We start from the raw sequence: 72,089 nt of genomic DNA, 5'->3' as shown, positions 1-72,089 counted from the left end.
TTTGACACTCATATGCACACCTAGGTGACTGTAAAGATTGTCTTTCTCCCACATGAACTGTTGAGGTCCTAAATCTCACCCCCTGAGGTGGTTGAAAGTTGGAAAATTGACTCTTATACTTGGATCTTTTCCACAGGTGGGTTTATGACACTCAGATTGAGATTCAGCACACCTGTGAGGCTGTGTCTCCACTAAAACGACACAGTGCACAGGACAAAATGGGGCTCTCAAGCATGGATTCTGTCAGCCATTGAAATTGTAACTCATGCACTTAGAACCACCATACAGGAGATGTTAACTTTTATACGTGGAACTGTGACACGTGTGAAATTGTTAATCTCATCCCTGGACCTTCCTGCAGGTGTTATTGCTACGTAGGCCCCAGTCCAACACCTGAGTGATTTGACTGTACTGCCTCGACCCAGCCCACATATGAGATTGTGACATGTAACTGGACACAGAACCTAGGTCATGTGACTCTATTTTCCTTCCATGGCACTGCCCACAGAGGGCATTTTTTTTTTTGATTCAAATACATTTTTATTTTATTGTTAAATGGCTTCAGGGATTCTCCACTATTGGTCCCAGAATAAAAGTTAAATGTTAGCCATGAGTTTCAAGGCTCTTAACCCCAAGTTGTCTTTTCAGGCACAATGTTTATAGTTTTCCTACATGCCCTGGCTTCCCAACACAGAAAACTATTAATCCTCCCCAAAATGCAACAAAACTTTGCATTTCTGCAATTTCTTGCTATACCTCTGACTTCTTCTCTTAGAAATCCTACTCCAAATGTAACTCAAATATTTTGCCTTCTCTGAAGCCTATGCCCAACACCCAACTCTTCTGAACACCAAGTTACGATTCCCTATTCAGGAATTTCTTGAAGCCTTACCTGTCTCAGAGTCAGGTACACTGAGTACATGCCAGACTTCATATTTCGGGACAAGATTTGTGGCAGGCATTCAGCAACTGTTTTGTTCAGTGAATTGTAAAATCAAGGCTTTAAGGCAAAAGCCTCTCATAACACAAACTCCGGTGCCCTTCAGGTGAGCTTTGAAGGTGTGTGTTTCCTCATTTTCTTGACACAATTGTGGTCAAAACACCTAGTATCAAATATAAACTAAATAAAAATACCAAAACATGAAGAATAGGAATGGCTGGAGGAATAGCAGTGGCTGTGAAATTATTTATCATATAGTTAAATAGTTATCCATGCTTTTTCCAATATTCTCTAACTTACTACATCTTTCTCAGTAGGACTGCAACTTTGAAGTTTCTGAATTGCTTCCACTTTTCCAAGTACTATAGCCAGTTTGCAAGATTGTTTTTTGTTGTTGTTTTATTTTTTTGAGACGGAGTCTCGCTCTGTCGCCCAGGCTGGAGTGCAGTGGTGCAATCTCGGCTCACTGCAAGCTCCGCCTCCCGGGTTCACGCCATTCTCCTCCTCAGCCTCTCCGAGTAGCTGGGACTACAGGCACCCGCCACCACACCCGGCTAATTTTTTGTATTTTTTAGTAGAGACGGGGTTTCACCGTGGTCTCGATCTCCTGACCTCGTGATCCGCCCGCCTCGGCCTCCCAAAGTGCTGGGATTACAAGCGTGAGCCACCGCGCCCGGCCTGCAAGATTGTTTTTTACGAACTCTGGCAGCTCTTTAGAGCATTTCAATATATTTTATGAAAATACAAAAATGCCATATATCTTTTAAAGCAACGTTATATGGAATTCAACGAAAGCACAACTGACTGGTGTTATTTTTATATAACAGAATATAAACAGTCCCTGCTGTTTGATATAAATTATTGAGATATGGGGAAATTCAGTATTTTCATCAATTTTTCCTCAATGCCAATATTATTAGTCTTTTAACAAGTACTTATTTAGCTATTAATTAAACGCCTTTCAGTGTTTAAGTTCCCCATTCTTTTTTTTTTTAATTATACTTTAGGTTTTAGGGTACATGTGCACAATGTGCAGGTTTGTTACATAGGTATCCATGTGCCATGTTGATTTCCTGCACCCATTAACTCGTCATTTAGCATTAGGTATATCTCCTAATGCTGTCCCTCCCCCTTCCCCCACCCCACAACAGTCCCCGGAATGTGATGTTCCCCTTCCTGTGTCCATGAGTTCTCATTGTTCAATTCCCACCTATGAGTGAGAACATGCGGTGTTTGGTTTTTTGTCCTTGCGATAGTTTACTGAGAATGATGTTTTCCAGTTTCATCCATGTCCCTACAAAGGACACGAACTCATCATTTTTTATGGCTGCATAGTATTCCATGGTGTATATGTGCCACATTTTCTTAATCCAGTCTATCGTTTTTGGACATTTGGGTTGGTTCCAACTCTTTGCTATTGTGAATAGTGCCGCAATAAACATACGTGTGCATGTGTCTTTATAGCAGCATGATTTATAGACCTTTGGGTATATACCCAGTAATGGGATGGCTGGGTCAAATGGTATTTCTAGTTCTAGATCCCTGAGGAATCGCCACACTGACTTCCACAATGGTTGAACTAGTTTACAGTCCCACCAACAGTGTAAAAGTGTTCCTATTTCTCCACATCCTCTCCAGCACCTGTTGTTTCCTGCTTTTTTAATGATGGCCATTCTAACTGGTGTGAGATGGTATCTCACTGTGGTTTTGATTTGCATTTCTCTGATGGCCAGTGATGATGAGCATTTCTTCATGTGTTTTTTGGCTGCATAAATGTCTTCTTTTGAGAAGTGTCTGTTCATGTCCTTTGCCCACTTTTTGATGGGGTTGTTTGTTTTTTTCTTGTAAATTTGTTTGAGTTCATTGCTGATTCTGGATATTAGCCCTTTGTCAGATGAGTAGGTTGCAAAAATTTTCTCCCATTCTGTAGGTGGCCTGTTCACTCTGATGGTAGTTTCTTTTGCTGTGCAGAAGCTCTTTAGTTTAATTAGATCCCATTTGTCAATTTTGGCTTTTGTTGCCATTGCTTTTGGTGTTTTAGACATGAAGTCCTTGCCCATGCCTATGTCCTGAATGGTATTGCCTAGGTTTTCTTATAGGATTTTAATGGTTTTAGGTCTAACATTTAAGTCTTTAATCCATCTTGAATTAATTTTTGTATAATGTGTAAGGAAGGGATCCAGTTTCAGCTTTCTACATATGGCTAGCCAGTTTTCCCAGCACCATTTATTAAATAGGGAATCCTTTCCCCATTTCTTGTTTTCGTCAGGTTTGTCAAAGATCAGATAGTTGTAGATATGCGGCATCATTTCTGAGGGCTCTGTTCTGTTGCATTGATCTATATCTCTGTTGTGGTACCAGTACCATGCTGTTTTGGTTACTGTAGCCTTGTAGTATAGTTTGAAGTCAGGTAGCGTGATGCCTCCAGCTTTGTTCTTTTGGCTTAGGATTGACTTGGCGATGCGGGCTCTTTTTTGGTTCCATATGAACTTTAAAGTAGTTTTTTCCAATTCTGTGAAGAAAGTCACTGGTAGCTTGATGGGGATGGCATTGAATCTATACATTACTTTGGGCAGTATGGCCATTTTCACGATATTGATTCTTCCAACCCATGAGCATGGAATGTTCTTCCATTTGTTTGTATCCTCTTTTATTTCATTGAGCAGTGGTTTGTAGTTCTCCTTGAAGAGGTCCTTCACATCCCTTGTAAGTTGGATTCCTAGGTATTTTATTCTCTTTGAAGCAATTGTGAATGGGAGTTCACTCATGATTTGGCTCTCTGTTTGTCTGTGATTGGTGTACAAGAATGCTTGTGATTTTTGTACATTGATTTTGTATCCTGAGACTTTGCTGAAGTTGCTAATCAGCTTAAGGAGATTTTGGGCTGAGACAATGGGATTTTCTAGATATACAATCATGTCATCTGCAAACAGGGACAGTTTGACTTCCTCTTTTCCTAATTGAATACCCTTTATTTCCTTCTCCTGCTTGATTGCTCTGGCCAGAACTTCCAGCACTATGTTGAATAGGAGCGGTGAGAGAGGGCATCCCTGTCTTGTGCCAGTTTTCAGAGGGAATGCTTCCAGTTTTTGCCCATTCAGTATGATATTGGCTGTAGATAGCTCTTATTATTTTGAGATACGTCCCATCAATACCTAATTTATTGAGAGTTTTTAGCATGAAGGGTTGTTGAATTTTGTCAAAGGCCTTTTCTGCATCTATTGAGATAATCATGTGGTTTTTGTCTTTGGTTCTGTTTATATGCTGGATTACATTTATTGATTTGCGTATATTGAACCAGCCTTGCATCCCAGGGATGAAGCCGACTTGATCATGGTGTATAAGCTTTTTGATGTGCTGCTGGATTGGGTTTGCCAGTATTTTATTGAGGATTTTTGCATCAATGTTCATCAAGTATATTGGTCTGAAATTCTCTTTTTTGGTTGTGTCTCTGCCTGGCTTTGGTATCAGGACGATGCTGGCTTCATAAAATGTGTTAGGGAGGATTCCCTCTTTTTCTATTGATTGGAATAGTTTCAGAAGGAATGGTACCAGTTCCTCCTTGTACCTCTGGTAGAATTCAGCTGTGAATCCATCAGGTCCTGGACTCTTTTTGGTTGGTGAGCTATTGATTATTGCCACAATTTCAGAACCTGTTATTGGTCTATTCAGAGATTCGACTTCTTCCTGATTTAGTCTTGGGAGGGTGTATTTGTTGAGGAATTTATCCATTTCTTCTAGATTTTCTAGTTTATTTGCATAGAGGTGTTTGTAGTATTCTCTGATGGTAGATTGTATTTCTGTGGGATCGGTGGTGATATCCCCTTGTTCATTTTTTATTGCATCTATTTGATTCTTCTCACAGAGGGCATTTTGACTTCATTGAGACTTGCACCCAGGTGATGTGTCTCCTCTCATGCATTGATACTGCCCATGGGAGGCGCCGTAACATATCCCTTGGTCCTATGCCCATTTGATTTAACGTTCTTGCCTAAGCCCTGCCTATACAGACATATCATGGGCCTATCACCCAACTGATGTGACTATCTTATTTTGCTTGGTCCTGGCTCACAGGGGAAAATGTAACATATGGCTTGGTCCAGTACCTAGCTGATGTGACTCTCCTCTTCTTCTGAGGGTTTGCTTGCTGGGGAGATTGTGACATCATGCTGGACCCAACATGATGGTAATGTTACTCTTTTTCCTAAGCACTGCCCTCAGAAGGCATTGTAACATATTACTGTTACCAGCACCGAGGTGACATGTGTCTCATATTTGAATCCTGCCCACATGGGAGCATTGTGGCATATCTCTGGGACCATCGACTATTTGATTTGACTCTCCCTGCTTACCATGTCTTTGCTCATAAGAAATATGGTGTTGGCCTGGTGCAGTGGCTCACGCCTGTAATTCCAGCACTTTGGGAGGCTGAGGCAGGTGGATCATGAGGTCAGCAGATTGAGACCACCCTGGCCAACATGATGAAACCCTGTCTCTATTAAAAATACAAAAATTAGCCGGGTGTGGTGTCATGTGCCTGTAGTCCCAGCTACTCAGGAGGCTGAGGCAGGAGAATCGCTTGAACCCGGAAGGCAAAGGTTGCAGTGAGTCAGGATCTCACCACTGCACTCCACTCTGGGCGACACAGCGAGACTCCATCTCAAAAAAAAAAAAAAAAAAAGTAAAGAAATATGGTGACATATCTCTGGGCCCAGTAGCTAAGTAATGTGATGCTCCTCTCTTGCCTGGGCCATGCCCAGAGAAGAAAGAGTAATATATTGCTGTTCATCTCCTAGGTGATGTGACCTAGCAAATTACCTAGCACAAAGGTGATGTGATACTCTTGCCTGGTTCCTGTCAATAGAGTTAATGATGATATATCACTGGGCCCATAGCCTACATTATGTGAGTCTCCTTTTCTTCTTTGAACCTGTTCACAATGGAAATTATAAAATATCACCAGGCCTCGCATTCAATTTTTCTGACTCTCCTGCTTGTGCCATGCTTACATGGGGCATTGTGACATATTTCTGAATCCAACACCAAAGTGATGTTACTCTTTTGTCAGAGCCTTGCCTACAGGGCATATTGTGACATATCTCTGCACCCATCACCCAGGTGATTTGACTTTTTTCTCCTGCCTGGTCCCTAATCACAGAGGGGATTGTGACAAATTACTTAGCTCAGCACCTACATCATGTGACTGTCCACTCATGCCTCAACCATGCTCACCAGGGTGATTGTGAAACATAACTTGGTCTATCCCATAGGCTTTATGACTTTCTTTTTCTTCTTCCTTGGCCTTAATGCAGGATGCATTGTGATATACCTCTGGGCCTCTCACCTAGGTGATGTGACTCTCCTGCCTGGGCCCTCCCGTTAGGGTGTATTGTGACATTTTGCTGGACCCAGCACCTAGGTGATGATGTGACTCTCTTCTACTGCTTGGGCTCTGTCCAAGGGATTGTGATGTATCACTGGGCCAAGAGGCTAGGTGATGTGACTCTCCTCTCCTGCCTGGGCCCTGCATACATTTTACATCGTGACATATGGCTGAGATCAAAACCTAGGTGGTGCAACTCTTTTGCCTGTGCTTTGCCCACAAGGGTATTACGACATATTATTTTGTTCATTGCCTAGGTGATGTGACTCTTTCCTTCTGCCTGGGCCCTCACAAAAAAGGGGATTGACCCAACATCTAGGGGTGATGTGACTGTCTTATTTGCCTGCACCTTGCATATATTGGGTATTGAGACCTATGGCTGAGCCCTACATGAATGGGATTTAAGACTCCTGCCTTTGCTCTGCCAACAGGGGGCATTGTAAAGTATACCTGCATCTGTCACTGAGATGTGACTCTCCTGTTCTAACTGCATCCTGCCCAAAAGGAAGATTGTGACATATTGCTGGGTCCACGATTGAGACAATGTGTCTTTCCTGCCTGGGTATTGCCTACAGGGAGCATTGTGACATATCACTGAGCCCAGCATGCAGGTATTGTGACTCTGCTTTCTTTGCCCTGATTTCCAGAAGGAATTGTGACATATCCCTGGCCTGGTACCCAGATGATGTGACTCTCCTGGTGCCAGTCCTCAGGGAATATTGTAACACATCTTTTTCCCAGCACCAAGGTAAACTTACTCTCCTGCTTACTCTCTACCCACAGCTGGGATTCTGATATATATCTTGTCCAAGCTCAGAGGTACAATGATGACTTTTGTTCCTTGAGCCTCCCAACATGAGCAATGCTGTCTCTTGTACTGAGGCTTAGTGTAACGGGTAAGACCCTGGGTCTCCTCTTTATATAAAAGTTATGGGCAGCCTGGCGTGGTGGCTCAGGTCTGTAATCCCAGCACTTTGGGAGGCCAAGGCGGGTGGATCATGAGGTCAGGAGTTCAAGAGCAGCCTGGCCAAGATGGTGCAACCCCATCCCTAATAAAAATACAAAAATTAGCTGGGCGTGGTGGTGGGCGCATGTAATCCCAGCTATTTGGGAGGTTGAGGCAGAGAATTGCTTGAACCCGGAAGGCAGAGGTTGCAGTGAGCCGAGATTGCACCACTGCACTCCTGCCTGGGCGACAGAGGAGACTCCATCTCAAGAAAAAAAAAATTATGGGGCCTGGGCGCGTGGCTCACGCTTGTAATCCCAGCACTTTGGGAGACTGATGTGGGCAATCTCCTGAGGTCAAGAGATCAAAACCATCCTGGCCAAAATGGTGAAACCCCGTCTCTACTAAAAATACAAAAATTAGCTGGGCATGGTGGCATGTGCCTGTAGTCCCAGCTACTCGGGAAGCTGAGGCAGGAGAATCGCTTGGACCTGGAAGGTGGAGATTGCAGTGAGCCGAGATCGCGCCACTGCACTCCAGCCTGGCGACAAAGTGAAACTCCATCTTAAAAAAAAAAAAAGTTATAGGGGATTACCACTCTCACATGTCACATAATGCCCTTCAGCGATACGGAGAGTGTCATCACAGGGCCAAGCACACAGGTGAGATTGTCTTTTTTGCGTGCACACCCAGCTGAATGTTAGGATTGTCACCCTCACACATGAAAAGAACAAATTGGTTAAGTCTTGAATCTCACACATAAATGCGGTATGCAGCTGGATTTTTGACTCTCACATGTGAACATCCCGCCACAGTTGAAATGGCAACTTATTTTTAAACCCAGGTCATAGGTAAGTGTCAACTCTTTTATCAGAAGCTAGCTAATTAGGCTGGGGATGGTGGCTCACACCTGTAATCCCAGCACTTTGAGAGGCCGAGGTGGGCAGATCACCAGAGGTCAGGAGTTTGAGACCAGCCAGGCTAATGTGGCAAAAACCCATCTCTACTAAAAACACAAAAATTAGCTGGGCATAGTGGCATGTGCCTGTAATCCCAGCTACTCGGGAGGCTGAGGCTGGAAAATTGCTTGAACCCAGGAGATGCAGGTTGCAGTGAGCTGAGAGGCACTCCAGCCTGGGTGATAGAGTAAGACTCTATCCCCACCACCCCCAACCCAGAAAAAAGAAAGAAAGAAGAAAGAAAGAAAGAAAGAAAGAAAGAAAGAAAGAAAGAAAGAAAGAAAGAAAGAAAGAAAGAAAAAAAAAAAAGAAATTAGCCAATTGGAAAGATATTTACTCTTATACATGGGCTTAGAGCCACAGGTATGATCATGGGGCCAGCACAAAGATCTCAGACCAAATTGCAACTCTCATGCATTCTGTATAAAGCTCTTGGAAAGGGAGTGTTCTCACAGAGCTCAGCACAGAGTTGAGATTGTGACACTCATGTGTAGCTAGCCTGTAGTAAAAACTGGCATCCTTCCACATGAACACAGCCCATTTTTGAGGTTCTGAATCTTCCACCCAGAAACAGTCAAAATCTGGAGAATTGACTCTCTCTCTCTCTCTTTTTGAGACAGAGTCTTGTTCTCTCATCCAGGCTGGAGTGCAATGGCACGGTCTCAGCTCAGTGCAAACTCTGCCTCCCAGGGTCAAGCGATTCTTGTGCCTTAGCCACCCAATAGCTGTGATTACAAGCCTATGCCACCACACCTGGCTAATTTCTGTATTTTTAGTAGAGATGGAGGTTTACCATGTTGGCCAGGCTGGTCTCAAACTCCTGGCCTCAAATGATCCGCCCACCTTGGCCTCTCAAAGTGCTTGGATTATAGACATGAGCCACCATGTCCAGCTGAAAATTGACTCACACATGGATTTGGTCCACATGTGAGTTGGTGACCCTCAGACCAAGATTCAGCACGTGTGAGGCTGTGACTCTACTAAGGAGGTCACAGGAGGAATTGAGACTCTCACGCAGAGATTAAGTTTACCATTAAGATTCTTACTCATAGCTGGATGCGGTGGCTCACGCCTGTAAACCAACACTTTGGGAGGCAGAGGTGGGCAGATCACCTGAGGTCAGGAGTTTGAGACCAGCCTGACTAACATGGTGAAACCCTGTCTCTACTAAGAATACAAAATAGCTGGATGTAGTGGTGAGTGCCTGTAATCCCAGCTACTCAGGAGGCTGAGGCAGGAGAATCACTTGAACCTGGGAGGCGGAGGTTGCAGTGAGCCGATGTCGCGCCATTGCACTTCAGCCTGGGTGACAGAGAAAGACTACATCTCAATAAATAAATAAATAAAACTAAAATAAAAAAAATTTAAAAAAGATTCTTACTCATGTACTTAGACCAATCACACACAAGGTGTTGACTCTCATACCTAAAGCTGGAACATGTGTGGGATTGTTAATCTCATCCTTGGACTTTCCTACAGGTGTGGTTCTGATACATGCCTGTGCCTAGTATCTGACTGATTTGACTTCCCTTCCTAGGGCATGCCCACAGATGGAATTTTAATATTTCTCTGGGCCCAAAACTTAGGTGATGTGATCTATACTCCCGCCTTGGAGCTGCCCACAGAGAGGACATTTGTGACATATTGCTTGGCCTCTGAGCCCAGGTTATGTGACTCTTCTGCCTGTGCCCTGCCCACATTGACCATTTTGACATATTGCAGTGTCCAAGACCCGGGTGATGTGACTCCTCTGCCTGGGCCCTTTTTACAGGGAGCATTGTGACATATCTCAGCACTCATTACTCAGGTGTTCTGATTCCCTTTTCCTGCCTGGTTTCTGCTCACAAGGGGCTTTTTACCTATTGCTGAACACTGCACCTAGCTATTGTGACTTTTTTCTTCTTCTTAGGTTCTGCCCACAAGGGAGATTTTGACTTATTGCTGCCCTCAAAATGAGGGTGATGTGACACTTTTGCCTTGGACCTTCCCTTGAAGACATTGTGACATATTTCTTAGCTCAGCATCAAAATGATGTGTCTTCTTAGTAGACTCTGCCAACATGGGGCATTGTGACATATCTCCGGGCCCATCAACTTTGATGTAACTCTCTTCTCTTACATGGACTTTGCTCACAGAAGAGACTGTGAAATATCTCTGGGCCCAGCAAATAGGTGATGTGACTCTTCTCTACTGCTTGGGCTCTGCTCATGAGAAAATTGTGATGGATTGCTGAACCCAGCACCTAGGTAATGTAACTCTCTTCTCTTGCCTGGGCCCTGCATAAATTGTGTATTGTGACATGGGGCTCGATCGCAAACCTAGGTAATGCTACTCTTTTGCATTGGCTCTGCCCACCGGGGTATTATGACATAACTTTTCATTCATCACCTAGGTGATGTGACCCCCCCCTCTTCTACTTGGACCTTGCCAAAAGAGGAAATTATGACATATCACTATACTCAGCACCTAGGTGCCATGACTTACCTTTTTCCCCAGGCAATGCATATATTGGGAATTATGACATATCACTGGACCCAACATGTAGGGAATAAAAGACTCCTGTCTATGTTCTGCTGACCTAGAACCTTGTGAAATATCTCTGCATCTATCACCCAGAGGATCTGACTCTCCTCTTCTGCATGTACCCTGCCCACAAGAAAGATTGTGACATGTCACTAGACCCAATAACCAGGTGGTGTGTCTCTCCTGCCTTGACCTTTCTCACAGGGAGTTTTGTGAAATATCACTGGGCTCAGCACCCAGGTGATATGACACTGCTGGCCTGTGTCCTGCTTCCAGGAGGGGATTGCAAAATATCCCTGGCCAAAAACCCAGATGAAGTTTTCTGGGTTTTGTCCCTGTCCTCAGGGGAGAAAGTGACATAGGCCTAGCCTAGCACCCAAGTAATATGACACTCTTATTTGCTCACTTCCTACAGGTGGGATTGTGATATATATCTGGGGCCAGCTCACAAGTACAATGATGACTCTCAAATCAGCCAATAGGAGAGATACTGTTACTCATAGCTAGCTTAGAAAAACGGGTAAGATCCTGGGTCTTCTCTTTGTATGAAGGTTATTCAAGACTACTGCTCTCTTGCATATCACATAAAGCCCTTGGGTGGTAGAGTGTGACATTCCAGAGCCCAGCACACAGGTGAGATTGTGTTTCTCATATGCACACACTACCAACCATAAGGATTGTCACCCTCAAACATGGACAGATCCCACTGGTGAGGTCCTGAATCTTATACGGAGATGTAGTTCACAATTGGAATTGTGATTGTCATTTGTTAACATCTGGCCACAGTTTGAATGGTGACTCACTTCTAAATTTACCATATGGGCAGGTGATGACTCTATTATTTTTACCCAGCCAATTGAAAAGATGCTGACTCTCATACCTGGGCCTAGGATCACAGGTACAATCATTGGTCTGTACCAGCATGAAGGTATCAGAGCATATTGTGACTCTCATGTATATTATATAGAGCCCTTGAGTTGTATAGACAGCGTCCTAAGAAGGCCCAGCACACAGGTGAGATTGTGACACTGGTATGTACACTAAGTTGACAGTAAAACTTGTCATCTTTCACATGAACACAGCCCACTATTGAGGTTCTAAATTTCAGACCCTTAAGCAGTTAAAAGTTTTAAAATTTCCTCTCATACCTGGATCTGATCTCCAGGTTAGTTGGTACTCTCAGAAACAAATTCAGCACACCCGTGAGGCTGTGACTCCACTAAAGCAACACAATCTGCAGAAGGGATTGAGGCTGTCATGCACAGATACAGTTTACCAATGAGATGGTAACTCGTGTAGTTAGACAAAAAGCACAGAAAGTGTTAATACTCACACCTACAACCAGGACATGTGCGGAATTGTTAGTCTCATCCCTGGACTTTCCTGCAGGTGTGATTGTGAAATATACCTCTGCTCAGCACCTGAGTGAATGACTCTTCTGCCTAGGCCCAGCCTGGAGACGGAATAGTGACATATGGCTGGACCCACCGTCTACTTAATGTGACACTATTCTCCTGCATTTGTTGCTGCTCACAGGAGGCATTTTGAAACATTGCTGGGCTCTGCACACAGGGGATTTGAGTCTCCTCTCCTGCCTTGGTGCTGGTCACGGAACAATGTTGTGACATATAACTTGGCCCTTCACCCAAGTTAAGTGACTCTTCTGCCATGCCCTGCCCACCTTGACCATTGTAACATACTGCTGGGTCCATTACCAGTGTTATGTTGTTGCTGGGCTCTTCCTACTGGGGGCATTGTGATGTATCTCTGCACCCATTACCCAGGTGTTGTGACTATGCCTTCTTCCTGCTAAGAGAGGTGATTGTGATCTTTCACTGGGCCCAGTACTTAGTTGATGTGACTCTTTTTGTCTTCCTAGGTTCGGCCAAGAGAGGAGATTGTGTCATACTGCTGGGCCCAACAAAAAGCTGACATTACTGGCCGGGTGCAGTGACCCATGCCTGTAATCCCAGCATTTTGGGAGGCTGAAGGGGGTGGATCATGAGGTCAGGAGTTCCAGACCAGCCTGGCCAAGATGGTGAAACCCCATCTGTACTAAAAATACAAACTTACAAATTACAAAAATACAAAAATTAGCCAGGCGCAGTGGCAGGTGCCTGTAATCTCAGCTACTTGGGAGGCTGAGGCAGGAGAATTGCTTGAACCTGGGAGGTGGCGCTTGTGTAAGCCGAGATTGTGCCACTGCACTTTAGCCTGGGCAACACAGCAAGACTCCGTCTCAAAAAAAAAAAGAGCTGAAGTTACTCTTTTGCTTAGCCCTGCCCTCAAAAGGCATTGTGACATATTGCTGAACCTAGCACCAAGGTGATGTGAGTCTCCCTGTAAACCCTGCCTACAGGTGGCATTGTGGCATGTCTTCTAGCCCATCAACTATGTGATGTCATTCTCCTCTCTTACCTTGGCTTTGCTCATAAAAGAGATTGTGACATATTTTGGGGCTGAGAACCTAGGTGATGTGACTCTCTTCTCTTACCTGGGCCATGCCTACAAAATAAAGTGGCTTATCACCAGTACACAGGTGATGTGATTCTTCTGCCTGGTCCCTGCCTACAGAGGTAATTTTGACTTACCTTTGGGCCCATCTTATAGATGATTTGACTTTCTTCTTACTGGGATCTATCTATGGTTAGAATTGTGACATATCATTTGGCCCAGCCCCTGTGTTATGTAACTTTTTTTCCCTGAGCTCTACTAACAAAGGTCATTGTGACATATCTCTGGGCCCCTCACCTAGGTGATGTGAATCTCCTGCCTCATTCTTTCCCTCAGAAAGTATTGTGACATATTTCTTGACCCAGTATCTAGGTGATGTAATTCTCTTCTACTGCTTGGGCTCTGCCCAAGTAGAGATTGTGATGTATGCCTGGGCCCAGAACCTAGGTGACATGACTCTCCTCTCCTACCTGGGACCAGTATACTTTGTGTATTTTGACATATGGCTGGGACCAGCATCTAAGTGACGTGACTCCTGCCTTGGCCCTGTCCACAGGTGTATTATGACATATCTCTTTATTCATTACCTAGGTGATGTCACTTTCTTCTGCCGCCTGGGCCATGTCAAAAGGGAGGATTGGGACATATTACTTGACCCAGGAGCTAAGTGATATAACTCTCCTATTTGCCTGGGCTTTGCATATGTTAGGTATTGTGACAAATCACTGGGCCCTACATTTATAGAACTAGAGGCTTCTGCCTTGGCCCTTTCTACAGAGGGACTGTTTACATCTCCCTGCATCCATCACCTAGAAGATGTGACTTTTGTTCTTCCTGCATCCTGCCCACAAAGAAGATTGTGACATATCGCTCAGTCCACCATTAAGGTAATCTGCCTCTCCTGAGAGGGTGTTGCTCATGCTGAACATCGTAAGATATTCCTGGGCCCAGAACCCATGTGATGTGACTATGCATTCTGTGCCTTGCTTTCAGGAGGGGATTGTCAAATAAGATCCCTCCCTGAGCACCCAGGTAATGTGACTCTCCTGCTAATGTGACTCTCCTGCCTGGTCCCTGTCCTCAGGGAAGATTGTAACATATCCCTTGCCCAGCACCCAGGTGACGTGACTCTCATGCTTGCTCTCTACCGGATTATGACATATATCTTGGTCCAGCTCACAGGAGAGATGACGACCTTCTTCCTACAAGCCAGCCAATGTAAGAGATACTGTTATAGCTAGGCTTAGTGAATTAGGTAAGAGCCTGGGTCTCCTCTTTGTATGACAGCTATGGAGAAAGCATTGTGACATATTGCTGGGCCCAGAACAAAGGTGATTTGAGTCTCTTACCTGGACCCTGATTACAGGGGCATTGTGACATGTCTCTGGGTCCATCAACTATTTGATGTGACTTTCCTCTGTTCCCTGGCCTTTGCCTATAGAAGACATTGTGACATATCTCTGGGCCCTGCATCAGGTGATATGGCTTGCCTTTTCTACCTGGGCCATACCCACAGATAAAGGGTGACTTATCACAGAGCCTAGCACACAGGTGATGTGGTTCTTCTGTCTGGTCCCTGCCCACAAGGGTTATTGATACATATCAATACATATACATATCTGTGGCCTCAACATGTAGATGACTATTTTCTTTTCTTTTTCTTTCTTTCTTTTTTTTTTTGAGATGGAGTTTCACTCTTGTTGGCTAGGCTGGAGTGCAATGGTGTGATCTTGGCTCACTGTAACCTCCACCTCCTGGGTTCAAGCGATTCTTCTGCCTCAGCCTCCCAAATAGCTGGGATTACAGACATGTGCCACTACACCCAGATAATTTTGTATTTTTAGTAGAGATGGGATTTCACCACGTTGGCCAGGATGGTCTTGATCTTTTGACCACGTGATCCACCTAACTCAGCCTCCCAAAGTACTGGGAATACGGGCGTAAGCCACTGCACCTGGCCTAATTTATATTTTATGTAGATTATTTTATCTCTTCTATAATGATAATGGAATGCACAGCTTTTTAATAATGGAAGCTTTAAGAACTCAGGAATGAAAAAATGGCTGTTGGCTGTCTAGGTTCTTCATGGGTCCACACTGAAGATTAAATTTATGTTCTCTTAAGTACCAAGTTTGTGTCTCCAACTTAGGTGCATAGCACAGATAAATGAGGGGTTCTTATAGGTAATTTGACTTGGACCACAGAGTTTATTCAAATGGCATATCTAAAAAATTTTAGCGCAGCTTCAGCAGACTTAAACATCCCTGCCTGATGGCTTTGAAGAATGCAGCAGATCTCCCAGCTCAGCGTTTGAGCTCTGCTAAGGGCCAGACTGCCTCCTCAAGTGGGTCCCTGACCCCCATGTATCCTGACTGGGAGACACCTCCCAGTAGGGGCCAACAGACACCTCATACAGGAGAGCTCTGGCTGGCATCTGGCAGTTGCCTCTCTGGGTGCTTCCAGAGGAAAGAACAGGCAGCAATCTTTGCTGTTCTGTAGCCTCCTCTAGTGATATCCAGGCAAACAAGGTCTGGAGTGGACCTCCAGCAAACTCCAGCAGACCTACAGCAGAGGGGCCTGACTGTTAGAAGGAAAACTAACAAACAGAAAGGACTAGCACGTCCACTCAGAGACCCCATACGAAGGTCACCAACATCAAAGACCAAAGGTAGATAAATCCACAAAGATGGGGAGAAACTAGCGTAAAAAGACTAAAAATTCTAAAAACCATAACGCCTCTTCTCCTCCAAAGGATCACAACTCCTCGCCAGCAAGGGAACAAAACTGGACAGAGAATGAGTTTGATGAATTGACAGAAGTGGGCTTTAAAAGGTGGGTAATAACAAATTCCTTTGATCGAAAGGATCATGTTGTAACCCAATGCAAGGAAGCTAAGAACCTTGAAAAAAGGTCGAATAACCAGTTTAGAGAACATAAATGACCTGATGGAGCTGAAAAACACAGCACGAGAACTTCATGAAGCATACACAAGTATTAATAGCTGAATCAATCAATCAGAAGAAAGGGTATCAGAGATCGAAGATCAACTTACTGAAATAGAGCAAGCAGACAAGATTAGAGAAAAAAGAATAAAAAGGAATGAACAAAGCCTCTAAGAAATATGGGACTATGTGAAAACACCAAATCTACATTTGATTGGTATACCTGAAAGCAACAGGGAGAATGGAACCAAGTTGGAAAACACTCTTCAGGAGATTATCCAGAACCTCCTCAACCTAGCAAGATAGGCCAATATTCAAATTCAGGAAACATGGAAAACACCTAAAAGATACTCCTCGAGAAGAGCAACCCGAAGACACATAATCATCAGATTCACCAAGGTTGAAATGAAGGAAAAAATGTTAAGGGCAGCCAGACAGAAAGGTTGGGTTACCCACACAGGGAAGCCCACCAGACTAACAGCGGATCTCTCGGCAGAAACCCTACAAGCCAAAAGAGAATGGGGGTCAACATTCAACATTCTTAAACAAAAGAATTTTCAACCCAGAATTTCCAACCCAGAATTTCATATCCAGCCAAACTAAGCTTCATAAGTGAAAGAGAAATAAAATCCTTTACAGACAAACAAAGGCTGAGAGATTTTGTCACCACCAGGCCTGCCTTACAAGAGCTCCTGAAGGAAGCACTAAATATGGAAAGGAACAACTGGCACCAGCCACTGCAAAAACATACCAAATTGTAAAGACCATCAACACTATGAAGAAATTGTATCAACTAATGGGCAAAATAACCAGCTAGCATCATAATGACAGAATCAAATTCACATACAACAATATTAACCTTAAATGTGAATGGGCTAAATGCCCCAGTTAAAAGACACAGACTGGCAAATTGGATAAAGAGTCAAGATCCATCAGTGTGCTGTATTCAGGAGGCCCATCTCACGTGCAAAGACACACATAGGCTCAAAATAAAGGGATGGAAGAATATTTACCAAGCAAATGGAAAGCAAAAAAAAAGCAGGAGTTGCAATCCTAATCTCTGATAAAACAGACTTGAAACCAACAAAGATCAAAAGAGACAAAGAAGGCCATTACATAATGGTTAAGGGATCGATGCATCAAGAAGAGCTAACTATCCCAAATATAAATGCACCCAATACAGGAGCACCCAGATTCATAAAGCAAGTTCTTAGAGACCTACAAAGAGATTTAGACTCCCACACAATAATAGTGGGAGACTTTAACACCCCGTTGTCAATATTAGACAGGTCAACGAGGCAGAAAATTAACAAGGATATTCAGGCCTTGAACTCAGCTCTGGACCAAGTGGACCTAAAAGACATCTACAGAACTCTCCACCCTAAATCAACAGAATACACATTCTTCTCAGCACCTCATTGCACTTATTCTAAAATTGACCACATTATTGGAAATAAAACACTCCTCAGCAAATACAAAAGAATGGAAATCATAACAGTCTCTCAGACCACAGTGCAATCAAATTAGAACTCAGGATTAAGAAACTCACTCAAAACTGCACAACTACATGGAAACTGGACAACCTGCTCCTAAATGACTACTGGGTAAATAACGAAATGAAGGCAGAAATAAAGATATTCTTTGAAACCAATGAGAACAAAGACACAATGTACCAGAATCTCTGGGACACATTTAAAGCAGTGTGTAGAGGGAAATTTACAGCACTAAATGCCCACAAGAGAAAGCAGGAAAGATCCAAAATTAACACCCTAACCTCAAAATTAAAAGTACTAGAGAAGCAAGAGCAAACAAATTCAAAAGCTAGCAGAAGACAAGAAATAATTAAGATCAGAGCAGAACTGAAGGAGATAGAGACACACAAAACCCTTCAAAAAATCAATGAATCCAGGAGCTGGTGTTTCGAAAAGATCAACAAAATCGATAGGCTGCTAGCCAGACTAATAAAGAAGAAAAGAGAGAAGAATCAAATAGTTGAAATAAAAAATGATAAAGGGGATATCACGACTGATCCCACAGAAATGCAAGGTGCTGGGACTACAGGCATGAGCCACCGTGCCTGGCCGAATTCTCACAATCTTTACCTAATTCAAACAATATAATTCTAATGTTATCAGAAATCTGTACTCAACTCATCTGGGCCTTTTCCATCTTTTCATGAACCTCCTTGAAAAGACAGTACTCTAGGATTTTTCATGCTTTTAAAGTTTTTAGAAACCACATCAGAATGAAGCCATTAACTGTGGAAATGACTTTACATGGTTATAAAGAAACAAATTAAAAGAAATTGATTATATCTGTTGCCTACAATAATTTATCATAATAACCATAATTATGAATAAGAGCATATACCAGATACATTAGATTTTTAGAAATTTCATACAATTTTGACATAAATATTAATAACATATTTATTAAAATATAAGTCGAAGGAGGTCAAATATATATATATATATTTTTAAGACAGAATCTCCCTCTGTCGCCCAGGCTGGAGAGTAATGTCACAATCTCAGCTCACTGGAACCTCTGCCTCCCGGATTCAAGCAATTCTCCTGCCTCAGCCTCCTGAGTTGCCGGGACTACAGGCACCCACCACCACGTCTGGCTTAATTTTTGTATTTTTAGTAGAGACAGGGTTTTGCCATGTCGGCAAGGCTGGTCTTGAATTCCTGACCTCAGGTGGTCCATCTGCCTTGGCCTCCGCAAGTCCTGGGATTACAGGCATAGGCTACCACGCCTGGCAAACATTATTTTTATTTTGATAATGCTTCCATGTAAGTTAACTTTTTTTTTTTCAGTCAAAGTTTTGCTCTTGTTGCCCAGGCTGGAGTGCAATGGAGCGATCTTGGCTCACTGCAACCTCCACCTCCCAGGTTCAAGCCATTCTCCAGCCTCAGCCTCCTGAGTAACTCAGATTACAGGCGCTCGCCACCATGCCCAGCTAATTTTTGTATTTTTAATAGAGAGGGGGTTTCATCATGTTGGCCAGGATGGTCTCCATCTGTTGACCTGGTGATCTGCCTGCCTCCACCTCCCAAAGTGCTGGGATTACAGGTGTGAGCCACCGCCCCTTGCTTGTTTATCATTCTTTTGCATGCTGCATTGACACTCTATAGCATCCAAAAGTTCGGGGTCTAAAAAAAAAGACACTTTTAAAGCAAAATTTGATGTTGGGAAGCCTGTGAAATATGTCATAGGGTTAAAACAATTCACTAAAATAGGATCACAGATCACCATGAAATAATAGTCATTTATTTATCCAAAGTGATAATTAAAAGATTTTAAAAACAAAACCATTTACTGTTTGATACAGGAGATTCAGTTTTCCAGTCAAAAAACCTGAGAAAGATAGCATGAGAAAAATTCTATCTCTTTTTTACTTTCTTTATTTCAAAATTTATTCAAAAGGTGGACAAAAAAATTTTACTATGTCATATTGATATGTAAAATTTTTGTTCAAAAGAAAATAAACTTTCACTTTTGCATTACTGTATTATTAATACTAAAGCTAATTTTAATAAAACCTTATAAATAAATCCATCAAATGTGTCATTTTTGGCTACTGTAGATTTTCATAAATATTTTATAGTCTTATAATAAATTTTTCAACTTTTTATATTATATTTTTGTTTTTTTCTTTTTTCAATTTGAAACAATCATTAAGTAATTTCAAACTAGATAAAATGTTTCTTTCTTCATTAAAAGCATATTTTGCTTTTGTTTATACATTCTCTATGCAGAATTGTTTTTCATACATCTAGTAGTTTTAATTATATACATATTAATTACATTAACTCTTAACAACCTTAGGTTATTTTATTCCTGCTGCCCTCTGCTCTTTTTATGGCCACGGTCTGTTCCACCTCAGAACTGTAGAGAGATGTTGGTAGGGAGAGGCTCTTCCTTCACCTCTGGCAGAAAAGGAATGTTCAGGCCCTTCAACCCTCTGTTGTCAAAGCTGCACTTTAATGTGACAGCTATTGGCCATGTATGGCTACTGGGTGTCCGGAATGTGGCTGGTCTGAACTGCGATGTGCTAGAAAGGTAAAATACAGAGTTAAAGATTTAGTTCCAAAAATATATACACTTTATTAATAATTACATATTGCTCAGATATTAATATAATATTTTTGATATAGTGGGTTAATTAAATGGTTAGAATGAATTCCACCTGTTTCTTCTTCCTTCTTGAAGTTTGACTGCTAGAAAATTTAGAATACACATGTGGCTCACGTTTTATTTCAGAGGATTGCCTCCTTTTTAAACTCTCAATCAGCCTGCTCAAAGGACCAGAATTCAGAAAGGGCATAAAATCTGGAATTTTAAAATAATGGTTATATTATTTTCATGTGTGAATAGCCACATAATATATTATTTATAAATGTATATGACTTTATACACAGGTTAAATGCAAATGCCTTCTGGGGTGGACCTGACTCAACTCAGGGAAGAAGCCCTGCCTAAAAAGGCTGCAGCTTAGGTTTCACTTTATCTTCTTCCAGCCCAGCATCTGAGCACAGCTTCTGTCACTCAGGGCCAATCAGGACCGCTGGGCTGGGAACCGTCCAATCAGGCACGCAGCTGGAGCGGACAGGACGGCTTCCGGGATTTGGCGGGGCCTTTGTCTCTGGCTGCAGCCGGAGCTCCTGCTCTCCTCTTCACTGCTCAGTGTCCTCTGCTCCTAGAGGCCCAGTCTCTGTGACCCTGTGACCTGCAGATATTGGGAGATCCACAGCTAAGACGCCAGGACCCCCTGGAAACCTAAAATGGTGAGAGTGCCGGGTCCGACATCCCGCGAGAGGGGGAGGGGCTGGTCGGAACCGGTCGGAAGTGCTGTGGCTGGACTCGGGCCTCCAAAATCCGCGGCCCCGAGTTCTCCTTGGCGTAGCTCGGCCCTCGGTACCCCGCGGCCCCGAGTTCTCCTTGGCGCAGCTCGGTCCTCAGCCCCCTTCAGCCGTAAGATGGCGGCTGGGCTGACAGCCGAGACCCTGGGCGTCCTGTCTCCTCCCTGCGCAGTGACTGTGCCCTGGCCTGGAGCCCTCTCTGGGCAGCTCTGCACCCACAGCGCCGCATCTCTCCCCGATTGTGCAGGGATGCCGGGAGGGTCATCCGGGGAGAATCCTGACTCGGGTTGCGGGGTTCATGAATGGCAAAAGCTTTAGTCTGTGGGGTTCCTAGTCCATCTTTTTCTCTTAAAAATCTATGGAAGTCACCGCAAAAATATTAAAGAATTTAACCAAAGAGTAATTCAAGAATTATAGAGCACCCAGCTGTGGTTTGTAGTTTATTTTCCATGGGAGGGGCTTGAAGAAAAGACTTTTATAAGGTGCATGATAAAGGAAAGCAAACTCAATAATTGGTTAGGTAGAGTTATGTAGTTTCTTAGTTTTAGATCGAGGTGGAAATGTTGTGGTCACGTAATCAGAGCTTAATTGGCAGTTTATGGTTGATTAAGTCTAAATTTTGTTTTCCCCAATGTAGTAATTTACAAAAAAATGCATTTGAGTTAGATTTTTTAAAAAGTAAAAACCCTGGGACTAGAGCCACCTCAGTCTAATTGCCTGCCATTTAATTATTTTCACACTCCACAGGGGACAGATTTTCCCCTGCAACTTTCACATGTATCTCAAGCAGGATCTCAAGACTACTCCCTATTCCCCATTCTTTTAGCCTGACTTTCAGTAAAATGCTAAATTTCCAGTTTCTTTTGACATTCCCAAACGCCAACTTCCCCTCCCTAATTCACATTATCAACTATTTGTCCTTTAGTGTACATTTTAGATACTGTATTTTAATTAATCATTGTGGACAAATTATTGGGTGGCACTTTAAAAAAATTGTTTGCTGTCTGAAAAGATTTCCATTGAGAAGAAAACAAAAAATAATCCCCTGACACTGTATTGTAAAAAAAAGTCTGTGCCTATTTTGCTTTTATCTTCCCTAGGCGCAGAGATCTTACCAGAATGTTTTTGGGTCAAGGTTTCCTTTTGGAAACTTTACAGGGTGATGTATCCTCAGCCACCTTTCAGTTTTCTCCTGGTTGTGGGTTTCAGTACTGTCTGGGGATAAATCAAGATATCAACTGTGGCTGTGTATGCTAGAATCTCTAGTAAGTTTCAGCTCCTGGCGTGGAATGGAACTCTGGGTATCTGGGAATGGGAGACATAGGACAATCTGAGATTGGAGTGTAGCCTCTCAAGGGAGCAGGTGGATTCCCTGGGGCTGAGAGGAATCTCCTAGTATACTCTTCCTTTAGAAAGCTAACCCTTTGAGGCATTAAGATTGTGTTCACTCAACCCAACTTCCATTTCTCAGAGGTACATTGCTGGTCAGCCAATCGGATGCTGGTATTGAGAGGAAAACACAGAAATAATTTCTGTCCCCTGGATTCTCCAAGATTTATGAAAGAAAAAGTAGTATTCCAGAAGGCAAAAAAAAAAAAAAAATTCAAACTTGACCCCAGTGAGATGGTACAAGAACTTGCAAAGTGAAATGCACTTGGGGTAGTCACTGAGGCATAGGGCAATGTCTATGGAGAGGGTGGTCATTGAGCACTTAAGTGAGCAGGATTGGGGTAGGAGAATCTAGTGTTTGGGTGGCCTGACTTGACACATGAGTCAGACACATCTGTTTTCTTTTTTTTTTTTTAATTATTACACTAAATTTTAGGGTACATGTGCACAACGTGCAGGTTTGTTACATATGTACACATGTGCCATGTTGGTGTGCTGCACCGAGTAACTCGTCATTTAGCATTAGGTATATCTCCTAATGCTATCCCTCCCCTGCCCCCCACCCCACAACAGGCCCCGGAGTGTGATGTTCCCCTTCCTGCGTCCATGTGTTCTCATTGTTCAATTCCCACCTATGAGTGAGAACATGCGGTGTTTGGTTTTTTGTCCTTGAGATCGTTTGCTGAGAATGATGGTTTCCAGCTTCATCCATGTCCCTGCAAAGGACATGAACCATCAGACACATCTGTTTTCTAATCAGCACGGCCACTCCCTGGGTTTGTCACCTTGAAAAGATTTGTTCACTTATTTTGATTTCAGTTTTATAACTGTAACTTGCATTTTATTAGTACAATTTAAAAGGTAAGAAAATATTTGCAGAGCATAAAAGAGGTGAGTTTCAGAGAAAAATAATATCTAATCATATATTCCATTTATTAAGAATTCTCATTTACCTTTTTCTTTCCCAGACTTAGTTTAGGAATTTACTCAGGTGTGTTTTTTATGGCTGAATGATGTCCAGCGGTATTCCAAGGCTTAGTTTTTAGAGTGCTAGCAGGGAAACAAAAAGGAAAAAAAGCTCTCTTCCATTTTGACTGTAGAAAATGAATACATTTTTATAAGAAAATGTGGTAGATAATTGATGAGTTACATAGATATATGAAAGCATCAGTCCCTCTTTTTGCAGGGTACTTTTGTTACAGTGAATACCTCTATTCTATATCCTATCATCTTGATTTGTGAGGATAATGCTAATTTTTTTTTTTTTTTGAGACGGAGTCTCGCTCTGTCGCCCAGGCTGAAGGGCAGTGGTGCGATCTTGGCTCACTGAAATCTCTGCCTTCCGGGCTCAAGCAATTCTCCTACCTCAGCCTCCCAAGTAGCTGGGATTACAGGCATGCATCACCATGCCTAGGTAATTTTTGTAGTTTTATTAGACACGGGGTTTCACCATGTTGGGCAGGCTGGCCTTGAACTCCTGACCTCAAGTGATCCGCCCGCCGTGGTCTCCCAAGGAATTACAGGCATGAGCCACTGCACCCAGTCGGTTAATGCTAAATTTTATGAGATGAAAGTTGGTACCTCCTAGAAGTGTTCCCATATGACTAATTGATTACTACATAATTTTTAATGAAAATAATAAAATAATACATTTATCGTCTGAAAGGAATAAATACTTTGCATTTCTTACTGAGGTATGAAATGTAAGCACCTTAAAATTTCGTTCCCTTGGCTGGGTGCAGTGGCTCACGCCTGTAATCCCAGCACTTTGGGAGGCTGAGGCAGGCGAATCACCTGAGGTCAGGAGTTCAAGACCAGCCTGGCCAACATGGTGAAGCCCCATCTCTACTGAAAAATTAGCCAGGTGTGGGTGACAGGCACCTGTAGTCTTAGCTACTCGGTAGGCTGAGGCAGGAGAATCGCTTGAATCTGGGAGGCAGAGGTTTCAGTGAGCCAAGAGTGTACCACTGCACTCCAGGCTGGGCAACAGAGCGAGACCCTGTCTCAAAAAAAAATTTCCTTCTCATATATAAATACTGTGCATAATTTTGCCGAATTTTCAAAACCCAAGTGAATAACCTTGACATGGAAATTAAAGCTTGTGCCCAGTGATTCCAAGCTAAGGCTAATATTGAGCCTGCAAAGGGAAGGGAGGTTATTAAAGACCCAGTTAGTTCTTTCTTGGAAGCTTCCCCTGCTCACCCCAGCCATGGAAGAAGCCTTTTTTCTGAGAGAAGCTACAGAGCCCTGGACGTTGGGGGACCCCCAGGCAGATGCAGTTAACATTAAGATGGAAGGGGAATGGGAGAGTCTTACTAAAGATGAAGTTGTTATCGTTTTGAGGCAGTATTTTACTTTTTGTAAAAACAGAATGCGGTTTCTGTAAAAAAATTTTTGAATTTTAAAGGAGTATTGCAGCAGAAGGAAATACCAACTGTAAGATCTTTAAGAATTGCAAAGTTTAGGCAGACAGAGCCTTTTTTTTTTTTTTTTTAGGGAGGAGCAAAGAAGGTTAGAAAGAAGGTCACAGGGGAATGGCAAATGGAGGGTGAAAATAATCAAATACTAGATTAGAAAACATTTTATCCTGAAGTCATCAAGTCTTTAGGAGGGACAAAAAATGGGGTTGTATGTTGGCTCAGACTGAGGGTACCTCAAAGTTCAGAAGCCTGTGGGAAGGAGATAAACTTAAGTGAAGTTTGATTAAGAAGAACTTTATTTTGACCACTGAAGAAAAATTCAGCTAATTTTTTAATATGAAAAAGAAAATATGCAGAATGAGTGTTTGGTTATTAAATAGTTAAGAAAAAGAGCACCATCTAAGTCATAATGGGAACGGTGTTTCTTTTCATAAACCGTTCCTGGAGAACACAAAGGATGGGGACTTTTATTAATCACAGCTATTTACCAGGATTATCTATGTGCTTCATCTTTCCCCACCTCCTTGTCCTATACATTTTTTCCATTTGAATTTTCCTGGGTTGTGTCTTGTATAGTAAACTGGTTGACATAACTACAGTGTTTTGCAGAGTTCTGTGAGTAGCTCTATCAAATTATTGAACTTCAGGGAGTTTACGGGAGTTCTAAATTTTCAAACAGTAGTTTAGAAGCACAGATGGGCCCATATGGTTTTTAACTGGCATCTGCAGTGAGGACAGTGTTGTGGGACTGAGCCCTGAATCAGGGTCTGCTAACTCTGGGGTCAGAATTCAAATGTTAAACAATGTGTTAGTTTTGGAGAATTGCTTGGTGTTAAGCAAACTTTATAGATTTGGTGCCAAAAGAAAGATATCACAGAGGCCTGGCCTGGAGTGGAACTCTGGGTGTCTGGGAATGCGACACTCTACTCTCCTGTACACAGACTGTTACACGGCCCATTGTCCTGTGATTCCAGGTCTCCTTCCATGGTGAGAGAGGACTGAAAACTTAGAGGAAAGGAGCTCTAATTATAGACCCCCGTTTCTCGCAGCTGCCATCCCAGAATTTCCACCCACTCACAAACATACCCATTAGACATTGATGTGTCCACACCCCTCCCAGGACTAGGCACCGCCCTCAGGAGTTTCACTGCAGCATTTTTTTATTCTAGCGTTTTTTGCCAAAAACCCATAAAAGTGTCTACAAGTCTCCTGACATACTCCTATTCCCAGACACTGAATCTGCAGCAGCAGCCTGCTCTCTCCACCAACCAAGGGTTCTGGACCACCTGTTCATAATCTCATCTGCCTGCATGGACACAAATAAATCAGAGGACAGCCCCATCTGGGCCACTATCTGTAGCACAGACCATTCCTCCCACCTACGTTGCATTGTCCCCCACCCATGGATTTTTTTCCTTTTAACTTTTATTTCTGTTTTGGGGTACACGTGCAGTTTGTTATATAGGTAAAATTGTGTCACAGGGGTTTGGTGTGCAGATTATTTTATAACTGAGATACTAAGCAGAGCACCACACAAGTACTTTTTTTGATCTTTTTTTTTTTTTTTTTTTTTTTTTGAGACAGAGTCTCGCTCTGTCGCCCGGGCTGGAGTGCAGTGGCGCGATCTCCGTTCACTGCAAGCTCCGCCTCCCGGGTTCAGGCCATTCTCCTGCCTCAGCCTCCCAAGTAGCTGGGACTACAGGCGCCTGCCACCACGCCCAGCTAAATTTTTTTTGTATTTTTTAGTAGAGACGGGGTTTCACCGTGTTAGCCAGGATGGTCTCGATCTCCTGACCTTGTGATCCACCCGCCTCGGCCTCCCAAAGTGCTGGGATTACAGGTGTGAGCCACCGCACCCGGCTGGTGACCCTTTTTGTTCTTTCACCTTCCACCCTCAACTAAGCCTCTGTTCCCCTCTTTGTGTCCATGTGTTCTTATTATTTAGCTCTTATACATGAGAAAATATATTTGGTTTTCTGTTTTGCATTAGTTTTCTATGGCTAATGGTCTCCAGCTCTATCCATGTTGCTGCAAAGGACATGCTCTTGTTCTTTTTTATGGCCACATGGTATTCCATGATGTTTATGTATCATATTTTGTTTGTATTAAATATTTTGTTTTATTTTATTTTTATTATAATTATTTTTGGAGACAGGGTCTCACCTTGTCGTACAGGCTGAAGTGCAGTGGTGTGATCTTGGCTCATTGCAGCCTCAACCTCCCTGGCTCAAGCAGTCCTACCTAAGCCCTCCAAGTAGCTGGAACTACAGATGTGTACCATTATGCCCGGCTAATTTTTCTGTTTGTATTTTTTTGTAAAGACGTGGTTCTTCCACATTGCTCAGTCTGGTTTTGAACTTTTGAGTTCTGCAAATCTGCATGCCTCAGCTTACGGAAGTGCTGTGGTTACAGGTGTGAGCCACCGTGCCCTACCATACCATATTTTCTTTATCCAGTCTACCATCGATAGGTATTTGGTATCTTTGCTATGTGAATAGTGCTGCATTGAACATGCATGTGCATGTGTCTCTATGATAGAATAATTTATATTTCTTTGAGTATAAACCCAGTTATGAGGTGTCAGGGTCAAATGGTAATTCTGTTTCTAGTTCTGTGAGGAATCACCACACTGCTTTTCACAGTGGTTGAACTAATTTACACTCCCACAGGCAGTGTATAAGCATTCCCTTTTCTCTTCAACCTTGCCAGCATCTGTTATTAACAACAGCCATTCTGACTGGTATGAGATGGTATCTCATTGTAGTTTTTCTCTGCATTTCTCTAATGATTAGTGATGAGCATTTATTTATTTATTTATTTGAGATGGAGTCACACTCTGTCGCCCGGGCTGGAGTGCAGTGGCACGATCTCGGCTCACTGCAACCTCCCCCGCCTGAGTTCAAGTGATTCTTCTGCCTCAGCCTCCTGAGTAGCTGGGATTACAGGTGCCTACCACCGTGCCTGGCTAATTTTTGTATTTTTAGTAGAGACAGGGTTTCACCATCTTGGTCAGTCTGGTCTCGAACTCCTGACCTCGTGATCCACCCGCCTTGGCCTCCCAAAGTGCTGGGATTATAGGCATGAGCCACCGCGCCTGACAGAGCATTTTTAAAATTTACTTTTTAGCCACATGTATGTCTTCTTTTGAAAAGCATCTGTTCATGTTTTTTGCCTACTTTTTAATAAGGTTGTTTGCGTTTTTCTTATAAATTTGTTTGAGTTTCTTATGGATGCTGGATATTAGACCTTTGTCAGAAGCAAAGTTTGCAAATATTTTATTCTGTAGTTTGTCTGTTGATAGTTTCCATTGCTGTGAAATAGCTAGTTTAATTACATCCTATTTGTCAGTTTTAGCTTTTGTTGCAATTGCTTTTGGCATCTTAATCGTGAAATCTCTGTCAGTTTCTATGTTAGAATGGTATTTCCTAGGTTAGTCTTCCAGGGTATTTTATAATTTTAAGTTTTACATTTAAATCTGTAACTTATCTTGAGTGATTTTTATATATGGTGTAGGAAAGGTATCCACTTTCAATGTTCTACATAGTGTTAGCTAGTTATTCTAGCATCGTTTATTAAATTTGGACTTCTTCCCGCATTCCTCTTGTCAGCTTTGTCAGAAGACCAAATGGCTGTAGGTGTGTGGCATTATTTCTGGGCTCTATTGTGTTGCACTGGTCTATTGGTCTGTTTTTTGTTGTTGTTTTTTGTTTGTTTGTTTTTTACCACTACCATGCTTCTTTGGTTACTGTAGCCCTGAAATATAGTTTGAATTCAGGTAATGCGATGCCTCCAGCTTTGTTTGTTCTTTTTGCTTGGAATTGCCTTGGCTATTTGAGCTCTTTGTTGTTCCATATGAATTTTAAAATAGGTGTTTCTTTTTTTTAAGTTCTGCTAAGAATGTTTTTGGTAGTTTGATGGGAATAATAGACCTGTACATTTCTTTGGGCAATATGGCCATTTTAATAATTTTGATCTTTTCTATCCATGAGCATAAAATGATTTTCCATTTATTTGTGTCATATCTAACTTCTTTAAGCAGTGTTTTGTAATTGTTGTTGTAGAGATCTTTCACCTTCCTGATTAGCTGTATTCCTAAATATTCTTTTTGTAGCAATTGTGAATGAGATTGTGTTTTTGATTTGGTTTTCGTCTTGGATGTTGTTGATGTAGAGGGATGCTACTGATTTTTGTGCATTTATTTTGTATTCTGAAATTTTGCTTCAGTTATTTTTCAGTTTAAAGAGCTTTTCTGTGGGGACTATAGGCTTTTCTAGATATGTTGTCTGCAAACAGGGATAGTTTGACTTGTTTGCTTACTATTTGGATGCCTTTTATTTTTGTCTCTTGCCTGATTGCTCTAGTGAGGACTACCAATTCTATGTTGAATAGGAGTGGTGGGAGAAAGCATCCTTGTCTTGTGCCGGTTTTCATGGAGAAATGCTTCTAGTTTTGTCCATTCCATATGTTGGTTGTGGGTTCCTCATAGATAACTCATTATTTTGAAGTATGTACCTTCAGTGCCTACTTTGTTGAGGGCCTTTAACTATTTTAATGCGAAGGATGTTAAATTTTATTGAAAGCTTCTTCTGCATCTATTGAGATAATCTTGTGGTTTTTGTCTGTATTTCTGTTTATGTGATGAATCACATTTATTGATTTGTGTATGTTGAACCAACCTTATATGCCAGGGATAAAGTCTACTTGATCATAGTGGATTAGCTTTTATGATGTGCTGCTGGATTCAATTTGCCGGTATTTTGCTGATGATTTTTGCATAAATGGTCATCAAGGATATTGACCTGAAGTTTTCTTTTTTTGTTATATCTCTGTCAGGTTTTTGGTATCATATGATACTGTTCTTATGTAATGAGTTGGGAAGAGTGCCTTCTCAATTTTTTGAAATAGTTTTAGAAGAAATGGTACCAGCTCTTCTTTGTACATCTGGTAAAATTCAGCTGTAATCTCTCTGGTCCTGGGCTTTTTTTGGTTGCTTGGCTATTTATTAGTAATTCAGTTTTGGAGCTTGTTATTGGTCTATTCAGGGATTCAATTTCTTTTTTTGCTCAGTCTTGGGAGGATGTATTTGTTCAGGAATTTATCCATTTCTTTTAGATTTTCTAGTTTGTGTGCATAGAGGTGTTCATAGCAGACTTCAACAGTTATTTGTATTTTTGTGGGGTCAGTGGTAATGCTTCTTTTGTCATTTCTAATTGTGTTTATTTGGATCTTGTCTTCGTCATGAATCTAACTAGTGGTTTATTTAACTTATTAATTTTTTTCAAAGATTTAACTCCTAGGTTTTTTGATCTTTTGTATGGTTTTTCATGTCTAAATTTCCTTTGGTACAGATGTGATTTTGGTTATTTCTTGCCTTCTGCTAGTTTAGAAGTTGGTTTCCTCTTGCTGCTCTCATTCTTTTATTTATAATGTTAGTTTGTTAAATTGAGATCTTTTTAACTTTTTAACGTGAACATTTGGTGCTATAAATTTCCTTCTTAACACTGTGTCAGCTGTGTTGCAGTACTTTGTTCTCATTTGTTCCAAAGAATTTCTTTTTCTCCCTTAATTTTATTATTTACCAAAAAGTCATTCAGGTGCAGGTGTTTGTTTGTTTTGTGAGACAGAGTCTCACTCTGTCACCCAGGCTGGAGTGCAGTGGCATGACCTCGGCTCACCGCAACCTCTGCCTCCCGGGCTCAAGTGATTCTGTGCCTCAACCTCCCGAGTAGCTGGGATTACAGGCATGCACCACCACGTCCGGCTAATTTTTGTATATTTAATAGAGGCAGGGTTTCACCATGTTGGTCAGGCTGGTCTCAAACTCCTGACCTCAAGTGATCTGCCTGCCTCTGCCTCCCAAAGTGCTGGGATTACAGGCATGAGCCACCATGCCCAGCCCAGGTTTTTAAATTTGTATGTAATTGTATGGTTTCAAGTGGTTTTCTTTGTATTCAATTATATTTTTATCAGGCTGTGATCTGAGTGTGTGGTTGGTATAATTTTGGGATGTTTGAATTTACTGAGAATTGTTTTATTTCTGATTGTGGTCAGTTTTAGAGTATGTGCCATATGGTGATGAGAAAAATGTACATTATGTAGTTTGTAGATGAAGAGTTCTGTAGATGTCTGTTAGGACTATTTGGTCAAATGTTACATTTAGGTCCTGATATCTTTGTTAATTTTTTGCCTCAGTGATTTATTAGTGTCTGTGGGGTGTTGTAGTCTCCCACCATTATTGTGTCAGAATCTAAGTCTCTTTATAAATCTCTAAGAAATTGCTTTATTCATGTGCACCTGTGAAAGCAAATTAAATCTTGGGACTCCAAACTCATTAAGCCAAAGAGAAAAGTTAATCTGAGAACTGGGTCATACAAACCTGCCTTTCCCTTTTGGTTCCTAAATAAGATGGTTACAAGATGAAAAGCTGCGTACCTCCCCCCATGTGTCCACAATAAAATTCCTAGCGAGCTGCAGATCTTTACCCCAAGGTGATTCTGTTAAAATTTTATCATAGAAATGTAAATTGATAGTTTATGGGTTCAGTCACTCCCCTTTCCATCAGACACAGATGCCTATCTGTTCCTCTGCCCCATTTTGTCTATGTTATCTTATGTAAAAATTCAGGTTCCCTGCATTTTTCTTCTGCCCTATTTGTCTGTGTCATCTTATGTTAAAAAAAAATGCAGATTCACTGAGCCAGACAAAGGCACGAATGACTGTATTTTTCTATCCTCTTCTTACATGAAAATTGTATACTTACCAATATCCCACCCTTTTCCCTTTAAATTTGAAGTCCTCAAAATCATCTTGGAAGAAAGACACAGATTTGTCTCCAGGGCACACATCTTTAACTTTGGCAAAAAACCTCCTATAATGATTGAGATTTGTCTTGTCATTCTTCTTGATTAACATACCCATGGAATTTTTTTTTTTTTTTTGAGATGGAGTTTCACTCTTGTTGCCCAGGCTGGAGTGCAGTGGCATGATTTTGGCTCACTGCAACCTCTGTCTCCCAGGTTCAAGCCATTCACTTGCCTCAGCTTCCCAAGTAGCTGGGATTACAGGCATGCATCACCATGCCTGGCAAATTTTTGTATTTTTAGTAGAGACGGGGTTTTGCCATGTTGGTCAAGCTAGTCTCGAACTTGTGACCTTAGGTGATCCATCCGCCTTGGCCTCTCAAAGTGCTGGGATTACAGGCATGAGCCACTGCACCTTGCTGGATTTTTTTTTTTTTTTTTAATAACACCTTTCTCCTTCTGTTTTTTTTTCTGATAACATTCTTTAAGTTGCATACAGTGTGCAACATTAAGATGTCCAAGAGTTCGGCTGGGCGTGGTGGCTCACGCCTGTAATCCCAGCACTTTAGGAGGCTGAGGTGGGCGGATCACGAGGTCAGGAGATCCAGACCATCCTGGCTAACACGGTGAAACCCCGTCTCTACTAAAAATACAAAAAATTAGCCAGGTGTGGTGGTGGGTGCCTGTAGACCCAGCTACTTGGGAGGCTGAGGCAGGAGAATGGCGTGAATGCGCGAGGTGGAGCTTGCAGTGAGCCAAGATCACGCCACTGCACTCCAGCCTAGGCGACAGAGCGAGACTCTGTCTCAAAAAAAAAAAAAGATGTCCAAGAGTTCAAAAACATGTCCAGAGACCTGTCTGTTGTAGGAGAAAATAAAAATTAGAAATAAGAGGCTTTATTCTCCTATGTGAAAATAAGGGAGTCTATTTTGCTAATCTCTTCTTAAAGGATTTAAATTATATGTAGATTTTTGTCTTTGTTTTGAAAGATACACAAATTGTATTAATAGCTAAATAAATTTTTGGTCATTGTTCTTGATTTGGGATTGTCTTTATCTAAGACCTCAGATTTATTGCTTTGTTTTTGCTTTAGCAAAATTTTTAAAATTTTTTAATCTTTTAAAGCAGACACAGTTTTGTTTAAATCAAAGCTCATTTTAAGAGCACACAGAAGTTGAGCACAAAGATAGTATTAAATTTAGCAGTACAGAATAATGAAGACTAAAAAATGCTGAGTAAATTCCTTTGACAGAAAACGGATTATCCAACGTAATTATCTAATATTTGCATGCTAAAATACTTCCATTGCAAAAGTGAGGTTCAGTGTATGAACTGAACAGTGGAGTATGTAGTCGTTCTTTGGTTTCTATTTATTACTTCAGAACAATTAGCATAGTTAGGTGTAGCATTTGTAGACAAACTGCATTCATATCAATTAAACAGTATTTTCTACACTAGTGTAAATATAAGGCCACAATATTTACTTTGAATGAATCCCTTAGTCATTTTAATTTTGTTATTCATACTTTTGAAACATAAAGTGTTTTCATTGAATTATGGTTACAGACAATATTTTAAAATCCTATGTACATTATGACTAGTACACTAAAATTATTATTATTATTATTATTTTTTTTTTGAGACGGAGTCTCGCTCTGTCACCCAGGCTGGAGTGCAGTGGCGCAATCTCGGCTCACTGTAAGCTCCGCCTCCTGGGTTCACGCCATTCTCCTGCCTCAGCCTCTCCGAGTAGCTGGGACTACAGGCGCCTGCCACCACGCCCGGCTAATTTTTTTTTGTATTTTTTAGTAGAGGCGGAGTTTCACCGTGGTCTCAATCTCCTGACCTCGTGATCCGCCTGCCTCGGCCTCCCAAAGTGCTGGGATTACAAGCGTGAGCCACCGCGCCCGGCCAAATTATTTATACTTATATATTTTATCCAATGTAAAAGAAAATTTACTACCAAATTATTACAGTAGATATTAGTATGATATGCTTACTAGTTTATTCAATAGACATTAGGGAAGCATGATTTTAGTGTCTTTTATTTCACTAAATTGGAATGCTGCTATTACAAGACAAATAAACAAGGGTAATGTGGCCACTCAAAAACCATAATAGCTCTTCAGTTAGCCATGATGCAAGCTCAAATATATTCCACTATATTAACAAAGTCATATTCCAATTGCTCATCATAATGTTTTGGTGGAAATTGTCAGGCATATTCCAGTATAGATCTCCCATTCAATGGCTAGAAGATAAGAGAGCAGCAGAGATGAAAGAGGAACCTTACTTTCTGTTAAGGTGTAGTCTGGATTGAAGAGACGACCCAAGCAGGCTTTGTGTGAGCAGTGAGGCTGTTTATTCACTTAGGTGCGAGCTCACACAAAGCCTGCTTGGGTTGTCTCTTCAATCTAGACCACGCCATAGCACACATTTGATGCTGAAATCCGGGATAGGGGAACTCCTTTGGGAGTCGTGTCCCCTAGCCCCTTCCCCCGACTTCTTGAAGAGACCCACCCGCGACCTCGGTACCTCCGACCAGCTCTGTAAAAGCCCCGCCTCTGCCTTCGGATAGGTAAGAGACCTCCATCCTTTCTCAAACTTTCCTTTTCTTAGAGAGCAGAGGACACTCACTGTCCGTGTTTCCTAAATCTAACTTTGGTCATGGATTATCTCTGGGAAGACAGACTTCCCTAGGTGACTGGTCAACCACAGGGGCATGTGCCTTGGCCACTCATCCACTGCACAACCCAGCTGGGGACACCCGCTGAAGGTCCTTGTGGTTGCTCTCCTCCTCGTTTCTCTCTCTCTGTTTCTCTGTTTCTTCAGTCCTCCACTGTTCATTATGGGCACCCTTCCGCCCTCCATTCCTCCTTCTTCTCCCTTAGCCTGTGTCCTTAAGAATCTAAAACCCCTCCGTTTTTCACCTGATCTGGAACCTAAACATCTCATTTTCTTCTGTAATGTGGCCTGGCCCCAATATAAATTAAACAGTGGCTCTCAGTGGCCAGAAAACAGCACTTTCAATTTCTCTATTTTGTGGGACTTAGACAACTTTTGTCACAAAATGGGCAAATGATTTGAAGTTCCATACATCCAGGCATGTTTTACACTTTGGTCCCTCCCCAGCCCTTGTTCCCAATGCGATTTGTCTCAAATTCTCCTTCTGTCCCTCCCGTCTGCTCCCCTACCACCCTCTGGCGACAGCGAGCCTCCCTGTCCACAGACCCTTCTGATATCTCTCCTCCCTGCCTGTCCGACTCCGGTCCCAACCCTTCTCCAGACCCCAGTCCCCCTTCTACCCATACCGTGCCTTCCTATATCCCTTCTGTCCCTGCTGTGCCCCATACCCGATCTGGCTTACAATTTGGTCCCACTTCTAATCTCCCTCCTCCCACCCCTCTATTTCCCCTTTGAGAGGTGGCTGGAGCTGAAGGGATAGTCCGAGTTCATGTTTCTTTCTCCCTGTCTGACCTGTCTCAGGTCAGCCAGCATTTAGGTTCTTTTCCGTCAGACTCCACTAAATATATCCAGGAATGTCGATACTTAACTCAGTCTTTTAACCTCACCTGGAGTGACTTAAATGTCATCCTCACTTCTACACTCACTCCTGAAGAATGGGAGGGTGTTTAGGCCCTAGCTCAGTCCTATGCATATGACCGCCGGCGCCTTGAGCCAGGTCTCCAGGAAGGTGCCAGGGAGGTCCCCTGTGAGGACCCCCAGTGGAACTATCAAACAGGATCTCCTGGTATGGCCGGGCGAGATTATATGATCACTTGCTTAGTAGAGGGCCTCCAAAAAGCTGCATATAAGGCTGTCAATTATGATAAGTTAAAAGAAATCACTCAGGGCAAGGACGAAAATCCAGCCCAGTTTATGGCCCATCTGGCCGCCACCCTCGGACGGTATACAGCTTTAGACCCTGAAGGGCCAGGGGCCAGAATGCCGACTCATGCATTTTATTACCCAGTCAGCTCCCGACGTTAGAAAAAAACTTCAAAAATTAGAGTCTGGCCCTCACATCCCACAACAGGATTTAATTAACCTTGCCTTTAAGGTGTTCAGTAACAGGGAAGAGGTAGCTACCTGGTGGCAGCGTGTTTCTGAATTACAGATGCTTGCCTCCGCCATAAGACGAACCCCAGCCACACCAATGGCCTGTAGGGATTTCAAGGTGTCCTGACCGCAGCGCCCAGCAGCCCCTCCAGGGCCATGCTTCAAGTGCCATAAAAATAGTCACTGGGCCAAGGAATGCCTGCAGCCTGGGGTTCCTCCTAAGCCATGCCCTGTTTGTGCTGGCCCTCACTGGAAGTCAGACTGTCCAACTCAAGCTGCCATCCCTAGAGCTCCTGGAGCTCAACCCCACAGCCCCCTGGCTGACTCCTTCCCTGATCTCCTCGGCTAGGCGGCTTAGGAATGACACTGCCCGAACACCTCAGAGGCCCCATGGACCATCATGGACCTTGGGTAACTCTTAAGGTGGAGGGTAAGTCCATCCCCTTTTTGATCGATGTGGGGGCCACCCACTCCACCCTGCCCTCCTTTCAGGGACCTGTCTCCCTAGCCTCCATGACTGTTGTGGGAATTGACGGCAAAGCCTCCAGACCTCTCCAGACTCCACTGGTGTGGTGTCAACTAGGTCAGCACTCCTTTTCGCACTGCTTTTAGTCATCCCCACTTGTCCAGTCCCTTTCCTTGGCCGAGGCATCCTAACAAAACTGTCTGCCTCCCCCACTATTCCTAGGCTACAGCCACACCTCCTTGCCACCCTTCACCCCAACCCCTCGCCATCCCCACAAGCTCCTCTAGCATCTCCCTTCCTCAACCCCAGGGTCTGGGAAATCATCTCTCCCTCCGTCACTACAGATCACTCCCCCCCTCATCATCCCTTTAAGGCCAAACCATCCTTACCCTGCCCAATGCCAGTACTCTATCCCTATGCCACCCCTAAAGGGCCTAAAGCCTTTTTACCCGCCTTTTACAACGTGGCCTCTTAGTACCCATTAACCCTCCCATCCTTCCCTTTCAAAAAACTAGACAAGTCCTACAGATTAGTTCAAGACCTTCATCTCATCAATCAGATTATACTTTTCATCCATCCTATAGTGCCAAACCCATACACTGTCTTGTCCACCACTACCTATTATTCCATTCTCAAACTAAAAGATGCCTTCTACACCATTCCCCTGCACCCCTCCTCTCAACCTCTTTTTGCCTTCACCTGGACTGACGCTGACACCCATCAATCCCAACAACTAACCTGGACCATTCTTCCCAGGGCTTCCGGGATAGCCCTCATTATTTTTAGCCAAGCCCTTGCCTGCGACTTACTTTCTTTTCAGCCTGCGTTTTCCTACCTCATCCAGTATGTCGATGATCTTCTCTGCAGTCCCTCCTAGGAATCCCCCCAACAGAATATCCTCCTACTCCTTCAGCATTTAGACTCTAAAGGGTACCAAATGTCCCCTTCTAAAGCTCAGATTTCTTCCCCTTCTGTTATTTATCTCAGCATAATTCTCCATCAGCACACCTGCACTCTTACCGCTGACCATATTCACCTAATCTCCCGGGCCCCAGTCCCTTCAAAAACAGCAGCTTCTCTCCTTCCTAGGCATCATTGGGTACTTCCACCTCTAGGTACCTGGTTTTGCCCTCTTAACAAAACCCCTTTATAAGCTTACAAAAGGCAACCTAGCTGACCCCATAGACCCCAAAACCTTCCCTCATTGATCCTTTCACTCCCTGAAAAAAGCTCTTGAGACAGCCTCCTCACTAGCGCTCCCCGACTCCACCCAGCCCTTCTCTCTCTACATGGCAGAGGTAAAGGGATGTGCAGTTGGGGTCCTAACACAAGGGCCAGGCCCACAACCGGTGGCCTACTTATCTAAACAACTTGACCTCACAGTCCTAGGCTGGCTGCCCTGTTTACGAGCTGCAGTGGCCACTGCCCTAATACTCCTAGAATCCCTCAAAATCACTGGTTACACCTTAGTTACCCTCTATAGCGCTCACAACCTGTGGAGTCTCATTTCTTCCTCTCACCTCACACACCTACTCTCCTCCTCCCATCTCCTCCAGCTTTATTCGCTCTTTATTTTAAACCCCATGCTAACCATTACTCTTGGACCCAATTTTAACCCAGCCTTTCACTTAGCACCCAACACATGTCCTGAGCCACATGACTGCATCTCCTTAATACACATGGCATCCTCCCCCTTTCCTCACATTTCTGTTTTTCCAGTCCCAAACCCAGACCACACTTGGTTTATCGATGGTAGTTCTTCAAGGCCCAACCAATTTTTGCCAGCCAAGGCAGGTTATGCTGTTTGTTGTGTCCCACACATCTGTTATCGAGGCTGCTGCACTTCCACCCTCCACCACCTCTCAGCAAGCTGAACTAATTGCTTTAACTCACGCTGTCTCTCTCTAAGGGAATGGACGTCAATATTTATACTGATTCCAAGTATGCTTTCTACATCCTTCATGACAGTGCTGCCATCTGGGTGGAAAGAGGTTTTCTAACCACACAAGGGTCTTCCATTATCATTGCCTTTCTCATAAAGGCCCTCCTTAAGGCTGCTCTCCTGCCAGCCAAGGCTGGAGTTATCCACTGCAGAGGACGCCAAAAACCAACAGACCCTATCACTAAAGGAAATGCCCATGCCAATAAAACAGCAAAAGAGGTGGCAAATGCCTCAGTATCTGCAGACGTTCCAGTCTCTGCTCCAAAAGACCAGTATGTTTCTTTATCATCTATCATCCCTACCTACTGCTCTTCTTCTGAAAACCTGCTCTACTAGTCCTTTCCAACTCACAAGGCAAATGGTTCTTAGATCATAGAAAGTTCCTTCTTCCTGCCTCCCAAGCACAATCTATTCTCTCATCCCTCCATGACTGCTTCCATGTAGGGTATAAGCCTTTGGCTCACCTCCTAGGGCCCCTTATTTCTTTCTCATCGTGGAAGTCCATCCTTTTTTTTTTTTTTGAGACGGAGTCTCGCTCCAGCCCAGGCTGGAGTGCAGTGGCGCAATCTCGGCTCACTGCAAGCTCTGCCTCCTGGGTTCATGCCATTCTCCTGCCTCAGCCTCTCCAAGTAGCTGGGACTACAGGCGCCCGCCACCACGCCCGGCTAATTTTTTTGTATTTTTAGTAGAGACGGGGTTTCACCGTGGTCTTGATCTCCTGACCTCGTGATCCACCCGCCTCGGCCTCCCAAAGTGCTGGGATTACAAGCGTGAGCCACTGCGCCCTGCTAGGAAGTCCATCCTTAAAGCAATCACCTCTCAATGTTCTGTCTGCCACTCCACCAACCCCCAAAGTTTTCTTAGGCCCCCTCCTTTCCCAACACATCAGGCCCGAGGGTTTACTACTACACAAGATTGGCAAATTGACTTCACTCATATGCCTCGTGTCAAAAAATATAAGTACCTCCTAGTTTGGGTTGATACCTTCATCAGATGGGTTGAGGCCTTCCCTACTGGATCTGAAAAGGCCGCAGCAGTTATTACCTCTCTTCTAACAGATATTATTACCTGTTTCAGCCTCCCTACTTCCATCCAATCTGACAATGGTCCAGACTTCATTAGCCAAATTACCCAGGCAGTTTCCCAGGCCCTTGGCATCCAGTGGAATCTCCACACCCCATACCATCCTCATTCCTCAGGAAAGGTTGAAAGAGCCAACGGCGTCTTAAAAACTCACCCTCCAACTCCGAAGGACTGGACTGTTCTCCTACCACTTGTGCTTCTCCGGATCTGAGCCACCGCCCATGAACCTACCAGGTATAGCCCATTCGAACTCTTACATGGTAGTACTTTTCTACTCGGGCCCAATCTCATCCCAGACACCAGTCTTCTTGGGGACTATTTACCAGTCCTCCAACAGGCTAGGAATGAAATCTGTCAGGCTGCCAACCTTCTTTGACCCACCCCAGATACCCAGCCATATGAGGACACTCTGGCCAGACAGCCTGTCCTGATAAAGAGCTTAACCCCCTGATCTCTACAACTTCGGTGGACAGGACCCTTCCTGGTCATTTATGGTACCCCAACAGCTGTCCCCTTACAAGATCCTCCTCAGTGGATTCACCCTTCTAGAGTAAAGCTGTGTCCATCTGACACTCAGCCTGACCCTTCTTCCTCCTCTTGGAAGTCGCAAGTACTCTCCCCGACCTCGTTAAAACTCACCCAAATCCCTGAAGAAACTTAAATGTCCTGCTTTTGTCTGCCCTGCTGCTTCACCCTCTTCCTCCACTGTATCTGCCAAGACATCTGGTTTCATCCCCAAACTCCCACCTTAGATTCTCTCTTAAACTGGATAGATGATCTCATCTTTTAGGGCGCTCTGTATAACTTCTCTCCAGATGAGACGCCTCTATTTACCTTCCTACTCACTCTTTATCTATCCCTCCTGCTCCTTTGGCTACCTGGCATGGCCGCACTCCCACTTCCAGTAATGCCTAATTACCTCTACAAAACTCTCAACCCACTCTCTGTTAAACCAGTCCAACCCTTCTTTGGCAAAGGACTGCTGGCTTTGCATTTCTCCATCAGCTACCACTTACGTTGCCACTCTCATTCCCGCAAAAAACTGGGTAGTTACTAGCTTAACCTACCACCCTCGTAATGAAGGAAAAAGCCCCTTCCAACTCCCACATATGCAGTCATTGGCTGACTTCTCCATCAATGAAATGACTGAAAATACCCTGACAGGACGTGCAGTTCAACTTTTACGCTCCTACATGTCCAGCCTCACCCATTAAACAAGTAATGAAAAGCCCATACACGGCCCTGTGACTACAAACACTATCTTAACTTTCCAAGCCCCTTTATGCATCCAACACAACCTGTCATCAGGCCTACCTCTAGGTCACCTACTGTTCTGTCAGTGCAACTACGCCTTGCAGCTTCAAGCCCCAACTGACTATATTAACTTCCAGGTCTCCCAAATGGCTACACTCAAACAGCCTGTCCGCTTCTTAAAGCCCCCGGAAGTCATCAGCACCTCTCTGCTTAACAAACAATCTAGGTTTTGTAATGGCAGGCATACGCACTGCATGACCATTCACGCATGGACCTCCTGCAGCAGTACTCCCACCACGGATGAATGCCTCCTTATCCCCTCTTTTGATTACCCTTCTGAGTGGCTCCTAGTAGATACAAAATGATTTTTCCTCCAGTGGGAAAATAAAACACAAGGAGCCACTCAGCTTATCCCAAACATCCCTTTTCAGCCGCTTACCGGGGCCGCCTTGGCAAGTACCCTAGGGGTGTGGGAAAATGAAAACAAATTCACACACCTTTTTAACATACACAGCCAGTTCTGCCTACCCAGCCAAGGCATATTCTTCTTGTGTGGAACTTCAACCTATGTCTGCCTCCCCACTAACTGGACAGGCACCTGTACCCTAATCTTCCTAAGCCCCAAAACTGACATTGCCCCTGGAAACCAAACCTTACCAGTCCCTGTCAGAGCCCAAGTCCATCAGCATAGGGCCGTGCAGATAATACCCTTGCTTATAGGACTAGGAATTAACAATGCCACAGGAACTGGAATAGCAGGTTTGTCCCCTTCCCTGTCCTACTATCATACACTCTCAAAGGATCTCTCAGACAGCCTACAAGACGTAGCAAAATCCACCCTTACTCTCCAATCCCAAATAGACTCCTTAGCAGCAGTAACTCTCCAGAACCACCGTGGCTTAGACCTCCTAACCGCCGAAAAAGGTGGGCTATGCACCTTTTTTTAGGGGAGGATTGTTGTTTTTCCACCAACCAGTCTGGACTAGTATGAGATGCTGCCTGGCAGTTAAATGAAAAGGCTTCTAAAATCAGGCAACGTCTTTCAGACTCTTCACACCAATCTTTGGAGCTGGGCGTTGTGGCTTCTCCCTATAGCTGGGCCCCTCATTTCCATCATTCTCCTTCTCCTATTTGGACCCTGCCTCTTCCGTCTAGCCTCTCAGTTCCTACAAAATCTCATTCAAGCTACTACCAGTCAATCTATGCGACAAATGCTACTCCTAACTGCCCCTCAATGTCACCCCACCCCAAGATCTCTCTCCCAGTTAGGGGTCCGTGCCACCCCAAGTCCCGCTCAAAGAATCCCTGAGAAACATCGCCCCGTCCACTTCTTTTCTTATTAAAACAAAAAGACAGGAATGTCATATCCCACAAATATGGCTGCATTATTGCCAGCAGGCCGTTATTGATGGTCGGCCATTAAGAACTCTGTGGCCGGCACATACGCCTCCAGATTTCCTGGAACCAGAAAACCTGCAACAACCAAAAACCACAAAAGAAGAATAATGGGTTTCTGTTCCAACTGGTCGATCAACTTCTTGAGTCAACAAGTCCCAAAACCATGTTGTAATTTTCCACCCGCCACTTTGCCCTATAAAGACTGCTCTCCCTCACACCTCCGGGCTGACTCCCTTTTCCGATTCAGCCCACTAGCACCCAAGTGAATAAATGGCCTCGTTGCTCACACAAAGCCTGCTTGGGTCTTCAATCCAGACCACGCTGTAATACACACTTACAAAATTCTGCTGAGAATATGCCCCCCATTATTCATAATGCTCATGTTTTTCATACTGAGGGTAGCTGTGCACTTTGGGTTTTTACAGAGAAATGTGTTTTAGGGGAATATTTTCTGGCTGACTTGTTCAATCATATCTAATCTGAGATTTTTTCTTAAGATGCTTTTATCTTCTTTTTTTTTTCTCTCAATATAATCATTTTCAGAGTGAGCTGTTTTTCTCTTGAATGCATTGGGTGTCTGTTTTGGAAGCCCTATTACTATCCCATGGTGTCTGTGAATGAGGTGGGCTGTCACAGTGAGAACTCTTGGAGCTATCTCTATATGGACTCATGCTGGAAATCCAGCAGAGTGATTTCCATGTCACCATTATAAATAAAAAAACTGAGGCTTAAACACCACACCCATTCCCATTATTGTAAAGGTGCAATTCTACCCAGGAGGCCTGCAGGCTCTCCTCCTGCAGCTCAGGCTTCATTCTCTGATGTGGCATTGAAGTGCTGCTGTGGCAATTGGGGTTATATATAGGGTGCCAGGTGTGAGCTGTGTGCTGGGGGCTCTGCCTCAGTGGCAGATGGTAGGAGTCAAGAGGACACAAGCCACCAAGAGACGGCAAGCAGGAGGCACCTGGCTTTAAGTTGCAGAATTACCTTTTGTCATGAAGATGTGAAAAGTTTATTTTGTCATTGATTATAACCAATTAGCATATATGGATGACCTCCCCAATTACCAGGTGAATTTATGATGAACTATGTATGACATGTGCTGTAAATTTTTCTACTTGTGGACTAATTATGGTGACCGTCTTTCTGTCTTTGCAGTCTCTTAAGCAGATTGTGATGCATGTCACATTCTGGTTGAATTGTGTAATAAAACGGTTTTCTTTCTGTTCTATCATTGTGGAGTTACTCTGGAGCTGGAGAAATTTTTTCTTTTAGTTATGTTTTCCAAACACTGTCTAGAATTACTACACACGATATAAACATACATGGTGCCAACCAAGCTTTAATCCAGAGGAGGCTTTTCCTTTCAGGCTTCCAGTCAACTCACGATTGTGCTGCAAAATGCATGCTGTCCCCTAAATATGCAGGCAGAATTGTGTCTCTGTCTATTTGGTGTTATAGTCCTCAACAGTCACCTCTAGAGAGCTAGGCCAGATTTCTACATACTTCACAGCGCAGCAATTAACCATTTTACCTCTTTCAGTGACTCTTGTATCTTTAGACCAGAAACTGCTTCAGAGATCATGGGACCCAGAAACCCAGAGTAACATGTGTGCATTAAGTAGAGAATCTCCATTTTTTTTCCCTTCCTCCTCTTTTTTTTTTTTTTTTTTTTTTTTGAGTTGGAGTCTCACTCTGTCGCCCAGGCTGGAGTGCAGTGGCATGATCTTGGCTCACTGCAACCTCCACCTTCTGGGTTCAAATGATTCTCCTGCCTCAGCCTCCTGAGTGGCTGGGATTACAAGCGCGCACCAAGACGTACAGCTAATTTTTGTATGTTTAGTGGAAGGCGGGATTTCACCGTGTTGGCCAGGCTGGTCTCAAACTCATGATCTCAGGTGATCTGCCTGCCTCGGCCTCCCAAAGTGCTGGGGTTACAGGTATGAGCCACCACACCCAACCCCTTCCTCTTCTTAAAATACCCACAAATGTGCAGATGACACTTAACTGCTACTGCACCCATCCAGGAACTAAATTTGCAGCTCCAAATTCTGAATCAGGGTCTTAAGATTTGAGAAAAAATAAAACCTTTTATCTGAGAAATGCAAATTCTTTTAGTTATAAGATTCAGAGACATTAAAATAATACCACAATTATGTATTTCTCTGTTCTTTGAGCTATGAATTTATCTCTTGAAACTGCTTGCTATTGCCACAAGTAGCTATAAATTAATAATGACACACTGGATCCTGTAACCCACACCCTATAGCTTAACAATGTTTATCCAATCAATAGTCAATGTTTTTTTTTGGAAACAAATGAGAGTTTCTGACAAACAACTTTGTATCAGCCCATCCTCTTTCCTTCTCTTTTTGCCTTTACAAATCCACTTGTAGCTGTGCTAATCAAAGTGTAGATTCCTGGCAACGTGAATCTTTGATCCCAGGTTTTACAATTCCCAATCTTGGCTCAAAATAAACTCTCTACTTACATTCCTGTAGCTTCAGCTTTTTCCTTTCAAGTAGACATATTATTTAGAATGTGCTAGAGCAGCCACTATGAGGCAATCTCTCCTTTGGTTGTACTCCACCTGCTGTAATACCCAAGAATGCAGAGGCAGGCTGCTCCCACCTAGAATCTGTACATGAGATCTGGCCTCTCCCTGGTATTTACAAGACAGGGCCAGACTCTGGATTGAGAATGTACGGAAAACCAACAGGAGGCATTTTCTGCATTGTGAGATGTCAACATGGACATCTTAAAGCTTCCCTTTGAGAGTGTTGCTCTTAGAACTTTTCAGATCTTGTTCAGTGACCTGCTACAGTTATGTGAGAGGATCCAGGTGTAAACAGAATCTGTTGACAGATTCTGTAAGCATAAACAAGCATCTTAGGGGTGAGAGATGAAGGCCACAAAGTATTGAGAGTCATGATCACAATTATACTTACCTGTAAAATGTAATACTGGACTAGAGTATTTTTGTCTTTCCTTTTGCCCAAGAGCTAGCTAATCAGGACCCGTAATCTGGAGCTCCACTGTGGCAGTTCCACTTTCTATTTGGAATCAGCCCGAGTCTCTCCTGCCTGCCTTATCCTTGGGCCATCAGCCCAGGGTCACTGGGAACTCTCTCACAATCACCTAGGCATCTTTGAGATATTTGAGGATGTCCAGAGCAGAATTGTGTCAGGTTGAGAAGAGAGGTTAATTCTGCCTCTGTCTCAGTGTAAGAGAAATGAGTCATCCTGTGTTTGCTCCTCCCCTCATACAGGAGATGTCTTTGGTTGGTATCCAGTTGAGAGTTTCCCAGTTTCCTGGTAGTTGGGTGAAAAACAAGGAGGAGGTCTGGAGACTCAAGCAGATAAACTAATTGGTACCATTTCATATGGCCATTAGAAAAATAGATAAAGCAGTCATGGTCCCTACCATCTAGGAACTGTTAGTCTAGACTAGCAACTGAATACATGGTTGAATTAAGCATCATATGGTTGGCAAAGTGAATAGATGTGTGGGAAAACGTGTGGGCTTTATTTGGCCACTTTCTTTATATTGTTGTGACTTCTGAGGTCATTTGAATGAATGTTTGTGGACACAAGAGTTTTAAATATTTTTATTTCTTTTACTTTGCTAAGAATACATATTTATCTTATAATAAAGTTACCCTAGAAAACCCCAGGAGATTTGCTTAAGTGGCTAATTAGTATATTTATACAGTTGATGGGTTGAGCAGAGTAATATATAGGGTTTACTCCCAGCTGCAGTTCTGTTCAGATTCACCCTTTTTGGAGGCTTTATTTAGGTCTGGCCCCACCCTGGAGTCTTGCCTCACAGAACTGATTAGAAGAGATCAGAGTTTTGGCTGGTGCCTTTCTGGAGTGGGTGCTAACAATTTCCGAATTCTACAAGGAGATAAATGGGAAAAAAAAGTATGCATTTTAGGGTCCTAATTTTAAAAATTTTTTATTAAAACCAGTGCTTGCAGAGATATTCCATTTAGCAACGTGTTTTCTATTCCTGCAGATCCAGTAGTTTCCCACAAGTCACAAAAAAGTAAATATAAACACAGTGAAAATTTCTCTAAACCACATTAAACTGTTCTTTTCTGTATCCCTCTCATCTGTCTATATTTAGCTTTTATCCTATACTTTTTTTATTCTTTTTTTTTTGAGACGGAGTCTCTGTTGTCAGGCTGGAGTGCAGTGGAGCAATCTCAGCTCACTGCAACTTCTGCCTCCTGGGTTCCAGCAATTCTCCTGCCTTAGCCTCCTGAGTAGCTGGGATTACAGACATGTGCCACTGCACCCTGCTAATTTTGTATTTTTAGTAGAGATGGGGTTTCACCATGTTGGTCAGGCTGGTCTCAAACTCTCAACCTCAGGTGATCTGCCTCTGCCTCCTAAAGTGCTGGGATTACAGGTGTGAGCCACCACGCTTGGCCTAATTTTTGTATTTTTAGTAGAGATGGGGTTTCACCATGTTGGCCAGGATGGTCTCAATCTCTTGACCTCATGATTTGCCCGCCTTGGCCTCCCAAGTACTGGGATTACAGGCATGAATGACCGTACCCGACTATCCTATGCATTTTTAAAAAAATTCAGTGACCGCTCATGGCCACTTGGTAAATGTGTGTGTGTTTGTGTTTTTCAGGAACCATTGACATTTAAAGATGTGGCCATAGAATTCTCTCTGGAGGAGTGGCAATGCCTGGATACGGCACAGCGGGATTTATATAGGAATGTGTTGTTAGAGAACTACAGAAACCTGGTCTTTTTGGGTGAGGATAACTTCAATACACAATTCCTAAAATACCCTTAAAGTTTTATTTCTCTATTTTTGTAGACTGTTTTCTGGTAATTTATGCTTTGCATAAATGAGTTTCAAATCTCTGTTTTCAAGAAAATTTTTGAGATTTCTTTGTGTAGAAAATAATTCCTTCAAGATGTTTCATCTTGACCTGAACTTTTCACATTAGTGAGCTAATCTGTATTTTTCACTCTAGATTAGTGATAATTCCAGAAATTTAGTGGCATGAAATATTGTTACTCATGCCTTAAAATCTAATTTCCAACACCAATTTTTGATTCAATAGTACCAGATAGTAAAATTTAAAACCTACAAATTTAAAATATTTTCTAAATATTTAGAAATATATGTTATAAATTAGTATTTATTCTATTACATCCTCTTTACTGAGCACCTTACTGCATTGGTAATTGGAGAATATGATTAAGATTCATGTTATTTATTTTCAATAAAACAGGTATTGCTGTCTCTAAGCCATATCTGATCACCTGTCTGGAGCAAAAAAAAGAGCCCTGGAATATAAAAAGACATGAGATGGTAGCCAAACCCCCAGGTAAGTGAGAGTGAAAGTGAATACAACGGAAGACAAAGATCAAAGGTCAAAGGTCAAAGAAAAAGCCAGTCCTTAAAATACGATTTGGGAAGCTGTGTTCCAAATGAAATAGTTTCTGGAAAGCCTGAGTTTTTTTTTCTTTTGCTGTCACATAGGAGCATCTTCTGTCTTATGCTTTTAAATTCTCTAAGGATTCTACTTTCCCTTCAGTGATCTTCCTTCAAGTTCACAGTGAGAGCCAAAGTTCTTTTCATGGCATATACGAGACTGCGCAATCTGACTCTTTTTTATTGTTTTGGGGTACACACATATATCTGCATAATTTTGAAAACCTCTATGTTAAACTGTTTTTTAAGTTATTTTTTGCATCATATCTGAAATATATGAGTAGTGGTTTCTGTTCCATTGGGTTTTCTTTTTTATTTGTTCATTTTTCTGCACATTCCATTCTGTTTTTATTACTACAGTCTTGAAATATAGTTTGAAATTATAAACTATGATGTTCTTCTGCTTTGTTCTTCCTCAGTTTTTTTTTTTTTTTTTATTATACTTTAGGTTTTAGGGTACATGTGCACAATGTGCAGGTTTGTTACATATGTATCCATGTGCCATGTTGATTTCCTGCACCCATTAACTCGTCATTTAGCATTAGGTATATCTCCTAATGCTGTCCCTCCCCCCTCTCCCCACCCCACAACAGTCCCTGGAATGTGATGTTCCCCTTCCTGTGTCCATGAGTTCTCATTGTTCAATTCCCACCTATGAGTGAGAACATGCGGTGTTTGGTTTTTTGTCCTTGCGATAGTTTACTGAGCATGATGTTTTCCAGTTTCATCCATGTCCCTACAAAGGACACGAACTCATCATTTTTTATGGCTGCATAGTATTCCATGGTGTATATGTGCCACATTTTCTTAATCCAGTCTATCGTTGTTGGACGTTTGGGTTGGTTCCAACTCTTTGCTATTGTGACTAGTGCCGCAATAAACATACGTGTGCATGTGTGTTTATAGCAGCATGATTTATAGTCCTTTGGGTATATACCCAGTAATGGGATGGCTGGGTCAAATGGTATTTCTAGTTCTAGATCCCTGAGGAATCGCCACACTGACTTCCACAATGGTTGAACTAGTTTACAGTCCCACCAACAGTGTAAAAGTGTTCCTATTTCTCCACATCCTCTCCAGCACCTGTTGTTTCCTGTTTTTTTAATGATGGCCATTCTAACTGGTGTGAGATGGTATCTCACTGTGGTTTTGATTTGCATTTCTCTGATGGCCAGTGATGATGAGCATTTCTTCATGTGTTTTTTGGCTGCATAAATGTCTTCTTTTGAGAAGTGTCTGTTCATGTCCTTTGCCCACCTTTTGATGGGGTTGTTTGTTTTTTTCTTGTAAATTTGTTTGAGTTCATTGTAGATTCTGGATATTAGCCCTTTGTCAGATGAGTAGGTTGCAAAAATTTTCTCCCATTGTGTAGGTTGCCTGTTCACTCTGATGGTAGTTTCTTTTGCTGTGCAGAAGCTCTTTAGTTTAATTAGATCCCATTTGTCAATTTTGGCTTTTGTTGCCATTGCTTTTGGTGTTTTAGACATGAAGTCCTTGCCCACGCCTATGTCCTGAATGGTATTGCCTAGGTTTTCTTATAGGATTTTAATGGTTTTAGGTCTAACATTGAAGTCTTTAATCCATCTTGAATTAATTTTTGTATAAGGTGTAAGGAAGGGATCCAGTTTCAGCTTTCTACATATGGCTAGCCAGTTTTCCCAGCACCATTTATTAAATAGGGAATCCTTTCCCCATTTCTTGTTTTTGTCAGGTTTGTCAAAGATCAGATAGTTGTAGATATGCGGCATCATTTCTGAGGGCTCTGTTCTGTTCCATTGATCTATGTCTCTGTTGTGGTACCAGTACCATGCTGTTTTGGTTACTGTAGCCTTGTAGTATAGTTTGAAGTCAGGTAGCATGATGCCTCCAGCTTTGTTCTTTTGACTTAGGATTGACTTGGCGATGCGGGCTCTTTTTTGGTTCCATATGAACTTTAAAGTAGTTTTTTCCAATTCTGTGAAGGAAGTCATTGGTAGCTTGATGGGGATGGCATTGAATGTATAAATTACTTTGGAGAGTATGGCCATTTTCACGATATTGATTCTTCCAACCCATGAGCATGGAATGTTCTTCCATTTGTTTGTATCCTCTTTTATTTCATTGAGCAGTGGTTTGTAGTTCTCCTTGAAGAGGTCCTTCACATCCCTTGTAAGTTGGATTCCTAGGTATTTTATTCTCTTTGAAGCAATTGTGAATGGGAGTTCACTCATGATTTGGCTCTCTGTTTGTCTGTGATTGGTGTACAAGAATGCTTGTGATTTTTGTACATTGATTTTGTATCCTGAGACTTTGCTGAAGTTGCTAATCAGCTTAAGGAGATTTTGGGCTGAGACAATGGGATTTTCTAGATATACAATCATGTCATCTGCAAACAGGGACAGTTTGACTTCCTCTTTTCCTAATTGAATACCCTTTATTTCCTTCTCCTGCTTGATTGCTCTGGCCAGAACTTCCAGCACTATGTTGAATAGGAGCGGTGAGAGAGGGCATCCCTGTCTTGTGCCAGTTTTCAGAGGGAATGCTTCCAGTTTTTGCCCATTCAGTATGATATTGGCTGTGGGTTTGTCGTAGATAGCTCTTATTATTTTGAGATACGTCCCATCAATACCTAACTTATTGAGAGTTTTTAGCATGAAGGGTTGTTGAATTTTGTCAAAGGCCTTTTCTGCATCTATTGAGATAATCATGTGGTTTTTGTCTTTGGTTCTGTTTATATGCTGGATTACATTTATTGATTTGCGTATATTGAACCAGCCTTGCATCCCAGGGATGAAGCCCACTTGATTATGGTGGATAAGCTTTTTGATGTGCTGCTGGATTGGGTTTGCCAGTATTTTATTGAGGATTTTTGCATCAATGTTCATCAAGGATATTGGTCTGAAATTCTCTTTTTTGGTTATGTCTCTGCCAGGCTTTGGTATCAGGACGATGCTGGCTTCATAAAATGTGTTAGGGAGGATTCCCTCTCTTTCTATCGATTGGAATAGTTTCATAAGGAATGGTACCAGTTCCTCCTTGTACCTCTGGTAGAATTCAGCTGTGAATCCCTCAGGTCCTGGACTCTTTTTGGTTGGTAAGCTATTGATTATTGCCTCAATTTCAGAACCTGTTATTGGTCTATTCAGAGATTCAACTTCTTCCTGGTTTAGTCTTGGGAGGGTGTATTTGTCGAGGAATTTATCCATTTCTTCTAGATTTTCTAGTTTATTTGCATAGAGGTGTTTGTAGTATTCTCTGATAGTAGATTGTATTTCTGTGGGATCGGTGGTGATATCCCCTTTTTCATTTTTAATTGCATCTATTTGATTCTTCTCTCTTTTCTTCTTTATTAGTCTTGCTAGCGGTCTATCAATTTTGTTGATCCTTTCAAAAAAACCAGCTCCTGGATTCATTAATTTTTTGAAGGATATTTTGTGTCTCTATTTCCTTTAGTTCTGCTCTGATTTTAGTTATTTCTTGCCTTCTGCTAGCTTTTGAATGTGTTTGCTCTTGCTTTTGTAGTTCTTTTAATTGTGATGTTAGGGTTTCAATTTTGGATCTTTCCTGCTTTCTCTTGTGGGCATTTAGTGCTATAAATTTCCCTCTACACACTGCTTTGAATGTGTCCCAGAGATTCTGGTATGTTGTGTCTTTGTTCTCGTTGGTTTCAAAGAACATCTTTATTTCTGCCTTCATTTCATTATGTACCCAATAGTCATTCAGGAGCAGGTTGTTCAGTTTCCATGTAGTTGAGCGGTTTTGAGTGAGTTTCTTAATCCTGAGTTCTAGTTTGATTGCACTGTGGTCTGAGAGACAGTTTGTTATAATTTCTGTTCTTTTACATTTGCTGAGGAGAGCTTTACTTCCAACTATGTGGTCAATTTTGGAATAGGTGTGGTGTGGTGCTGAGAAGAATGTATATTCTGTTGATTTGGGGTGGAGAGTTCTGTAGATGTCTATTAGGTCCACTTTGTTTAGAGCTGAGTTCAATTCCTGGATATCCTTGTTAACTTTCTGTCTCGTTGATCTGTCTAATGTTGACAGTGGGCTGTTAAAATCTCCCATTATTATTGTGTGGGAGTTTAAGTCCCTTTGTAGGTCGCTCAGGACTTGCTTTATGAATCTGGGTGCTCCTGCGTTGGGTGCATATATATTTAGGATAGTTAGCTCTTCTTGTTGAATTGATCCCTTTACCATTATGTAATGGCCTTCTTCGTCTCTTTTGATCTTTGTTGGTTTAAAGTCTATTTTATCAGAGACTAGGATTGCAACCCCTGCCTTTTTTTGTTTTCCATTTGCTTGATCTTCCTCGATCCCTTTATTCTGAGTCTATGTGTGTCTCTGCACGTGAGATGGGTTTCCTGAATACAGCACACTGATGGGTCCTGACTCCTTATCCAGTTTGCCAGTCTGTGTCTTTTAATTGGAGCATTTAGCCCATTTACATTTAACGTTAATATTGTTATGTGTGAATGTGATCCTGTCATTATGATGTTAGTTGGTTATTTTGCTCGTTAGTTGATGCAGTTTCTTCCTAGCCTCGATGGTCTTTACAATTTGGCATGTTTTTGCAGTGGCTGGTAGTGGTTGTTCCTTTCCATGTTTAGTGCTTCCTTCAGGAGCTCTTTTAGGGCAGGCCTGGTGGTGACAAAATCACTCAGCATTTGCTTGTCTGTAAAGTATTTTATTTCTCCTTCACTTATGAAGCTTAGTTTGGCTGGATATGAAATTCTGGGTTGAAAATTCTTTTCTTTAAGAATGTTGAATATCGGCCCCCACTCTCTTCTGGCTTGTAGAGTTTCTGCCGAGAGATCAGCTGTTAGTCTGATGGGCTTCCCTTTGTGGGTAACCCGACCTTTCTCTCTGGCTGCCCTTAACATTTTTTCCTTCATTTCAACTTTGGTGAATCTGACAATTATGTGTCTTGGAGTTGCTCTTCTCGAGGAGTATCTTTGTGTTGTTCTCTGTATTTCCTTAATCTGAATGTTGGCCTGCCTTGCTAGATTGGGGAAGTTCTCCTGGATAATATCTTGCAGAGTGTTTTCCAACTTGGTTCCATTCTCCCCGTCATTTTCAGGTACACCAATCAGACGTAGGTTTGGTCTTTTCACATAGTCCCAAATTTCTTGGAGGCTTTGTTCATTTCTTTTTATTCTTTTTTCTCTAAACTTCCCTTCTCGCTTCATTTCGTTCATTTCATCTTCCATCAGTGATACCCTTTCTTCCAGTTGATCGCATCTGCTACTGAGGCTTCTGCAATCTTCGCGTAGTTCTCAAAACTTGGCTTTCAGCTCCATCAGCTCCTTTAAGCCCTTCTCTCCATTGGTTATTCTAGTTATCCATTCTTCTAATTTTTTTTCAAAGTTTTTAACTTCTTTGCTATTGTTTTGAATTTCCTCCCGTAGCTCAGAGTAGTTTGATCGTCTGAAGCCTTCTTCTCTCAACTCGTCAAAGTCATCCTCCATCCAGATTTGTTCCGTTGCTGGTGAGGAACTGCGTTCCTTTGGAGGAGGAGAGGTGCTCTGCTTTTTAGAGTTTCCAGTTTTTCTGCTCTGTTTTTTCCCCATCTTTGTGGTTTTATCTACTTTTGGTCTTTGATGATGGTGATGTACAGATGGGTTTTTGGTGTGGATGTCCTTTCTGTTTGTTAGTTTTCCTTCTACCAGACAGGACCCTCAGCTGCAGGTCTGTTGGAGTTTACTAGAGGTCCACTCCAGACCCTGTTTGGCTGGGTGTCAGCAGCGGTGGCTGCAGAACAGCAGATTTTCGTGAGACCACAAATTCAGCTGTCTGATAGTTCCTCTGGAAGTTTTGTCTCAGAGGAGTACCCGGCCGAGTGAGGTGTCAGTCTGTCCCTACTTGGGGGGTGCCTCCCAGCTAGGCTGCTCAGGGGTGAGGGACCCACTTTAGGAGGCAGTCTGTCCGTTCTCAGATCTCCAGCTGCGCACTGGGAGAACCACTACTCTCTTTAAAGCTGTCAGTCAGACAGGGACATTTAAGTCTGTGGAGGTTCCTGCTTTGTTTCTGTTTGTCTGTGCCCTGCCCCCAGAAGTGGAGCCTACAGAGGCAGGCAGGCCTCCTTGAGCTGTGGTGGGCTCCACCCAGTTCGAGCTTCCTGGCTGCTTTGTTTACCTAAGCAAGCCTGGGCAATGGCGGGCGCCCCTTCCCTAGCCTTGCTGCTGCCTTGCAGCTTGATCTCAGACTGCTGTGCTAGCAATCAGTGAGACTCCGTGGGCATAGGACCCTCCGAGCCAGGTGCGGGACACAATCTCCTGGTGTGCCGTTTTCCAAGCCCATTGGAAAAGCGCAGTATTAGGGTGGGACTGACCCAATATTCCAGGTGCCGTCTGTTATCCCTTTCTTTGACTAGGAAAGGGAACTCCCTGACCCCTTGAGCTTCCCGAATGAGGCAGTGCCTCGCCCTGCTTCGGCTCGCGCACAGTGCGCTTCACCGACTGTCCTCCACCCACTGTTTGGCACTCCCTAGAGAGATGAAACCGGTACCTGAAACTGAAATGCAGAAATCACCGGTCTTCTGTGTTGCTCAGGCTGGGAGCTAGAGACCAGAGCTGTTCCTATTTGGCCATCTTGGCTCCACCCCCTTGTCTCTTTCTTCTATGTGGCTCTTTGCATTGTGCTTACCTGGGGCACTGCACACACTGAACTCCTTTATAAATTTTCCACAAATATATTTTGGTCATTATGTGTTTGTTACATTTATATGTCTATGAAGAAATTAGAGCCTGTGGCATTTTGCTATGCAATCTGGCTTATGTAGTTTGTATAATTTTATAGATTAGATTTGTAAAGTACATTTATCTGAGTCCAGCAAGTGGAGTAATTTCTTATTTTTATTTCTTTCAGTAATGTCTTTTCATTTTGCCCAAGACCTTTGGCCAGAGCAGAACATAAAAGATTCTTTCCAGAAAGTGACACTGAGAAGACATGGAAAATGTGAATATGAGAATTTACAGTTAAGAAAAGGCTGTAAACATGTGGATGAGTGTATGGGGCACAAAGGAGATCATAATACAGTTAACCAATGTTTGACAGCTACCTCAAGCAAAATATTCCAATGTAATAAATATTTGAAAGTCTTTGATAAATTTTCAAATTCAAATAGATATAAGAGAAGACATACAGGAAACAAACACTTCAAATGTAAAGAATGTAGCAAATCATTTTGCATGCTTTCACAACTAACTCAGCATAGAAGAATTCATACTAGAGTGAATTCCTACAAATGTGAAGAATGTGGAAAAGTCTTTAACTGGTTCTCAACTCTTACTAAACATAAGAGAATTCATACTGGAGAAAAACCCTACAAATGTGGTAAAGCCTTTAACCAGTCCTCACAACTTACTCGGCATAAGATAATTCATACTGAAGAGAAACCCAACAAATGTGAAGAATGTGGTAAGGCCTTTAAACAGGCCTCACACCTTACTATACATAAAATAATTCATACTGGAGAAAAACCTTACAAATATGAAGAATGTGGCAAAGTCTTTAGCCAGTCCTCACACCTTACTACACAAAAGATACTTCACACTGGAGAGAAACTCTACAAATGTAAAGAATGTGGAAAAGCTTTTAACGTATTCTCAAATCTTACTAACCATAAGAGAATTCATGCTGGGGAGAAACCCTACAAATGTAAAGAATGTGGCAGAGCTTTTAACATATCCTCAAACCTTAATAAACAGGAGAAAATTCATACAGGAGAGAAACTCGACAAATGTGAAGAATGTGACAAAGCTTTTGACCGGTCCTTAAAACTTACTGCACATAAGAAAATTCTAATGGAAGAGAAACCCTACAAATGTGAAGAATGTGGCAAAGTCTTTAACCAGTTCTCAACTCTTACTAGACATAAGATAATTCATACTGGAGAGAAACCCTACAAATGTAAAGAATGTGGCAAAGCTTTTAACCAATCTTCAAACCTTACTGAACATAAGAAAATTCATACTGCAGAGAAATCCTATAAATGTGAAGAATGTGGCAAAGCTTTTAACCAACACTCAAACCTAATTAACCATAGGAAAATTTATTCTGGAGAGAAGCCATACAAATGTGAAGAATGTGGAAAAGCTTTTAATCGATCCTCAACCCTTACTAGACATAAGAAAATTCATACTGGAGAGAAACCCTACAAATGTGAAGAATGTGGCAGAGCTTTTAGCCAGTCTTCAAACCTTACTGAACATAAGAAAATTCATACTGGAGAGAAACCCTACAAATGTGAAGAATGTGGCAAAGCTTTTAACCGATTCTCAACCCTTACTAAACATAAGAGAATTCATACTGGAGAAAAACCCTATAAATGTGAAGAATGTGGAAAAGCCTTTAATCAATCCTATCAACTTACTAGACATAAGATAATTCATACTAAAGAGAAACTCAACAAATGTGAAGAATTTGGTAAGGCCTTTAAACAGTCCTCACACCATACTATACATAAAATTATTCATACTGGAGAGAAACCCTACAAATGTGAAGAACATGGCAAAGTTTTTAACCAATCCTCAAACCTTACTACACAAAAGATAATTCATACTGGAGAGAACCTCTACAAATTTGAAGAACATGGAAAAGCTTTTAACCTATTCTCAAACATTACTAACCATAAGATAATTTATACTGGAGAGAAACCCCACAAATGTGAAGAATGTGGAAAAGCTTATAACCGATTCTCAAACCTAACTATACATAAGAGAATTCATACAGGAGAGAAACCTTACCAATGTGCAGAATGTGGCAAATCCTTTAACTGCTCCTCAACCCTTAATAGACATAAGATAATTCATACTGGAGAGAAACCTTACAAATGTAAAGAATGTGGCAAAGCTTTTAACCTATCCTCAACCCTTACTGCACATAAGAAAATTCATACTGGAGAGAAACCCTATAAATGTGAAGAATGTGGCAAAGCTTTTAACCAATCCTCAAACCTTACTACACATAAGAAAATTCATACTTCAGAGAAACCCTACAAATGCGAAGAATGTGGCAAATCCTTTAACCAGTTCTCATCTCTTAATATACATAAGATAATTCATACTGGAGAGAAACCCTACAAATGTGGAGATTATGGCAGAGCTTTCAACCTATCCTCAAATCTTACTACACATAAGAAAATTCATACTGGAGAGAAACCCTACAAATGTGAAGAATATGGCAAAACTTAATTCATCCTACAAGCTTACTACACGTAAGAAAATTCATACTGGAGAAAAACTCTACAAATGTGAAGAATGTGTTAAAGCCTTTAACAAGTCTTCAACCTTTTCTACACACACAAGATATTTTATACTGGTGAGAAACCTTACAAATGTAAAGAATGTGGCAAAGCTTTTAACTAATCTTCAAACCTTACTGACCGTGAGAAAATTCGTACTGGAGAGAATCCTACAAATGTGAAAAATGTGGCAAAGCCTTTAACTGGTCCTCAACTTTTACTAAACATAAGGTAATTCATACTGGAGAGAAGCCATACAAATGAGAACAATGTGGCAATACCTTTAATCAGTCCTCACACCTTTCTACTCATAAGATAATTTATACTGGAGAGGAACTCTATAGTTGTGAAGAATGTGGCAAAGCTTTTAGCCAATCCTCATACCTTACTATACAGAAATTCATACCGGAGAGAAAGTCTATGATTGTGCAGAATGTCGCAAAGCTTTTAACCTTCCTTAACCCTTACTGCAGATAAGAAAATTCATACTGGAAAGAAACCCTACAAATGTGAAGTCTGTGGCAAAGCTTTTCACTGATTCTCAACTCTTACTACATGTAAGTGTATTTATACTGGAGAGAAACCCTACAAATGTAAAAAATGTGGCAATGCCTTTTACTGGTCCTCACACCTTGCTACACATCAGACAATTTATACTTTGAGAGAAACCCTGCAAATGCGAATAATGTGGCAACACTTTAAACCAATCCTCAAACCTCACTAAACATAAGATAATACTGAAAGCTTTACAAACCTAAATGATGTGACAGTAATTTTGATAACACCTCAAACTTTCTAACATAAATCATACTGGTGAAAAATCCTAGAAATGTGAAAAATATCACAAAGCCTTTAAATGGTTGTCACACTTGATTGTAGGTAAGATAATCCATACTGAAGAAAACCCCTGGAAGTGTAAAAAATGTGGCAACACTTGTAGTAAATGCTCACCCCTTATTGCACAGGAAAGCATTTATACTTCAGAAAGATTGTAGAAATACAAAGAATGTGGAAAAGCCATTATTAGCTGTTCAGATTTTACTCAACATTAGTACGTAATAAAAGCATTATAAATGCAATTTTTGTCAAGAGATCTTTCAGAAAATATAAGCCTTTAAAGTGAAGAAGAGGAGCCAGGTGTGCTGGCTCACATCTGTAATGCCAGCACTTTGGGAGGCCGAGGTGGGTGGATCACCTGAGGGCAGGAGTCCGAGACCAGCCTGGCCAACATAGCAAAAGCCCATCTCTATTAAAACTTTTACAAAAATTAGCTGCCTGTGGTGGCAGGCCCCTGTAATCCCAGCTACTTGGGAGGCTGAAGCAGGGGAGTTGCTCAAACCTGGGAGGCGAAAGTTGCAGTGAGCTGAAGTCACACCACTACACTCCAGCCAAGGCAACAAGAGCAAAAACTTCGTCTCAAAAACAAAGCAAGGTACTCATTTTGAGGACAAACAATACAAATACGAAGAGGGTTGTAGTACCTTTACTTGTATCACAGATATTGTTGTACCCATTTTGCACTAGAGGAAAACCATGAAGCAGTTGCTCAAACATTGTTCAACACCAGAAAATTTATATTGGAGAAAAGCACTAAATGTAATGCATTTGTGAAAACATTTTTTAAAAAACTACAGCTTAGAAAACACCAGAGGCTCGTCCCTTCCTTCCTTCCTCCCTCCCTCCCTTCCTTCCTTCCTTCTTTCCTTCCCTCCTTCTTTCCTTTTCCCTCTGTGGCCCAGGCTGGAATCTAGTCGACTCACTGCACACTCCCCACCTCCGGCTCCCATGATTCTCTTGCCCCGGCCTGCGGGCTGCCTGGGATTGCTGGCGCACGCCACAACCACTGCCTGCTTTTTCTCCTTTGGCTGCAGGCGCAGTTTCGCCATGTTGGCCAGGCTGGTCTCCAGCTCCTGACCTCCAGTGCGCTGCCCGCCTCGGCCTCCTAAGGTGCTGGGACTGCAGACGGAGTCTCGCTCACTCAGTGCCCAGTGTTGCCCGAGCTGGAGTGTGGTGGCATGGTCTTGGCTCGCTGTAGCCTCTGCCTCCCAGCCGCCTGCCTTGGCCTCCCAGGGTGCTGGGATTGCAGCCTCTGCCTGGCTGTCACCCCGTCTGGGAGGTGTGGAGCATCTCTGCCTGGCCGCCCATCGTCTGGGAAGTGAGGAGCGCCTCTGCCCGGCCGCCCCGTCTGGGAAGTGAGGAGCGCCTCTGCCCGGCCGCCCCGTCTGGGAAGTGAGGAGCGCCTCTGCCCGGCAGCCCCGTCTGGGATGTGAGGAGCGCCTCTGCCCGGCGCGCATCGTCTGGGAAGTGAGGAGTGCCTCTGCCCGGCCGCCCATCGTCTGGGAAGTGAGGAGCGCCTCTGCCCAGCCACCCCGTCTGGGAAGTGAGGAGCGCTTCTGCCCGGCCGCCCCATCTGGCATGTGAGGAGCGCCTCGGCCCGGCCGCCCCATCTGGGAAGAAGTGAGGAGGGCCTCTGCCCGGCAGCCCCGTCTGGGAAGAAGTGAGCGCCTCTGCCCGGCCGCCCCATCTGGGAAGTGAGGAGCGCCTCTGCCCGGCCGCCCCGTCTGGGAAGTGAGGAGCGCCTCTGCCCGGCCGCCCATTGTCTGGGATGTGAGGAGCTCCTCTGCCCCGCCACCACCCCGTCTAGGAAGTGAGGAGTGCCTCTGCCCGGCCACCCCATCTGGGAAGAAGTGAGGAGTGCCTCTGCCCGGCCGCCCCGTCTGGGAAGTGAGGAGTGCCTCTGCCCGGCCGCCCCGTCTGGGAAGTGAGTGCCTCTGCCCTGCCACCCCGTCTAGGAAGTGAGGAGCGCCTCTGCCTGGCCGCCCCGTCTGGGAAGAAGTGAGGAGCGCCTCTGCCCGGCCCCCTCTTGGAAGTGAGGAGCGCCTCTGCCCGGCCTCCCCATCTGGGATGTGAGGAGCGCCTCTGCCCGGCCACCCCGTCTGGGAAGTGAGGAGGCCTCTGCCCGGCCGCCCTGTCTGGGAAGAAGTGAGGAGCGCCTCTGCCCAGCCGCCCTGTCTGGGAAGTGAGGAGCGCCTCTGCCCGGCCGCCCCGTCTGGGAAGTGAGGAGCGCCTCTGCCCGGCCACCCCGTCTGGGAAGTGAGGAGCGCCTCTGCCCGGCCGCCCTGTCTGGGAAGTGAGAAGCGCCTCTGCCCGGCCACCCATCATCTGGGAAGTGAGGAGTGCCTCTGCCCAGCCGCCCCTTCCGGGAAGTGAGGAGCTCCTCTGCCTGGCCACCACTCCGTCTAGGAAGTGAGGAGCGCCTCTGCCCGGCTGCCTCGTCTGGGATGTGGGGAGCGCCTCTGCCCAGCCGCCCCATCTGGGAGGTCTACCACGGAGGCCAGAAGCAATGTGGGGGCTGGACGTGGTGGCTCACGCCTGTAGTCCCAGCGCTCTGGGAGGCCGAGGCAGGTTGATCACTTGGGGCTAGGAGTTCAAGACCAGCCTGGCTAACATGGCGAAACATATGAAAAATACAACAGACCAACCAACCCAGCGACAACACAACAGGTGTACCCTGGAGTCATACTCTAATTTTTTCTATTTTCCTCCCTTTCTGATCCTTTATCCCACTTTCTTTTTCTTCCTCTTCCTTCTCCTTCTTCTTTGTCAAATAGAGGATTGAGTTATTATCATTGATCCATACAAAGTCCCTCTCTCATTTATTTTCTTTAATTCCCACCCCCCATTTCTATTCCCTGTCTTCCTATGTGCAACCTTCCTAATATGTTTGATAACGCATCTTTTTGTTTGTATGTATTTTTAGAAAATGTTTGTTTTGTGTGCAAAAAAATTAATAAAAAAAAAGAAAGAAAAAGAAAAGAAAATACCAGAGGCCTCATACTAAAATATATTTTTGCAAGTATAGTAAATATAAAAATAATTTAATCCAAAATTAAGTCTATGTAAATATCAGAGAATTCACAGTAGAAATATCTAAGGTACTGACACTTCGGACATTGCACTAAGTCAGAATGCTGAGTATAGAAAATAATTTAAAACTAAAGTTGGTAGATAATGTGTATATAACTTTAAAAGAAGTAGAATTTTTTTGTAGATGTATAATTACATTCAAATTATATTTTTTCTTGAAAAAATTAGTTTTTGAAAAGCAAATAATGATGTAATTCAACTCTCAAATTACTTCATGCTCTTCATTCCTATTGTATTCACACATGAAAGCATGTGATTAATTTTTCATGCATCAAAGATATGAGAAATCATTTCTGTTAGGTCGGTATTGTTTATGACACTTTCTATGAAAGAATAAGGACATTAAAATATAAGATGCATGATGAAAACCTGTGTGAAGAGGCAGTTTATGTTTAACTTACAATATTGAGTGATCCATGAAGTAGGTTTTCAGAGCGATATTCTTCTGCATTATGGTAAGAGAAAACCATTTTTAATCTTAGTTAAAATTAAAGTTAATTAGTAGTATATCATTTTACTAATTGTACTTTTAGGTAAAATGCAATGTGTTTAAAAATTTTTGGATTATGCATGAACTTAATTTTTTAATTAAACTTTTTTAACATGTTAAAACTATTGTGCATTCAATGAAGTGTTTTCATGCCACTGACTTTACCTATCCCACATTACTCAAAGGTTTAGGTAAAAGAGGATAACAGTATACTACTTGATAACATAATGGGCTAACATCTCTAATAATTATTTTTGCTAGTGGCTTTAAACTGTTAATAAATAATATTGTTCCCATAGGTTATATTTTTATTCTTTTTAAAGTTTAAACTTATTTCTCTTAATTTTTGTGGATACATAGTATGTGTTTATCTTTATGCCATGTATGGCATATTTTGATACAGGCATATAATTTTATGTATTAATCACATCAGAGCAAAAGACGTATCCATCAACTCCAGCATTTCTCTTTTGTATTACAAACCAATTCTACACTTTTAGATACTTTAGAATGTACAGTCGTTACTACAGGGTCATTTTATGGTTATAATAAAAATTATATGCAAGTACAAATCATGAGAAAATTCTGAGTTCTGAATAAACATTTAAAAAATGTTATATATTTTTCTTTGAACAAGTGACCTCTCTGCCTGCAAACATACAGCATTTTAGTTTTGATTTACATACACTTAACTATACACATATATTACTCTAAAAATAAACCTTAGGTATGAGAAAATTATGGAGCAAGTAAGTGTGTTTGTGTATTAGCTTGTACCTATTTTCAGAAGACGAGCAATATTGGAACAAAACTAATCTTTTTTTTTTCGAGACGTAGTCTTGCTGTGTCGCCCAGGCTGGAGTGCAGTGGTGCGATCTCGGCTCACCGCAAGCTCCGCTTCCCGGGTTCACACCATTCTCCTGCCTCAGCCTCCCGAGTTGCTGGGACTACAGGCGCCCAGCACCACGCCCGGCTAATTTTTTTGTATTTTTTAGTAGAGACAGGGTTTCACCGCGTTAGCCAGGATGGTCTCAATCTCCTGACCTCGTGATCCGCCCACCTCGGCCACCCAAAGTGCTGGGATTACAGGTGTGAGCCACCGCGCCTGGCCAAAACTAATAATTTTTAAAAGGTAACTAATTTACTAGACAACTGAAAACCTCAAAAATGCTGAGAGCAAATCTATACCCTCTGCTTTGCATTGAATTCATTTCTGTAAAATCTGGCTTATGATTTAGAATCTCCCCATGCAAAGTTTTTGTTTATATTTGCATGATACTTATGCTAATGTTTTTAATTTTCTTGTTACTTATGCTTTTTTCTTTTATAACTTACCAGGTATTCATCATGTGAGCTGGTCATGGATTATAAGAATGATTTTTATAAAGTTTTGGAGTACACACAAAATAACTTCTAGATGTGTTTCCAAAATTTGTGTATTTTATTTAGTTAGAACATTCCATATCTTCTTTCCATTGGAGGATCCTATATAAGCCTACTTTTCTTTAGTTAGTATTCTTTTGTCTTGTTATAGTTGACATAAGTAAATTTATTTACTGAGCCAGTTCAGGTAAGAACTAAAAAGACTTCATAAGTCATGAAAATGTTTTTATATATAGATGTAGCAAACAAACATGACGTTGCTTATTGTGTAACAGATGCTCCATAATGAACCATATGTATTTCTGTTGGTGTTAGTTTGTAACTAACTTCAAGTCAGAGATGGAAAATATTAATAGTGAAGAACTAACATTGATTTTTCATGTGGAGAGAACATTTTTTTTCAGGCTGCAAAGCTGAATCTTGCTGTTTTTTTTTTTTAAATTTCCTAATTCAGTTTTATTTATCTTACGTGTCTTCCGTGTATTCAACGCAGTCCTTCTTTTTCTGTGTTATTGCCACAGTTTTCTCACTGTTGTCTTCATGCCATGTCAATTCACATGGTACTTTGTAGGTTTTGATGAGAAAGTTGGTATTTTTTAATGCACGGAAAAATTGGTTATAACTAGAGAGTTTGCTTATCAATATAACTTTCAGATTAGTTAAGATAAAAGGCATGCAATGTCCACAGGTGAGAGGATTAAATCAGTATTGTTTTTCTCTGTTTTTAAAAGGAGCATCTTATCAAATTCTTACATAAAGTGTGGCAAATATTAAATTTACTAGAAAATAGATCTTAAAAATTAAATTTTTCAGAGAGCTAATGGTAAGTGAAGAATTTTAAATTTAATTTTCTATGATATAGCACAGCATACTTTTTTTTTTGCAGAATCTTCTATTTTAAAGTGAATATTCAAGGTTGCAAAATAACATGACCTCTGTTGATTCAATATTTGGAATACTATGTCTTTTCTATATTGATAGTACAATTCAGAAAAGTTTCTCATTCTTTATATAATTATTTTAATGAGTGAAGTTTAGTCTACAGCTTTTGTTCTTAGTCACCTAACTAGCCAACTTCTTATTTTCTATGGAAAACTTTTGGAGATAATGGCAGCTTTTGGATTAAAACGTTTTCTGTTATTTTGCATGCAAACTTGTGTGTTAAACTAGTGTGTTAACAGTTAGTCATGAGACCATAAGAAACACCTCTCTTTCAGTGTCTTTCATACCATTAACATCTGCAATAAATAAATGTGTATTTGTTCTATAAAACATTATGTTTGGAAGTATATATACATTGTCAAATGCTTAATTTTAGGTCATTAAAGTTTTACCTCACAGTTAACATTTTTGTGGTGAGAGCAGATGACATTGTCAGCATTTTCCAAAAATACTAATATATTATTATATTCTATAGTCACCATGCTGTAAAAAAAAAAAAAACCTCCTGAACTTCTTTCTATCCAACTATAATTATGTATTCTTTGACTGACATCTTTCCACCCCCCCCTTTTTTTCTAAATACCTTGGCCTCTGGTGGTCACTAGTTTACTCTCTACTTCAATGAGATCACATTTTGTTTATTTTTGTATTTATTTATTTATGAGACAGAGTCTCACTCTGTCACCCAGGCTAGAGTGCAATGGTGTGATCTCAGCTCACTGCAACCTCCGCCTCCCAAGTTCAAGTGGTTCTTCTGCCTCAGCCTCCTGAGTAGTTGAGATTACAGGCATTCACCACCACCTCTGGCTAAATTTTTGTGTTTTTAGTAGAGACAGGGATTTGCCACATTGCCTAGACTGGTCTCGAACTCCTGAGCTTAGGCAATCCACCCCTCTTGGCTTCCCAAAGTGCTAGGATTACAGGCCTGAGCCCCCGCACCTGGCCGAGATTACGTTTTTTAGAATCCATGTGTACGTGAAATCATGAAATGGTCATCTTTCTGTACCTGGCTCATTTCAACAAATGTAATATCCTCCAGTTTAATTTATGGGATTGAAAATAGTAGAATTTTCTTTTTTGAAGATTAATAGTATTCCATAGTATGTACCACATTGTCTTTATTAAATGTTGAACTGTTGATTCCATATTTTGGTAATTGTGAAGAGCGTTGCAAGCAGTATGGAAGTGCAGTTATTTCTTCATTCCGATTTCATTTGTTTTGCATATATAAACAGTAGCGAAATTGTTTTTTTTTGTTTTTGAGACAGAGTCTAGGTCTGTTGCCAGGCTGGAGTGCAGTGGCGCGATCTTGGCTCACTGTATCCTCCACCACCTGGGTTCAAGTGATTCATCTGCCTCAGCCTCCTGAGTAGCTGGGATTACCGGCATACACCACCACGCCCAGCTAATTTTTGTATTTTTAGTAGAGACGAGGTTTCACCATGTTGGCCAGGATGGTCTTGAGCTCCTGACCTCGTGATCCACCCCCCTCGGTCTCCCAAAGTGCTAGGATTACAGGCATGAGCCACTGCGCCCGGCTGAAATTGATGTATTATATGATAGTTTAATTTTAAATTTTTTGAGAAATCTTATTTAGTTTTTTATAATGACTGTCCTCATTCACATTCAAACCAGTGTGCAAGCATTCCCTTTTCTTCACAACCTAACTTATTTTCTTTGTAATAAGAGTAATTCTCACAGGAGTGAGTTGATACCTCGTAGAGTTTTGGTTTCTTTTCTCTGGTAATTGATATTGAGCATTTTTTATATATCTCTTAGCCATATGTATGTCTTTCCTTGAAAAATATTTAAGCCTTTTGCTCATTTTTAATGGTTATTTGTCTTTTGTTATATAGTCATTTGAGCTTTTTTTTTTATATTAACCCCTTGTTACATGTGATTTGCAAGCATTTTCTCCCATGTTTTAGTTGTCTTATCCTGTTAGTCGTATCAGATTCTGTGCAGCAGCTTTTTAATTTGAAATAATGTGACTCATCTATTTTTTCTTTGATTCCCTGAGATTTTGAGATTAAGTTAAAAAAGTCACTGCCTAGACCAATGTTATGGGGATTTCACTCTATATTTTTCATAGTAGTTTCAGAGTTTCAGGCCTTACGTTTAAGTATCTAATTTATTTCGAATTGATTTTTATATATAGTGTAATATGGTCTCATTTTATTTCTCTGCATGTGGACGTAAAGTTTTCTTGACACCATTTGTTGAAGATAATATTTTTTCCCTAGGAAATGTTCACCTACATCTAAAATTAGTTAGCTGAAATACATGAATATACTTCTGGTCTCTGTTTTCTGCTCCATTGGCCTATGTGTCCATATACACAACTTCCCATGATTTAATCAGGAAAAAAGAGAAGTCTTGAACAGAGCAAAAATGTATTAAATGTATAATAAAATTGAATTTGTAATAAAAAACCCTACAAAATATAACAAGTCCTGGATCAGATGAATTTGCAGCCCAATTTTACCACAAATACAAATATGATCTGGTACTAATTCTACTGAATGTATTCCAAAAATGAAAGTGGGTTTCCTTCCTAACTTGTTATATGAAATCAGTATCATCTTGATACCAAAATCTGCTTAAGACACAAGAAAAAAAATCTACAGTCCAATATTCCTGTTGAACATTGAAACAAAAATCCTTCCTGAAATACTAGCAAGCCGAGTTCATAAGCAAATGAAAAAGTTATTTTGCCACAATCATGTGAGTATTATTTTATGACTGCGAAGATGTTTCATCATATACAAGTCAATAAGTGTGATTCACCATGTAAAGATAATTAAACTCATAAGATCAGATGATTATAACAATAGATGCAGAAAAAGCACTCAAGAAAATCCAATATTCATTCAAAAATCCTCAACAAACTAGGCATTGAAGAAACATTTCACAATAATAAGAGCCATCTATGACAAATTCTCAGCCAACATCATACTCAACAGGTGAAAGCTGGATGCATTCTTCATAAGAATAAAAATAAGAATACCCACTCTAAACACTCCTATTCAACATAGTTTTGGAAGTCCTAGCCAGAGCAATCCAACAAGATAAAGAAATAAAAGTCATCCAAATAGGAGAAAAGAAAGTCAATTTAATTCTCTACTAGGGAAACTTTAGAGATTTCACCAAAAGACTCCTAAGCCCAAAAAATTACTTCAGCAAAGTTTCAAGATACAAAATTAACATACACAAATGAGTAGCATTTCTATACACCAATAATATTCAAGCTGACAAAATCAAGAGCACAGCTTTATTTAAAATAGCCACGCCAAAAAATTAACATACCTAGGAATGCATTAAGTCATGGAGGTAAAATATCTCCACAGGGAGAACTACAAAACACTACTGAAACAAATCAGAGACAACACATAGAAATGGAAAACATGGCTGGGGGTGGTGGCTCATGCCTGTAATTCCAGCACTTTGGGAGGCCGAGGTGGGCGGATCATGAGGTCAGGAGTTCAAGACCAGCCTGGCTAACATGGTGAAACTCCATCTCTACTAAAAATACAAAAATTAGCTGGGCGTGGTGGCACATGCCTGTAATCCCAGCTAGGGAGGCTGAGGCAGGAGAATCGCTTGAACCCAGGAGGCAGAGGTTGCGGTGAGCTGAGATTGCGCCACTGCACTCCAGCCTGGCAACAGAGCGAGACTCAGTCTCAAAAAAAAAAAAAAAAAAAAAAATTCTATCCTCATGAATTTGAAGAATCAATATAATTAAAGTGTCCATGCTCCCTAAAGCAACCCACAGATTTATTGTTATTTCTATCAAACTACCAATGCCATTTTTGGTGAACCTAGAAAAACTTTGAAATTCATATTAAAGAATAAAAGAGCCCATATAGCCAAGGTATTCTTAAACAAAAAGAATAAACCTGGAAGCCTAACATTACATGACTTCAAACTGTACTACATGCTACAGTAACCAATATAACATGGTTCTGGTACAAAAAATATACATATAGACAAATGGAACAGAAGAGAGAGCCCTGAAATAAAGCTACACTTCTACAAACAACTTATTTTTGGCAAAGTCAATAGAAATAAAGGGAAAATAACTCCCTATCTAGTAAATGGTACTTGGAAACTGTTGAGTCATATGCAGAAGAAAAAAACTGAACCCATACCTCTCACCATATAAAAAACATAAGATAGTTTAAAGACTTAGTTATGAAGCTTCAAGCTATAAAAATCCTAGATGAACACCTAGAAAGTACTCTTCTAGACACTGGCCTCTGGAAGGAATTTAACACCTTAAAAATAAATGCAACAGGCTGGGCGCAGTGGCTCATGCCTGTAATGCCAGCACTTTGAGAGACTTAGGTGGGCAGATCATGAGGTCAGGAGTTCAAGACCAGCCTGGCCAACACAGTGAAACCCTGTCTCTACTAAAGATACAAAAAATCAGCCGGGCGTGGTGGTGCATGCCTGTAATCCCAGCTACTCGGGAGGCTGAGACAGGAGAATTGCTTGAATCCAGGAGGCGGAGGTTGCAGTGAGCTGATATCACACCATTGCCCTCCTTCCTGGGTGATAGGGTGAGACTTTGTCTCTAAAAATTGAAAATTGACATCTAATCTAGAGCTTCTGCACAGCAAAATAAACTATTGACAAAGTAAATGGACAACCTACAGTGTGGAGTAAAATATTTGCAAACTGTGTACAACAAAAAATATATAGAATCTATAAGAAATTTAATAGGAAAAAAGCAGACAAATGATATGAATAGATACTTCTTAAAGGAAGACATAAAAACTGGCAATAAACATGCAAGAAAATTGCTCAACATCTCAAATTATCAGAGAGATGTAAATAAAAATGACAATATGATACCATCTCACACCAGTTAAAGTGGCTGTTATTAAAAAGTCAAAAAATAACATGTAGCTGTGGAGAAAAGGGAATCTTTACACACTGTTGGTGGCAATGCAAGTTAATTTAGCCCCTTTGGAACACAGTTTGGAGATTTCTCAAAGAACTAAAGATACAATTGCCATTTTACCCATCAACCTTGTTACTAGGTATATGCTTAAAGAAAAATAAATTATTTTACCAAAAAGACACCTGCACTCAGATGTTTACTGCAGCACTATTCATAATAGCAAAGGCATGGATTTAAACCAGGTACATCTGAATCTTAGATTGACGTTTCATGTTAATTTGCTTAGATTAAAGGCCTGCTGTAGCCACGTTGCTGCAAAGAACATTACTTTTTCTTTTCTATGTCTCCATAGTATTGCATGTGTGTAAGTATCTCAAATACCACGTTCTTATTTATAAGTGGGTGCTAAACCTTGGGTGAACCTGGAAACAAAAACAATAAACACTGGGAATTCTAAAAAAAAAAAAAAAAAGGAGATAAGCTTTGAAAAAACTACTTATCAGGTATGATGTACTCTTCTTCGGCAATGAGATTATTAAATGCCCAAACCTCAAAATCATGCAGTATACCTATGTTACAAATATGTACGTGTACCCCTTGAAGCTAAAATAAAAATAATAAAACACTTTGTGGAATAATGACATGTTTCATTTCTCCAGTTCTAAGTTAATAGTTGGAATTAGGAGTGAAAGGCAGAGAATTATGTTCGCTTTGGGCATAGGGGCAAATGTTTTTTATTTTTTTTTGGGGGGGGGTGGGGCAGATTCTCACTCTGTCACCCAGACTGGAGTGCGGTGTTGCAATCCTGGCTCATTGCAACCTCCATCTCCCAGGTTCAAGTGGTTCTCCTGTCTCAGCCTCTCGAGTAGCTGGGATTACAGGCACCTGCCACCACACCCAGCTAATTTTTGTATTTTTAGTAGAGACGGGGTTTCACTATGTTAGCGAGACTGGTCTCAAACTCCTGACCTCAAGTGATAACGCCTGTCTTGGCCTCCGAAAGTGCTGGGATTACAGGCATGAGCCACCACACCCGGCACGAGGGGTGAATGTTTCTATACCAGGTCTCCCCACATTCCATAAGCTAACATATTTGAAAGCTCTTGGCCTGTAGCCCAAGAAATGTTTTATTCCTAATTGTGCAGCTAAAATAAATGACACAATATCTGTTTTTCATTTATTTACTGTACACTAGACTACAGAGTTAATTTGTTACTCTACTTTTTTGGGGAGAAAAATGTTAAGCTGTTCAATCACATTTTGTTGTTGTTGTTGCTCAGGCTGGAGTGCAATGGCGTGATCTCCGCTCACTGCAAACTCCCCCTCCCGAGTTCAAGTGATTCTCCTCCCTCAGCCTCCTGAGTAGCTGGGATTACAGGCATGTGCCACCACGCTCAGCTAATTTTGTATTTTTAGTAGAGACAGGGTTTCTTCATGTTGGTCAGGCTGGGCTCGAACAGGCTGGTGACAGAGTGAGAGTCCCTTTCAAAAAAAGAAAAAGAATTCTGTACTTCAACAAAAGTTGCCATAAATTTCAAGTTAATATGCTCACACATATATTCTCCCTAGAAAGGCCTTGGTGTGTTTGGAATCAAGGTATAGCATTTCTGGCCTTTCTTGTGCTTCTTTGTTTATGTAAAATAGGAAGACAAGAAGCAAAACAGTCAACCATGACACATCTAGTTTCTACAACCACAGCATCTGAATTCTCATGTCAACTAGAAATATTGACAGTATTTCATAACTGAAAAAATTGATACTTTATATTTTTAATTTTTTTAGTTTATAAAAATTTTTAGTTTCCGAATTGTATAAGTTAAACAACTTGAACATGCAGACACCTAAAAGTTTTACCTAGATAATAGTATTAATATTTTGGCCAGGCACGGTGGCTCGCGCCTGTAATCCCAACACTTTGGGAGGCCAAGGCGGGCGGATCACCTGAGTTTGGGAGTTCAAGACCAGACTGACCAACATGAAGAAACCCTGTCTTTACTAAAAATACAAAATTAGCCGGGCATGGCGGCGCATGTGCCTGTAATCCCAGCAATTCGGGAGGCTGAGGCAGGAGAATCCCTTGAACCCAGGAGGCAGAGGTTGCCGTGAGTGGAGATGGCACCATTGCACTCCAGCCAGGGCAACAAGAGCGAAACTCCATCTCAAAAAAAAAATAGTATTAATATTTTAATATCTTATGATTGTGAGTCACTATTGCCCCATTGGGTTTGCTGGAAAGCACTTATTTATCTTCTAGATGTAAACAGAGAATAGACTTTCTATAATCCTAAGCATACAGATCTTTTAAGATTAGCAGTGTTTAGATAAAATTCGTAGGTTTGTAGTAACAGAAATGTTAATATTTTTTCTAATGAAAGTGAAAAATCAATAGAAATAACTTGTTAAAATGAGTTTAAAAGAAACCTCACATGTATTCATTAAATAACATTTAAAACCACATTGTGACTGATTATTCCAATATATTTCATTTTAATCACTGAGAAAACTTAATATCTTTAAATTCTTCAGTTGGAAAAAGTATTCTTATAGTAGTGTTTCTGAAAGTTTCAGAAACTGTTGACCACTCAATAGATGAGGCACATACAGATCACAAATTTTCTATATAATAGGCTCATCCTAGCTGCTGCTGCTTTTTTTTTTTTTTTTTTTTTTTGAGACAGAGTCTCCCTGCGATGCCCAGGCTCTAGTGCAATGGCATGGCCTCAGCTCATGGCAACCTCCACCTCCCAGGTTCAAGTGATTCTCCTGCCTCAGCCACCCAAGTAGCTGGGATTACAGGCACGTGCCATCATGCCCAGCTAATTTTTATATTTTTAGTAAAGACGGAGTTTCACCATGTTGGCCAAGCTGGTCTTGAACTCCTGACTTTGTGTGATTCACCCACCTCCGCCTCCCAAAGTGTTGGGATTACTGGTGTGAGCCACTGCGCCCAGCCATCCTAGCTTTTAATATAAAAATTAAACATATTTCAAAAGTAAAATTAGTGACTCTTTTAAGTCATGAGAAGGATATCATTGTTAGAATCAATTTGCCAAAGTATTTACGTTAAGCTTAGTAATAAGTGCTTTAAACCAAAACTCAAGTCCTACATACTATCTCAGGATAAAAAGTGGCTTTTATTTTATTTTTTTTTACCAATAAAATATTTTTTTAAACTGTTATTTCCAATTTAGAGGGGGTACACTTAACCTTTCTAGACTCCCTCAGTAATTGGTAAACTACTCTTTATTTTGCTTTTATTACTTTTTCCTTTATTTGAGAGAAAGGGTCTCATCCTGTCACTCAGGCTAGAGTGCAGTGGTGCAGTTATAGCTCACTGCAGCTTCAAACTTGTGGCCTCAAAAAATCCTCCCTCCTCAGCCTCCCGAGTAGCTGGGACCACAGGCACAAGCCAGTGTTCCCAGCCCATTATTACTTTTAATGTCTGCTAGTTCTAGGGGTGCACAAAGATTTAAACGGCACATTTTTTTCCAGGATTTGGCCATAACATGAGCATGGGAAATGAAAGAAATAGGTCCCACAGGGAAGGCAGTGCCCATGAGGGTAGAATCTGGGTGTAGGTGTGACCACTTCCCATCCCAACTTGGCTCTATCTTGTCCTTTGAAGAGACAGAGTCATAGCAAAAGGCAAGAAGGGGTCTTGGGTTTGGGGTCACAAGGTCTGATTTTAGGTGTGGAGTTGGCCTCTTAAAGGCTATGTGAGGTTGGCAATGTCTTCAGTCCCTCTCCTGCATTTGCAAAATGAGGAAGGTGAGGCTGGATGAGTTCTGAGGTTCCTTTCAGACTTTTTTAAAAAAATTTTTATTTCCATAGGTTTTTGGGGACCAGGTGAAATTTGGTTACCCAAGTAAGTTCTTTAGTGGTGATTTGTGAGATTTTGGTGCACCCATCACCCAAGCAGTACACACTGAACCCAATGTGTAGTA

General features: G+C 41.8%; 1 protein-coding gene and 1 long non-coding RNA gene across 2 annotated transcripts; both read left to right on the top strand.

Annotated features, from left to right (window-relative positions):
- The first annotated feature begins 20,732 nt into the window (after nucleotides 1-20,732).
- Nucleotides 20,733-57,805, top strand: ZNF107 (zinc finger protein 107). The gene is made up of 4 exons (XM_030797572.1): nucleotides 20,733-20,934; nucleotides 46,465-46,591; nucleotides 47,078-47,173; nucleotides 54,124-57,805. The coding sequence occupies exons 1-4, from the start codon at nucleotides 20,932-20,934 to the stop codon at nucleotides 56,448-56,450; spliced, it is 2,553 nt and encodes an 850-aa protein (XP_030653432.1). The 5' UTR covers nucleotides 20,733-20,931; the 3' UTR covers nucleotides 56,451-57,805.
- Nucleotides 36,018-42,108, top strand: LOC115831011. The gene is made up of 3 exons (XR_004026559.1): nucleotides 36,018-36,107; nucleotides 39,285-39,402; nucleotides 39,555-42,108. It is a non-coding gene; the product is annotated as an uncharacterized LOC115831011 (long non-coding RNA).
- Nucleotides 57,806-72,089: the final 14,284 nt, after the last annotated feature.

This window comes from Nomascus leucogenys, chromosome 17, assembly GCF_006542625.1.
Source record: "Nomascus leucogenys isolate Asia chromosome 17, Asia_NLE_v1, whole genome shotgun sequence".
NCBI classification, from domain to species: domain Eukaryota; kingdom Metazoa; phylum Chordata; class Mammalia; order Primates; family Hylobatidae; genus Nomascus; species Nomascus leucogenys.
The sequence above is the reverse complement of the archived record's forward strand: the minus strand, read 5'-3'. Positions and strand labels throughout refer to the sequence as shown.

Excerpts from the sequence above, each read along its gene's own strand:
- ZNF107 (XM_030797572.1), top strand. Across the intron at positions 46,592-47,077 it reads CAGAAACCTGGTCTTTTTGG|GTATTGCTGTCTCTAAGCCA; the intron begins GTGAGGATAACT and ends TCAATAAAACAG. Across the intron at positions 47,174-54,123 it reads GATGGTAGCCAAACCCCCAG|TAATGTCTTTTCATTTTGCC; the intron begins GTAAGTGAGAGT and ends TATTTCTTTCAG.